The sequence below is a fragment of the Centroberyx gerrardi genome, chromosome 2 (genome assembly GCF_048128805.1).
Source record: "Centroberyx gerrardi isolate f3 chromosome 2, fCenGer3.hap1.cur.20231027, whole genome shotgun sequence".
NCBI lineage: Eukaryota > Metazoa > Chordata > Actinopteri > Beryciformes > Berycidae > Centroberyx > Centroberyx gerrardi.
In genome coordinates, this window is record NC_135998.1 from 20,186,178 (window position 1) to 20,258,266 (window position 72,089).

Sequence of the window (72,089 nt, forward strand, 5' to 3'; positions counted from 1 at the left end):
CCTATACAAGGGGCAAAACTGAGTAAATGTTAAAGGAGACAAAGCTGGGATTCCTTTACTGAACTGGTTGATTCTCTCACAGGTCTCAATTCCATCTTAACGAAAGATGCATTTTTGTGTTTGTTAATGTGTATACCTGGAAGGTCTGACCTGAAACCTGTAATATTCATACGTGGATACTTCTCATCCAGAGTGGTGAGACTGGTGTCTCTCCTCAGAACAAAAGAACTCTTTTGCAGAACTATAGTAGGCTCACCGTGTTACATCTGGTTTCAATACTTCATCTGGAACGTTTCTGTGCCTGTAAACAAGTGTAAATATATTTGTATATATGGAAAAAATACTTTTGAAGATGTACATAAATTCTCAGACATTTTGGGGCTATTGCTATTGTTGGTAGGGAGGCTAAATAAATCTTGATTTCAAATGTTTTCAACACTGGCTTGTTTATTCAGTTTTTGACTTATGCCATCACATATATTTTAATCACTGTTGTATTGCTAATGAGGATAATGTCATATAGCACAAACAGAAACTACTAAATGTGGTTAAAGTAAGTTTGGTCTTAAAATGGGAAAATTAGGATCCTGTTGCATTGAAAAGCAACAGCAAAATTGTTGAAAATATGCAAATTTGATTAAATATCAAGTCTGATTTTTTTAGCTTCAAAGTAAAATTGCTTATGAGTCAATGAGTCTGGCTTCATCAATAAGGTCACTGTTACCGTTAACCTGTCAGAGTGCAGTGGGCATGGGAGCAGAGAGGCTCTATGAAGGAGAGGAGTCGGTACTCAAACAACGTTATACATGACACACTAGATATATAATCAATCAAACCTCTAGATCTATTTGTTGAAACCGAACACCGCGAAGGGACCTACCGAAGGCAAGTATTCCAGTTTCATGTCGGTCCGTGTGGAGTGTCGGTGTCTTGGCGGGTTCTTGACCATCCGGGGTCAACATGAAGTCCACTTCTGTCCCTCAGGTCCTAGTGACGTCCACATTCACTGGCTAATGAATGGACACAGTCTGGACACCCCCATAATGGAGTACCGCCTCCCACTGGGCCAGGGGGAGGTGCTAGTGAGCAGCTGGCTCAAAGAGGGGCCACTGATCAAGGACGCCCGTTACAACTGTATCGCCGAGGCCAGCACAGGGAACGACGTGTCTGAGGTTGACCTCCGCCTCACTATTGGAGGTATGAGGAGCAAGTGCTAACACATGGTTGTTAAGTATGACATTAAAATATGTTCAGTGTGCAGAGAATTGCTGATCTAAGATTAGTTTGCTCTCTTTTTTTCCATGTGATACAAATTAAGGAATAGCAAAACCTATTATAATCACCAAACAATGTCTGATGTTTTGTTATAGTAATAAATGTAGAGTAGCAGGGGATTAATGTTAAGCCTTAGGCCTGGTTATCAGCAATGCCATGCCTATTATTATTTTTTGTTGTTGTTGTTGTTGTTGGTTAGTTTATATCCATAAAACATGTTGTTACTTGACAGATGAGGAGAGTATTCCATCCAGAGATTTGAGCCAGTGGAGAGGTGCGCTCACAGAGCACGAGCAACTGCTAAAAAAATGGGAGAAGGCCTGGGTAGGTCTACAAACTGCTCTGACTGGGTTGTTTCTGATTGCATTAAAGTCACAAGTTGCTGTGCATCTGATTTAAAAGTCGCCTGGGTCATGCTAACACCTTGTGTGCCAGTTTTAATGTGCTCTGCATGTTTGAACACTCTGCTCCAGTTTGTTTTTCTACTCGCTCAGAGAACTGGAGAGGTGCAAAGTCCAGATGCATTGGACCAATGGCAAAGAACCAGGAACTCAAAGCCAAACCTGGTTCACTGATATTCCAACAAAATAAATGATCATTCTTCTGTTCCGCATTTTTTCTTGATTCTACAGTTTGAATAATGACTTTACAAACACTGATCCAGATTGTCACAGTGTTTGGGAGTAGTTAACATTTAGCAATTTTTTCAGTTAACTTATTTTACATGCATTTTAACTAACACATATTCTATTAACTACATTTAGCCAATTACATATCATAGTCAACTAATTACATTGAACTACATTTTCCATGAAAAGATTCCTCCAAGAATGCAAGATTAATATGTGACATTATTTTTAATGTATTGCTCATAAATATTAGAATGAAATCTGTGCATCTATCAATCTATCTTTCTACTCTATTTTTGCTATGCACGACTCCTACATAATGTAATTCATTAACTCTCATTCTTCCATTTAGGTTAGGGTTTTTAGATTGGACATTATGTGCCGTTTTGTTTCAAGGCAGTGTCCGTCATATTGACATTTGGGCTGTTGCATAATTGTCAAGGCCAAACTGTAGGCTACTCATTTGTACACCTGAACACAACGCTGAGATAAAGAGGGAAGTCCGAGCTGAATTCTCTTTCACCAAATTAAAACATCCACCAGCTGAAATGCAAAAAAAAAAAAAAGATTTGCAGGTGATGAGAATAAAAATAGAAGAAAAGTAAGCACTATAAAATTATAATTATCTCATAATTGATCTTGATTCATCTGCACCTATGAGATGAACTGGTGATCTGGACCTTTAGCAACACAAGTTCATCTTCCTTGAATCGGGTCCACAGTATAAATAGGAGTTTCAGGACTTGGATATAATTTTTCATAATTTAGTTTGGATGTAGATGTACTTCTTTCTTTAAGAAGTGTTAGTTTGACAAAAAAAATATTTAACTTCCTTCATTTTGAAGTAGTTAGTAAACTGTAAATATGTTTCAGAGTAGTTTCCACACTACTGAAAAACTGAACTGTTGAACCTCAACTTCTCATATCAGGTATTTCCAGCATTCTGTAGATTTGCCATTGCCGATTGCAAATAGCTTTTAGCTTTTAATGCAGCAACATATGAGATGGATCTCCAAATATTTGTTATATATATATATTTGATACTGAACAGAAACCTCCACTACTTGTACACATTAAATAAAGAGTGAACAGATCTGTGTTTCCCTCCACAGGAAAGCTGTGATGGCCGTGGAGCTCTCTGAAGAGGTCATGAGCTTCACTTGTCTCGGCTGAATTCGGTTGTGAACACGGTCCTCGCCCCAGGTGGACCAGGCCTTAGACACTGAAACTATCATAAACTGATGTGATGTGATGTCCCAGTGTCACTTCTTAGACTGAAGTGTGGATGGACCTGTGAAGAAAAGGATTCACAACACCTGCCGTGTGTAGGGGCTCACCTGGCTGCGATGACAGCGTTGGACTCTTTCCCAAACTGACGAGGAGACAAAGCTCATCGGTTGCCTTAGTTTGAGGACAAGTGGGCCGCCTTTCTGACAGATGTGCATTCATTTCTATTTTTACTGATCAAAATGAACATTCTGAAAGCGACGCTCGTATTGGAACGATAAAACATAAAGAGGTGAACACCTGGAGATATGAGCGGAGAATTTAACAGTGTTTATGTAAGTGATGTTGTGCTGCATCTGTGGCAGTTCAGGCCTCTATAGTTTCTGTGAAGTTTGCACTCTTCTCTCACCAGCATTTTGACTCCATCACCACAGTCTTGCAGACACTTTTACTTGCGATTACATATAGTGCCTTGTGCCTTTAATCTATATTGGGCATGTAGGATTTGTCCCCCCCACAGAATTAAAGCCCAAGTTGATTTTAGGGTTTTTGAATAGCATCACGTTGTTGTAGGGGTGAAGTACTTTGTACTTTACAACCACCATTATACTGTATACCTCTTATATTTCACATTAGGCTTCAGCACGAGACAATATCAAGAAATTCAAATACAGCTCCAGCATTCACAATGAGTCGAAGTCATGGATTACTGCCATGGATGGCTAGTTTATTACAGATTGCACATTGTTGCTTTCTGTCTGCAGTTATCTTTTCTCCATATCAACACTGTGACTCTGTATTTACCTTCGGTTTTAAGACAATCTTGTAGCAGAAATAAATTGAGTTTGTTTTAGCTGTTGTCTACACTGATCCCAACGTCTGTGTACAACCTTATTTTGGTCACCTTTGCTTTCTGTTTATTCATTTATCACCTTTGAGTTCAGACCCTTGTACTAATTTTAACTTTTGACATCAATTGACATGATGAAATATTCACAGAACTATTTCACACATTTCTAAACAGGCATTTTTCGTCACCGCTACCCCACAACGGTCATCCAGACTCTCTGCCATGCTGACATGTCAGCCTTTTTCTACCATCTGAATTATTAACCAGCCTCCACCCCGACACACTCACACACCTCCACCCTCCATTTCTGGTTGGGAGCCGGTTATGACATTTTCAGAGGACACAACGGTATCCTTAGCTGGAAATGATTAAACTCTTTTCCCATAGACGTGAAGGTTGTAGGCCAAATCTGAAAGACAGATACCTTAAAGAATAGTGGGCATAAGAATAACGACAACAAACAAAATAAGCCACAGATTCAATGGCTGTCTTCAATACAAATCATTTCATGGAGAAAAAGCTGTCTTTACACTGGCCAACATTTTGCAAAATCCCAAATATGTTGTTCTGTAGTCGAAGCTATCACAGTGTGACACTGAAATTCCTTCTTTTTTGAGGAGTAATCTACAGCTGGGGCCGTAGCACCCTCTTGTGACCAACTGAACAAGCACAAGCTGGAACAAAGTTTCATCATAATGCATTTTTAACAGTGTAAAAAAACATCTCAGAACAATACGAAGTAGATTGTTTATTATTTATCAGATAGGTAAGGACATAAATGTCAAGGCAGCACCGTTTTTCCCAAGACTGATGAAAATTTAAACAATGCAACACAAAATGCAAGGTTGCCATTTTCAGTTCCATTTAGCACCAGACAGTGGTTTGAGAAAAGTAACCACAATAAAAGTCATACAAGCCATCTGGATTGTTGTCCTATGTCTTATCCAGCATGACTGTAGAGAGAAGTGGCTTGTTGCATCATCCACAAATCAGTCCATGCAAAGACAGGCAACTTACTGATTCTGCCACAAACTCACAAGACGCTCATCTTCCTGACTTTGCCTGCAAAGGTGATAAATCTTCTCAGTTTGTGGGAAAAAAGGACATTTCCTTGGCCATGGAAAAAATAGAATACTTGGATATCAGTTGTTTATGTTTTCAACAGAATCTCAGTTTAAACCAGTGAAGGAAAATCAGATTATTCAAAAAACCAGCATCAGCATGTTTCTAAACCAACCCGTGTCATCGCCTCAGGGAGCTTGTTGGATCACATTGCGACACATCAACAGGCCTACATGAAACAAGAGAGACTGGGGCTGGCACACAGTCAATTTCCGGCCACTAGAGGACGCCATCACAAAGCCACTAACTATTGAGGTGAGGACAATTTTTTATTTTTGTAGTAGGCTATCAAAAGTATTGGCGTAGGAAGCACACCCATGATCAAAAGTAAAATAAAAAAAAGTCCTTCACTATATAACTGTGGTAGATAGTGTTACATTCAGTTAATAGAGGTAGAAATTAGCTATATTTTGATATGATGAAAGTCTGTGATGCATGATGGTAGCTGGGTAACATCATATTATCACAGAGGTTGTCCTAATGTTGGAGGGGTTGGTTGGTATATGTGGGGTAGTATACCAATATCACTGTGTAACAACACCAATTTCAAAACATTCTGTGTGGATTAGCCTTTATGATAACAAAAACACAAGGTGAATTTGATACATTTTGGACAATTTGCATTTGGAAGTGGATGCAGGCAAATCATAGGCCTACATGTTTAATTATTTATAACAATGTTGAATATTTTCTCAGTCCTTGGAATCGCTGCCCCGGAAGTTGCCTCATTTCATTGGCGGGCCCTGATCCTGAGGTAATCCGAGTCTGGTATCTAAATTTTGTTCTTTCATCATTAGGTCTATATATTGTTATTTTGATGCGGTAAAGCATATGTCAACCCTGTTAGACTAAAATACGGAAGAAGTAAATCAAATTTATATTTGTTAATCAAGGCAAGTTGCTAACTTTAGCTCACTTGTTAAGTTGCTAACCTTTGGTTAACATTTAACCTATGCCTGTAATATATGCATATCTGACAGGATAAAATGTGTATACTGTGTGTGTGGATAGGGGAGGGAGATGAAGCATGGCATATTAAATCAATGGGAGGAGAATGGTCTTCTCTTCCTGTCCCCTAAGTGGGCGGGAAAACTTTTTTGTTCCTATTATTGCAGCCAAATGCTGCAGAGTTTCGTCATTTTAAAATAGCTAATCTAATGTATTAGCTCTTTCTTGGTAATCGACAATACTGTACAACAATGGAAATGATTGCGTGCAATTTGCATGCAAATTTGCTGCCTGTAAGCAAGCAATCAACCAGAAACTACAGAAGTGCAAAGTCAGATTTTATGATCTCCAAGCTGACTTCACTTTTCTAACTGCCATGAGAACCAAAAAATTCACACCAACAACCTTTGCATTTCAGAGTATTTGCTTTTATTTCATTTCACTGATGTAACTGTAAGTCTCTCATGCTCATATTGTGATTTGGTCCACCATATGTAGTCTGATGTTCCTTTAAATTTCTGTCTATTTGGTTGCCTAGCAACGTTCCCACAGAGGCAAATCCTCTATTAACATATAGCTGAATATATTATATTTAACCAGATATAATTGTCCTATAAACATAATGTTGGTGTCAATATGTTTGGAATACCCTCGGATTTCCATAAAAAGCCCAAGTACTAGTCTCAGTCTTCATGGGGAGATAGAATCTGGGCACGCTGCTCCCATAGTGAGACCATAGAGCCTCGGTTACTTCCTGTCTAAGGTGGGGGGGGCGCTAACAAAACCATGTGACAAAGGACCAGGAACCAGAGGCCAGAATCTTTAACTCCATTCAGAATTAAAAGTCTCTGGTTAAATGCCAACAAGCCACTTGTGATTTAACAATATTAAATCATATATAATCATGTGTTGTTCATGTTGTTTATATTGTATAATAAATATGATATATGATATATGATATATATTATATATTTATAGAGATTTATAGAGATTGAGGGCAAGCAGGAGCTAAGGATAGCTGTTGGTTACACCAACAGACAAATATTTTCTCCAGAATTGGAAAGAGAGCTGGTCGAATATCTGCTCAAGTCAGTCTACATTTACTATGGCCTGTCGCCTGTCGGAGGTGAGAAACCCAGCTTTTCAGCTTGCAGTGGCACACAGCATCAAGGTGCCTAAGAATTGGTCAGAGCTGCAACAAGCCAGCTGTGACTGGTTTACTGCCTTTGTGAAGATGCACCCATCTCTTTCAATCCGCAACCCAGAGGCCACAAGCCTTACAAAGAAACAAAGAAAATGTCTGAGCTTTTTTGGACTAGCCTACCTCGACATGGTCATGCACAGGCACAACTTTGCTCCATGTGACATGGATGAGGCAGGAGTGACAGCTGTCCATAGACCGGACAGGATCATTGCCAGGTGGGGATTTAAACAGATAGGGTCCCTGACCTCGGCAGAGTGAGGGACACTGGTGACCCTTACATGTGCAGCTTCGGCCACAGGGAAGCAGCATCCCTCCCTATTTTATATTCCCCAGGGTCAACTTCAGGGACAGCGTCATCATAAATGGCCCTGTTGGATGCAAAGGAGGTGCAAACCCATCAGGGTGGATGACAGAAGAACATTTCATTGACTGGATAATCATGAATCGCACCTGTCTATCAGTGGCCTGAACTACGCCAAGGAAAATGGTGTAGTGGTGCTCTCCTTTCTGCCGCACTGCTCCCATCGCCATAGCATATCCCTTGGCTGCAACCCCAATGAACATCCAGTCAGGACTCAGCATTGACTGGTTTCCCCTTTAATAGGGACATCTTTTCAGAGCGGGACTTTGCCTCATTCTGTGTTACGGACCTGGCAAACCCTGCCCCTGAGTTCATCGTTGTCCCTGCACTGCACTGGTGGTGCTGTCAGGAGGAAGAGAAAAACCGCCATCCTGACAGACACACCGGTCAAAAGAGATCTAGGGGAGCAAAAGGCCAAAATAAAGAAGAGGCTCTTTGAAAAAAACACAAGAAGCCATCCAAAGCTCCTGCTTGTAAAATGAGCCGGAAAAGGACTTCATCATCATCGGAGTCTGACGAAGATGAATACTTCTGTCTCCTGTGTCGAGCCCCTTTCAAACAGCCAGCCTGGGGAATTTTGGATTCAGTGCCAATCTTGCAAAAAGTGGGCGCATGTGTTATGCACTCCATGTCTACATCCGATCTATTACTGCCAGAACTGTGACTCATATGACTCAGGATCTGATTGAGACCTCACTTTGACACACACACACGCGCACACACACACACACACACACACACATGCACAAAGAAAGAGAGAGGGAGAGAGAAAGGGAGAAAGATAAATAACAACACTATAGGATTGTGGCTAGAGAGGGGTGGAGACTATTTTATTTATTTATTCACGTATATTCCTCTTCACAAAACGACCTTGGCTCATGGCCGTACCTATCATTGGTAACATTGAGGTCTTGTCCTGAGTCATGTGTGTTTATAGATATATAGATACTTTTAATATTTTTCCCTGAGGTACTTTTGAAATAAAACTCAGCTCTGCCACGTTTCTGGGGGTTGTAGTTTTTTAAAGCAACAATATAACGTGATCAAGCAAGTAATATTAAATGATGAAGTGAACAAGATTACGCAGTCCCAAACTGACTATAAAATTGAAACTGTATTGATGTGATTAAAACAAGTGTTAAACAAAAGATCTGCAGCCACTTCAATTATTATGTAGCCTATTATTAAATTTACAGCCTGCTGCACTTTGTTTATAGTCAGTATTGAATTCATAAATAAAAATAATTTAAAGTTATGGGTTAATTAACAGTAACAACTAAAATATTGCGAGTGAATCAGTGAAAACATCAACATCAGCAACAATTCCTTTAAAAATACCCTCATATTTTTACAATCTGTTGCGTTTGACAGGAGAGCTTGAAGAAGAGGAAGAGGCCACTTTTAAATCTCTGTCCGACTCCCGCTGCTCGTGACTCCGTAACCTAGCAACAGCCGGTGCGGACACACACGTCATCACACACAGAGTGAGCAAACACACTGAGGAGGAGAGAGAGTGTCAGCTGTAGTTCTTGCCGTCAAATTTCTTCTGTAATCATAAAATATCCCACTACTAGACTACTAAATAAAGTAAACATGGATCTTGCAGGTCTTTACATTAAAATTAATGAATTACTTTAATTTACCTTGGAGAGCAAATGGTCAAAAAATACTACCAAGGAAGAACTGATTCACTTTTCATGTCGATTGGCCAAAAGGGGGCGTGGTTTTGGGCGTGGCATATCACCCTATCGAGAGATTCACATAGCATTAGTTTCAGGATTGGTTATGGGCCTGAAATCGCTGATTGCAGGTTTAAAATAAAAAGTCTTTGGTTTGATGATTTAGAGAAATGTTTTAAGGTATGGTGAGCATATACAGTATATGGGGCTAATCACCCTAATCACACACATGTGCACACACACACATACACGCACACACACAAAATTACGTGATCCTCTAGCACTTCCGCTGGCCTCTTTAATGAACCATTCACAGAAAGCTCAAATGACGCTCCAGACACGATTATGGAGATGAGCTCTCAAGGCTCTGGATGTTATTGTTCACACAGGAAATTCTTACATCACTCCGCTCCCCTCCAGTAGGTAGTCAATAGTGTTTTCATTTGCCATTCATTTTACAGCGTTTCATTCAGCTTCTGAGAATCAGGACACAAGATTGTATAATCACAGGCAATAATGCTAAAGAAATTAGGTCACCTACCTGCACAGTCCTATTTGGCCATGGATGTAGCTTTCTACATGACACAGAAATTCCTCTCCAACAGTATGTGTGAACATCAGGGCAACTGCAGTTATCACTATATTTTAATAAAAAGGTAATAATGTTGAATAAATACATCCACTTAACTGATTCTACACTTGTTTATCATTATCTTTACATTGATAACACCATAAAAAAGCAATAAAATGTAAAGTATGAAAGATCATTCCACAGGGTCAGTGGTCTACAGAATGAATGAAACTCCATGGTACGATACAATGCAATATTGCCTGTCTTTGTGATCACAATGTTTGTGTTATCTGTAGCTTGATAATTGCTTTTTTTCATTTTAAAAGTTCCATTATGTGGCCTAAATATAGGCGCCTCAGATTTATCATCATTATGTTGAACATAATTTAACATTTAATGTCTGCTAGACGATCTATAGGAGTATGAATTCTACTTGTATCACTCTGTCACCATTTCAAACTGTGCAACAGAGGAGTACATATGTGAGTCATATGATACAAACCAATGAAGAGCAGTCAGTAGCAGTCTATGGTTTATAGGCAGTATAGGCAGTTGGCTAGGGCGGCAGGTGGCCAGGGGCGGCAGAGCGCTGTTTTATTTATTATTATATTATTAATTTCAAAGTAGTTCCCTTCCTGCCCCATATGCTTCCCTGCTCCTCCCACTTGGTGCCTCCGTTCTGTGCCCACAGGAGGGCTCAGACAGGGACAGGGGACGAGTATATGTCAAAAAGTACCACACCGCACTGTACAGGTAATATTAAAACAAGCAAGCAAGCAGGTAACCAAATGCGCCCCTCCAATTCCTTTAAAGCCCCAATATGTGATCACTGTTGAGAGCAGGTCTCTTGTGGCTGAGCAAGGAATTACAACATCACAACTGTTTTGGTTTGCCTTGGTGCATGTGGGCATGATAATTGTTTTATTCTCTTGTCATGTTTTCTCAGTTTTCCATTTCCATGCAAATTGAATTAAAATAAACCACAAATCATCACCATGTACGTGTACATGTAAGTCAAATCTTACTGCATGATAACTAGCCTGCCCTGCTTTATAAATGCACAATACACCCATTTTCTTCCATTTAGATTTAATCTCCAATATAATTGCCATGTAACCCTTTTTTTGACAACCCAGGTTTTCAAAAGAATTTGCCTTGAGATGCAGACAGATACTGTGCAGGTTGCTATCAGACTACTTTTCACATTTGCTATTTTGACTAAACACTGAACCAGACATCACAGCTACGATCACCTCTCAAGTCCTCACTCTCTGCCACAGGAGATAGTGGGGATCCTCCATCAGGCACTTTAACTTGTATATATTTTATAAGTTGTTTATATGTGACACTCTTATTCTTCAAACAGTTGTCTCCATGAAACTTGCTCATGTATAGACGTATCTTTGAAAATGTAAACATTTGTCCATTTGGGCTCAAACCCCACATGGTCGCTTCTGGCTATATTGTCTTTTGATTTTTTTGTTTTTTTTGGTCCATCAATATCCCGTTGGAGCATGCTGCCATCAAAAGTGGTAAATAATTCAACCAACTTATCACCCACTATTATGCATTCTGTTTAGTTTTAGTGTGTTGAAAACCCTGTTGTGTTTTCCACAGGACCTATTTACAAATTTGATAATTGGCAAATAGAAGCCACTACAAGTACAGGATTGACCTGGGGAAAAATAAATATGGGAAAATATTTTTTATGTATATGATATATGAGTCAAAAGGAAACAATAAGCATTGCACTCAACCAGGCTCTTCTTCTTGTGAACAGCACAGGCCAGAAAGATAAAACCTTTCATAGACAGTAATTAACAATAGCTACAAAAACATACAAAACATATATTTTTTTAAACATATCATTATAATGGCAAGCTCCAAGTCCAAATAGAATTCAAATACAAATATACACTGTTTTTACATTTTTAAAATTTTTTTTATCAAATTGTTTTTGTTTCTTATGAGAATATATTGAATATTAACCCTTATTAATTGTGCTAAAATGTTGTTTTAAATTTAGCTGATCATTATGGAATATATGCTGATACATATCTTGAAAAAAAAAAATATATATATATATAAAATGGGTACACTTATATACACATGTAGCCTATGTCAGCCCATACAAACATAACATATCAGGCATTTGTTATTTCAATGTGTCTGTACTGTCTGCCCTTATACAAATAAAGTGTTCATTACTAATTGAATGTGTAGATGGCCACTGTTCATATGAATGTCGAAAAAAGCTCATACTGGTGACAAAATAATAAAAAAAAAAAACTGGGGGTGTCATTTTTATTTTCTATTTTCTATCCTGGAAATTCTTTAGATTCTCATTCTCTTAACCATATGTTATCTTATTATATTACTTAATTATCTCATATCTGATGGTGTATGTGCCATTTATATAGCATTTTCAGAGCTAACAAAATGTACACCTGCGTCTGAAATGGTCTCTTCCACTATTCTGCAAGCCTTCCCTGAATGAGTCATCCAGCCGGCTCCTCATTGGATAAGACCATGCCATCCCTAGGGATTGCCTTGCAGAGGCAGAAAGGCCTCGCTTCCATTCACAGAAACATTGGTATGCCAGCCTGCTATTTCATTCACATAAAAGACTAAATATTGCACGCCTTTATTGTCCTCTGCTCTTTTTCTCCTTTGTCTTTTTGGCTCTTCTCTTGATTTGCGAGGGGCTTTCTTTTCTTCCCTCCTTTTGTGTGTGCCTTTGTTTCTGAGGAGAGAAAGCAGACGTGCTGCCTTTTTTTTTTCTATATTTGCCAGGCAGGAAAGAGAGATGTTGGGAGGGACTGCAGTGCGAAATCTGCAGCAGAGTGAGAGCGGAAGCTGCTTATGAATGAGTGTCAGTCTTTCGGCTTTGCTAGATGCTCCTGAGGACATTTTACATGAATGGTGTCTGGCTGTGTGCTTTCTGCTACAGGGGAGACGAAGAGGCTTCATTGCTGCTGGTTTTAAGGACACTCTTGAGCTGTTTCTCTTATCCTTTTGGCTGCTTCATTGACTCATCATCTGCCTGAGAAACATGTCGTTCATACTGTGTTTTTTTTTTGTTGTATCATTCATGTAGTTGAACCAGGACCAATTGCTGGGTGTTTTAGACAGGCTGTGAGACTGTATCTGCTTGCTAGTAGTGGAACGACATTTTATAATCCTTTGTAGCAGAATGCTGAGGGAAAATTGATGATGCACATGAGGCAAATGGACTAAAAACTGTTTTATTTTGAATAATTGGATGTTTTGTTTCAGTCACATTAAAAGTGGATTAGAAATAATTTGTACAGAAAAGCAAGTGTTTTAGCCAGTCATAGTTTTTGGGCATGGAGGTAATGCATGCCCATTTTCTGCAGCTGTTATAATTTTACATGGACAATACATTAATGATGTTATGCATTTCCAGTCTTGCAGTAATTTCATTATATTATTTCTTCCATTGATTTGTATGATATCTTTTACATCCTTTGTGGAACACAGTATCTTTATGATAGCTTTAAATAGAGATTTTATTATTATCTTTTCTGTTAGGGAAGACACACTTATTGTAAGCTGTCAATAACATGAATGCTAGTTTTGATTACTTATTTCACTATATTAATTATTAACTCTGTGATCAACTCATACGCTGTGTATCATCCTTTCATTTGTACTTCTTTTATTCATTTGTACATTTTAAGACAATAAGAGTATGAACATGAACGCAAGCTAATTATTATTATTATTTTTTTAATTACTAAGTTAGATCATCAAGCTACTTCTCATCCTTTGTTTCCTTTTCTCATTACAACCAAATAAGAGAGCAAGAATAACTAAGAAGCATTCCTACAATGTTGAAGAAATATCAGACTGGGAAATTTGAAAATTGATTGGTTCTACTGTGCTGTAAGTGGGAGGATTTTTTCTCCCTCCAACAGGAAGTGATTTGCAGTGTTCAGCAAGCCTTTTGTTGAGAAGGTTTTCTCAGATCAGTGAGTCATGCTTTAGCTCCGAGCCGGCAGGCAGGCAGGCAGCAGTCAGTAGAGAGTATTTGCTCTTCCCTTGCAGTATCAACGATCATCGCCAACATAGAGCCTCCTCTGTTCTCTTACTTTGTCTATCTGAGGCTAGATATCATTATCATCTTCATCACCATCTTTACCGCTGGAAACCAAACAAGCCCCACCACAACACTGGCAGCTTTTTAGAGACCTTTTTCTCTCCGTCTTCTGCCTCCTCTGCTTCCATGTTGTGTTTCCATGGATTGTGTCTGTGTATTTCTCTCTGACGGATTGGATTGCAGCTTTGGATTTTACTAAAGGCAGCTTGGACTTTGGCGACAGCAGTGGCAGCAGCTCAACACAACCACCACTGTAACCTCAATAGAGAAAATTACAGTCAGGTGGCCTGTGATTGCTAAAAGGCGTTTGCTGCCTGTACTGCTGCTGCTATGTTACAGGAGAGGGTAATCAGCACGGCTCAGCCACGTCTGCCAGCACACTTGTGAAAGAGGCAGGCTGTGTGTCGGTCGGTGGAGAGGAGGAGAGAGCAAGAGAGAGAAGGGTATGCTTCACCGTACCAAATACAACCGCTTCAGGAATGAGTCAGTAACATCCGTCGATGAGCTTCTCCACGGCCTGTCCATGAACCCCAAGGTCTCGGCCACCCCCCAGTCTGCCGCCGAGACGTCTTACACGCCCCCGACCGAGGTCCAGCCCTCCTCCACCACCATTGCTTCCAGCACCACCACCGGCCACGGCTCTGACCACCTGGAAGATGGAGGCACCACCCTCTGCACCCTCATCAACAAGGTGTCCAGCCTGAAATTCAGCAACTCAGGCAGCTTGCTGGGCATCAAGGGTCTGCCCTCAGCTGTCAAGGACCTGGCTGTGTCTAAGCTGCAGGGGGGTGGGGGATCGGGCTCAGGCGGCTCCAGTGGCCCTAGCCCCAGCGCGACAGCGGCAGCAGCCTCCGGTGTGGGCAGCTCTCTGTGCAGCTCAGCCTCCCTCGCAACCCCCTGCTCCCAGCTGGAGCCGGCCAGCAGCATGAACAAGAAGAGCAGGCTGGAGGAGCTCCAGCCCAGTGGAGAGGACTGGAACCCAGGCGGAGGTGGGGGACTGGTGAACAAACCCTCCAGAGGATGGCTACACTCAAGCGAGAAGATCTCTGGTCCAGGAGTGACATACATTGTAAAGGTTGGTGGTCTCTCTGTCCCTCTCTTTTCTCCTCCTGTCTTTTTTCCTCTTCTCATCCCTTTCATTTATCGTACTCTGCCCCAGTCTTTCTCCATTCTCTCTTTTCCTTCAATGACTCGAGCTGAGCTAGCTGCAGGGGAGAAAAAGGAGAGACAATGTAGTTTCAATAGCACATCACAACATGCCCTTGTGTGGGTGTAGGTAGGTAGGCTACGGCAGGAGGCTGAGTGAAAGAGCAGGGACCAGAAAATAGACATTGAATAATTCAGGAAACAGAGAAGGTCAGCGCTGGGGGAAAATAGAGGAAAAGCCTTTGATGGCAAAACAAAACACAGCAATCAAGCATGCAGTAGATGCTGTCATTTTGACCATGTTGTAAACATTTCAATTTGTACGGTATTTCTGACTTATCATGTGTATGAGATGCCACAGCTTTATGCTTTTGTAACCATGGCGATGTCTTATTTCTGTACATTGTGTATCTATGAGCTTCATGGCTGTTGTGCTTTCTGATACTGAAATGGTGGAATGGGAAACAGACATGCAGTGCATGTTTATCTCATCACTTACGACACCTCATCACTGTGCTAATGTTGGTGTGTTCAGTCAGAAGCCATCATACATCATTTTAAGGAGCACAAGCTGGCACACGACTACTAGAGCTGAGAATGTCATCACACCGACAATGAGTCACTAGCATGAGGAGTGATGCTAGGCCTAGGCTCTACAAGGTGTGAAGTGAATGAAAAAATGGAATAAACCATTTTCACTGAAACAGTAAAAGTACATTTGTACATTTACGTGAAGGTATACAAAATATCAGGGTTTCTTTTTTAACGCATTACATTATTAAAAAACACGTCACAGAATTTATGTTTGATTTGAATCAGAATGCCGAGCAATATTTTAGCATTGTCCGTTTTGTAGGGAGAAATGTGCTGTATACTAAAGCAAGCAACACACTATGATCACCATCGTACGACACCTACGACAACTTGCCTCAACAAAGCCTACACTATCTGTGACTAGCGTGACTTTCCATTAACTGCACAGAGGCCAAGAGTGTTTATTCGTCCAGTCAATGCTGTTGAAAGCATCCACACTCTGAGACTGGGAAATGGGTCTGGTCTGTGCTCCCCCACCCCCCCGTCGCCCCGTGGTTTGAGTACTGACTATATGTATTGAGTTCAATGTGCAATTCTGCTCACAGCACTTTTAATTAGTGTCATGCGCTCACCCCTTACACATCACGCACCATTACTCTAAAGGGACATTGATTGACAGTGACACTGTTTACACTCACTCTTTAGTCCATGGTAGCTGTGGTGCTTGTGCAAAAGTCTGCACACACACTAGCTTTTGTATTATTGTTACTTTATGACTTTATTTTTGTCTCTGGCATATTAGATAGAAAGAAGTGTTGTCAGTATTGCACTATTATCATTTAGGCTAGATCAACAGTAGAAGGCTACTGTATTTTTAGGGGCATTTATTTATGACATTCATTTGTTTTAGTTCTTTTATGTTCGTGAAAATATTTAGTTGAACCTGTATATTCTGTGAAATATATCTGTATGAGTGTTGCATTTAGAAAGGCAGGAACAACGGTTTGTAAAAATTTAAGTCATTCATTCTCTTTAACAAGTTACTTACTGTATTTCAGTACAGTAATCATCCTTCCTCTCAGTATAATGCTATATAGTGTAATAGTTGAAAGCCATGGCTGTTCATCATCCACATTTTCCAAGTTGTTCATCATCTATTAAAACACATTTTATTCTCACCACAGTGCATTGATTTACCCTACTTATCGATCAGTCGGCCTATCCTCTTGATCTAACACATCCTGTATAGACTCTGAACTGTATATAATGATTATATACAGTAACAAAACTTGCCACAGCCTACAAGGTACACTTTATGGTCATCACCCATACAAAGGCACAACAATGAACTGAGTGTTGGGATGTGTTTAACTTCCTGCTGTTTTAACTGAACAAATTGAAGACCAAATTTTAAATTGGGACTGGAGGTTTAGATGGGCGGGCCCTAGGCCTGAACCCCAGTAGACAAAACCTGTAGCCAGAATGATATGTGACTTCATGTTTTAGAAGGTCAAGTCACTCTATGTATGCATGTTACTAGCTATAAATGGGATCACTCAGAAGGTGTTTTATTTGCTGGAAGCATTTATAAACACTGATGTTCATAAGTATGTCCGGCTTTAAAGGTCCCTTATTGTGTAAAACAGGATTCCCCTTGCCTCTTTGATTATAAAGGAGTTGGATGTGCTATCTAAACATCGTGAAAGTATCAAAACGTACGGTCGCCAACTAAATCCACACAATCCATATTAGAAAACTGAGCCTCTAAACGAGCCGTTTGGACTTCCGTAACTTTGTGGCGTCACAAAGGTTCGCTCATTATCATTTTTGTAAGAAATAATAGGCTAACAAAGTGTTTTTTTCAAAGCGGTTGAGCGTTATTGTGTGAGTGTCATTGTTTATTACCGGAGAGTTTTCCCTACCTGTCCCTGCCTGTTCTGCCGGTGCTGTGGTGTCTCACGTTTCACTCTTGAAACGGTTAGCCAATCAGAATATTAATGAGCCTTAAAGGCACAGCGACAGAAACAGCCTGTTCTTGGCAAGGCTCTGAGAGATGTTGGAAAATGAACGTGTAAAAATGGATTGAGAGTGTTTTTGGTACATGACACCACACAAACAGCTTTGAATGGACCTCAAGACATAAAATAAAACACTGGAAAGTGGAGAATATGAGACCTTTAAACTTGCTTGCTATGACTAAAGGGTAGAAATGGGTTTCAGTGTTTAATGTGTGAATCGTGTTTTTGTATATTATACGACATGAGAGAAAAATGTCTCTGTGTTGTGCTCAGAGTAGGCCTCTATCGATTTCGGCACTATTTGAGATTTTTTTTTGCCATGGTGAATTGTGCAGAACTTCAAATTGATTGTTCTAATCATAGATTACTGGAAAAATTCCTTGAACATCATGTGGACAATACAGTATTTATTTGCTGGTGCTTGCAGTACAGCAAACTTCTATTGGACAGAAAGGACCTCATAATATGACAGTTATGATTATAATAACTTAGTATTTTTTAGTGTCAATCTTTTCTGAAATTAAGTGGAAATAGAAAAAGTTGGCTGTGTCTTTTTTTGTTTACAGGCACATTACAAGTCTGATTCTGATAATGATAGGAACTCGTCAGCACAAAATGTTCCCAGTCTGTGCAATATTAATCAGAAGAGGTGCTGTAATGTGAGTAGGTGGATGGTACTGAAGATGACTTTATGGGATAGGAGGACTACAGTCACCTCAGTAGATCATGTGGCACACTAACACACTGTGTCCTGTTAAAAAGAAACTGCACTGGTGCAATTTCAAAATCATTTTCTGGTGTACAGGCATTGACTTTGATTTGTTTCTAACTTTCCATCAACTTTGTGCGAGCATGTGGTATATTATAACTCTACTGGTTGTTAATGTAAGAGCTAGATTTAGGGGTAGGATGCCATTATACCATATCTCCAAATGAGAGGGGAACAAGCGCAGACATTTAATGTTTTGGACATCTTACTACCTGGATGACTGAAATGAATCTACACAGACAATTTTGTTGAAGCACATCTGCTAACGGCTGCTTGCAACTTTTTCTTTTTACAAGTGGATGAGCAGATGAAGGTAAAATGAAAATAGAATAACTGAAGTCATCAATTCATTATTCTGACACATCTCTATTTTTTTTTATACACCTATGGAATATTAACATCCTTGGACGTATACCTCTAAAATGAATTTGTTGTCAGTATGTATCCTGCAAACTGAATATTAAACAAGACATTTACAGACCTAGGTCTACACTCTGTAGCAGGGTCCCACTCAAAGACAGTGTGATACTATATGATAATGATGAGCCAACCAGTGACTGATTTCCCTAGCAGGTAATAGCCAGGCTACTGAATGATGAAAAAAAAACAACCAAAAAACCCAATATTCTCAAAATATCTGTATTAACATTCCATGTTTTATCTGCCAAAGGCTGTGTTTCCCGTGACTTGGCCCTTTGTTTTCTCTGACGTAGGCTGATTGAGATCCACTTCCAAGTGTTTGTTCTCTATTGTGGAGCCCAAGAGTGTTGCAGAGCAGACAAAGCAATGGAAAGAGAGTTATAAGAGGATTTGATTGTAGATGCGGAACACAATCCTAAACTATTTCTCATCACATGGCTGATTTTAAGGGGAAATAATGCTTTTTTTGCTTTTGTCGTGATAATACAGTATGTCAGGGGGTAACACTTTATTTGGATAGTCCAATGGTGATACTCGACTATCAGGTGACAAAAAGTAGATGTTCAACGAAGTGTCACTTGCCTATTTTGCTGCATCTCCACAGACTATGTAACCCTAAACCCAATCCTAACCCTGACCCCATTTTTAACCCTAAACCCAACCCTAACTTGACTCTATTTCTAACATTAACCCCAACTGTAAGATTACCTCTAGCCCAGACATTGAATATCTGTAGACTACTTTTCACACAATTATGAGTATCACTTGAATCTCATTAGACTTTTTAGAGACACATTATAGTCACTTGATAGTAAGTTGAGTATCAACATTGGACTATCGGTATCCCAATAAAGTGTGACCTGTCAGGGGAATATTTATAATTTACTTTTGTATCTTGTGTCTAAACATTGGTTTGATATTGTTATTGATTTGCTATACATTGAAGGCCCGCAATTACTTTTGGATTTGTTGAATTTGGATTGATAAAGTACATAGACAGAGCAGAAGATCAAATTAAGTGTGTCTTTCTCCAAATGACACCATGCAAGTAATGGAAGAAATATAAATAATATAAATATATGTCGGCCTCTCATTGAATATGAATTTCACACGTGTTTTAATTTTCTGTTTGCTAGTACCTGGGCTGCATAGAGGTCCTTCGCTCAATGAGATCCCTGGATTTCACCACCAGATCACAAATAACAAGGTAAGTCCACATTCAGGTTCCAAACTGTTCAGGATTGGCTAGATTTTCTCAACAGCAGACAGAATATTGATACTCATTTACTAGGATTTGTGTTATACCTACATACATGTGTAGGAAATGTACAGCAGGTGCAGTTCCTCTTGTAGCCCTTATGGCTGCTGCTCTGATAATTGAAACATTAGGAAAGCCAAGAACAACATGGGATAGCTCATAGCTGCATTCCAAAAATCCCCAAAACAGCAAGATCTGGTCTCAGTACCATTTTTTATGAAACACGTTAGCCTGATGAAGCCAAAATGGTAAAAAAAAAAAAAAAAAAAAGGTAAACTGAGACCAGGTCTTGCTGGATTTTTTATGGGATATTTTCAAGTGTTTTGTTCATAAATAAGTATCAAAAATGTGATTCAAACATGCAAAATGATTAGTGACGAAGTAGCCTACAATTCAAGTTTTTTGTAAGTTCAAGACCTTTACTGAAAAAAACAGGAACATATTAAATGATAAATTGGGTCAATACTTTTTTAATCTACTGTGCTGTAATTGAAAGTTTTAATCTTATGCAACAATCAAAAAGCCAGTCATATACTTGATTTTGTACCTACTCATAAACCAAGTCATACACTTGATCTTTTACTTACTCTAAACAATCTAAAATGAAATGATTCATCAGTCTGTGAGAGACTCCAAATTTGAATATGTTTTTTATTGGACTATGTTCAGATTCTAATACAGAAAGTACACCAGGATATCTCTGGAAAATTCCAACGCCATTTGCTGGCTGCACTAGATGAAGTTTCTCCTCTTGAATCTAAAAGAAAAGAAACTTTCAAAAAAATGTTCTTGGTTAAAAGAGCTTACCTGTGCTATTAAGAGAGGGCATGGAAATCTGAATGAGAATGGAAGAGTAGTAAACTTAATGTTTTTCATTTACATTTGAAGGGATTCATTACAAAATATTGAAGTTAAAGTTGCAAGAGATCAATATTTTTTAAATCGTATTGCTCAGTGATACCATAACATCACAAATCTATTCATTTCCATTTATCAAGTTGTTAATGCTCCAGTGATTAGCAATGGTGAACACTCCTCTGAAAAAATGTGTTATTTTCTTCTCCAGGAAAATTGAGAACATAAAAAATAAGATTACACCTGTTCACCAATTGAATGCTTGTTTAAGTTCTTTTAAGCAAATTTAAATATCAACTAAACTCCTAAAATGGATCATGGTAATTATTTGCCCTAATATTCTTTTGTTATCATAAACAACTCATTGGATATATGCTCTATTCTATCATACAACAAACTATTGTTATTTATATAAATATCCAAAATGTTTGTTTGTTTCTTGAGGGCAGCCTGAACCCAATTTAATGAATATTTTATTTTTCTCATGGCCATTCTACTGTAACTTGCGACGTTGATGGCATTTCGGATATGTGAGTCCCAAGAGACTGTAGTCCGCTCCATCCATCAAAAGTAATATAACACTAGCATCAAATCTGTAGTCCGGTCTGCCTATCAGAAGTAATGTATTAACTCAAGAGTCAGCTGGCTTGGCCCTTTATGGAAGCCTACCAGTCAAAACCAGTAAATTATGGTCTACACCCGAATTTAAAACACTAGATTGTTTAATTGAGACAGTGAATCGTAAAACCCCAAATAGAATCAAATCTATATATTACCGCCAAATTTTAGAAAATAAAACCAGGTGATTAGCTTACTAATTCACATTTTTACAAGCATTAGATTTGCACTAGTGAATGTTGAGACCGGCCACTTCTGCAACATCCCCCAACTCTTCAAGATTTTATTTTACAAAAGCAACCTTTGTGGCCCTCTGGTCCTGTAGACGTATTTCCAAACTCATGCCAAAAGAATAAGAACAAGAAATGTTATTTCACTGTATGCCATTTGTTTGCATGGAGATTTTCTGCGAGTCTATGAATATCTTTGAGATTATTGACGACCGCTGTGCAGTGAGGCAAAGGCCAACAGTGAATCGGTTTGTGTCATGTCCACTTTTCTGCTTGACTTCCTGGAGCCAGTCCAGTGTTAACATTAGTGCTAGGCCTGCAAGGCCACACAGTGTTAGTGCACTCTCTCTCTCTAATGAAGAGAGGGAGAGAGAGAGAGAGAGTGAGAGAGAGAGAGAGAGAGAGAGAGAGAGAGAGAGAGAGAGCTTTGTCTCATGCCATTGCTATTATTAGATTCTCCCTTCCTAAAAGAACCTACTGTTGTGCATGATTTATCCACCTAGAAAGGATACAGAAATTAACATTTCTGTCTGTCATGAAACCAATATTCACTTTGTCTCAGAGGAGGAATTTGACTTTTGTCTGCATCAAAGAAGCTCTATCTTTAGTCGGTATTTTATCCACATATTGTTCTCCTCTACATAAACATCACAGTGTATAGGCTGCTGTGCACATAAAGTGGTTCTATCACTTCACATCTTAAAGACAGTTTTATATATTTTGCTTTGTGATGTGTAGTATACCAGATACAGCTGCATGGTTTCAAGTGGTACAATGCACTTGTAATATTCCCTATAACACCATATGAAACACTCTACATTGTGTATGTATTGAACACCATCTTGAAACAGGTCTCTTTTGGCCGAGGAGATTTCATTCTCATTGAAACAACCTGTAGAGTTCAAGCATAAATAGCCAGGGAATCAATCTAGCTTAATTGCGACATAACTGTTGCTATGTGGCTATTCTGTGGTTTCCTATGGCCCACTGGAGTCACCATCTTGCCTTCATCTCCCTCTCTCCCTCCCTCTAGGGAAGCCATCAGCCTGGTGTGTGAGGCTGTTCCAGGGACCAAAGGAGCACTGCGGAAGAGAAAGGTACATCGGATGTAGAGAGAGGGAGGGAGGGATGGATGGATGGAGAGAGGGTCGGAGAAATGATATCCTCACTGAGAAAGCTGAGAAAATGAATGTTATTGAAAGGTACAGTAGACAGGGAAAAAAAGATAACAAGAGAGGGATAGCATTAGAGATTCATTTACCCTTACACATACTACATATACATAGCATTGCTTCTATAAGTATGTTTTCTCTCTCTAATCATATCCTCATCTAAAGAGGGAGGGAAAGAGAGTGAGAGAGAGAGAGAGAGAGAGATGAAGGAACGATGAGAGAGAGAGAACGTACTTGCAGAAGAGAGAAGCTGAAGAGAGGGAGAGAGGAGAGAGAGGGAGAGGTATGGGACTGTATGTGCGTGGGCGTAGCTCCAGCCCACGATGCATTGCACACTGCGCGCAGTGCTTAGTGACTCATGTAGTGCACAATATCTGTGATCAGGAGGCTGAGCTAGTGTGTGTGCGTGTGTATGCGTGTGTACATGTGTGCACGCGTGTGTGTTTGTGCGAGTGTCTGTGTGTGCGTGTATGTACATGATGTACACCCGCAGTGTGTGAGGAGACTGTGTCTTAATGTGGGGTGTGAAATGAAGCATTGCTCTGCTCTCCACTGCTTGTTCAAATGTCAGGGAAGAGTATATAATACAAAATCAGTGCTGACTAGCTTCTGTCTCAGAATAGATGTAAGATATAAGATAATGTTATTTTGGCTGCATGACAAATGCACTGTGATGATGTCAGCTTGATACTAAGAATTCTGAATGGATTCGGCTAATTTTGTCTGGCCTCTTTGCCTCCTCTCTTCATCAAAATCATTATCCACTACAGTATCCAACACTTCACAATCCCCTATTATTAAATGAAATTATGTGTGTCGCCAACTATGATCAATACAAATATTGAACAGTGTTTCCACTGTTTTCATTCTGTAGTGGTGAACCACTACATCAATGAACAACACTCCTAAAGAGAGATAATACCCAATGTGATCATTTACTGCATGTGGTTTTATTTTTTCCTTCCCATGTCCTCCTCTTGCTCCTGCCAGCCACCTTCCAAAGCTCTGTCCAGTATCCTGGGGAAGAGCAACCTGCAGTTTGCTGGCATGTCCATCAACCTAAACATCTCCACCAGTAGCCTCAACCTGATGACCCCCGACTCCAAACAGGTCAGTCTGCAGCCTCCATAGATTATTATGGAATCCTGTCAGCTACTGTTGTAGTAATATTATAATAGTGCTATTATAACAATAATACTAAAGAAATATAAAGAAATATAATAAGATTAATAATAAAAATGATAAAAAATTATAAAAGCAGTAGCAAAGTAGCCTAATAGAGGCTTTGCAATTGCCTCACAAACCTCCCAGCAACCACATATGGCGCCATCATGGAGAATTATCCGTGCACAGTTAATTGCTAAATATGTAACAACCGGGCTAGAAAAAGAGAGATACCTGAAAAAAGATTGTGGTGGTGTGAGTGTAGGTCAATTCAGTAATGTTATAAGTAAAAGTGAATGGTCTGATAAGCTAGATATGTTTCCAAATTTAAGTAACTGTGATAAAGGAAATCATTACCCCCCTTGTCCTTCTGGTTGCAGCCATAGACTGTAAAAGGTTGCAGCTTGAGAAGAGTCAGATCAGTTAACCTAAACAAGCAGCTAGTTTCAATATGTTAGCTTGCTAACTAGCCAGCAGGCTAAATTAGTAAAGCAACCGATGATGATGTTAACAGGCTAGTGTCTACTAGACATGTTAGCTAGAGCGCAAATCGATGCGTTTACAACAAGGTAAGCACATATAATTTGCTGGCTAACAAGCTGTCATCTAAACAGAAAACTGATCAGATGTATCACTGGCAAAATGATCAGTACTACAAAATCAGTACAGAAATGAACCAGGTCTATTCAGTTCTGTTGAGATGACAAATTGCATGTTTAAAAACACAATCAGCTATTGACAGCCACTGTTGCCCAAGAGCTGTGGACCTCCAATATGGCTGCCAGAGGGTGTTTTACCTCACCTGAAAGCCCTCTATGTTTAGCTGATTACCGAGTAAAACCGAAGGAATTGGCCAAATGTGGACATATATTTATTTACACACATGTATGTATGTATGTATATGTATATCTGTGTGTATGAGGAAGCATTAGTTAATTGATATGCGTTGGTGTGTTATTTCACCTCCTGACAGATCATAGCCAACCATCATATGCAGTCCATCTCCTTTGCATCAGGTGGAGACCCTGTAAGTAACTCATTGGCCTCTTCAGTGTGTAATTCAATGGTCTGTTTCGCTATTTCATTTAAAACCTATACTACTACATAGTATATAGACAAAGGTGTGTTACATTTTGCATCAATGCAGGAAAAAAAAGTTTAACTTTATAACTATTACATCTTTGGATTTTATTTCATTGATTCATTTATTTCATTTCTGTTTCATTCGTTGACATTTTCAGTTTCAAAAATGAAATAGTGATGAACTGCTATGATAATTCAATACAATCAAAATTCAATACACAACTGTCGTCCATTCACAGATTCATTTGAAAAGGGATGAACATGTATGGAAGAACCCATTGGTGATGTTCGTAAATATTGTAACTTACATTGTGATTTAGCACTTTTTCCTTTTAAAGGATAGTCCCAGTTATTTTGAACCTGGGCCTTATTTTCCCTAGTTTTTGCCATCATGACGAGTGATTGTATTCAAAATTTAGTTTGTTACTTCACTGTAGAGCTTTACGTACCTCTAGTTTGCAGGGAGCGCTGCGGTATCTCGAATACCCACCACCGGGCCAGTGCAAACTTCAACAGTCAAACCCAAAAAGTTAATAAAACATACCCCTTTTTTCAATAGCCATGTGGCCTGTGGGCCGTATCCGTATCTCTCTATTAGGTCCCAGACTGCAAAAAAAATTATACAAATTACTAAATTAAAAAGCACTCTGACTGTCATGTAAGCCATTTACAAAGATGACCAAAGACCTATTCCATACATATTCATCCCTCTTTAAATGTAGCATCAACGTTAATAACTAAATCTGTGAATGGATGACAGTTGTGAATTGAATTTTGACTGTTGTTACATTATCAGTTCAGTTGTTCCATTTTTGAAAACTAAAAATTTCAACCTTCCTGTTAATGTAATAAAACCCAACAATGTAATAATTATTACTTTAACAGGAAAGAAGTTATTTTAATGGTAGGTACCGTAACTTTATTTTAGATGAATGGGATTTTAATATGTCAATGGGAAGTTATTTCATTAACAGTTTTATAATGTGCCTTCTTGTAGGACACAACAGATTATGTTGCCTACGTAGCAAAGGACCCAGTAAACAGAAGAGGTAGGTGTTTACTCCTTTATTGCTTTACAGTTTGTACCTGTCCCACATGCAACGTGCTTTTTAGAAGTCATGTGCCATTTGCTGCTGTTCCCCCTGTCAGCTTGTCACATCCTGGAGTGTTCGGACGGTCTGGCCCAGGACGTCATCAGTACCATCGGCCAGGCCTTCGACCTACGCTTCCAGCAGTATCTGCAGTGTCCCTCAAGCAAGCTCTCCTCCACACATGACAGGTGAGGGGATGATGATACACACTCACACACACACACACACACACACACACACAGGCAGTATCACTAACCCAAACACACATACACTGCATCAAACAGTATGCTTAGGTAAAGACGGATATTTATCATAGCAATGTGGACAAATAATCTGTAAAATCCATGCTGATTCATCATGGTATCAGTGTGTCAGTCACTGCTTGTGAGATCTTAGTTTAACTTGTCAGTGGGCCCGCCAGTCAAGATGGATGCTGCTCCTTTCCCAGGTGACAGGGGGGTTTCCACTGCTGTGATGGGGATCCAATGTTCGGTCTGTCTGAGTGCTGTGCAGTCATGGTCATGTGTTGTTTCCCCAGGGTATTAAACATGGAGGAGTTTCCATGGACAGAGGAAGAGGAGGAGTCTGCAGAACACCCTTACTATAACAACATCCCCGGCAAGATGCCACCCCCTGGAGGCTTCATTGACACCAGGCTGACCAATCAGAACGCAGCACCAGATGGAGGCCAGGTACAACGCAATTTACCTGGATTGTAATCTCAGGAACCTGAACAAAATAACTTCTGTTCACAAGGGCTTTTGCTTTTTTGGTACTTTGAATAATGTTGATGATTTTCTCTTAAATGTATTAACACATGGTGTGCATTTCTTGTATAGTTGTGCTAAAAATCCATTATGTGTCTGCGTGTCACCAGATTGGCCCAGGCTCAGTAGATCAGACATATTACCAAGGGCGGCACTGTGGAGAGAGCTGGGGAGATGAGAGAAAGCCCATATTCTTACAACAGGGTAGGAAGCTCCTGTCACATCCGTTTTTTTTGTTGGCTTATGCAGTCCACTACATAAATACATGAGGTATGCTTGATTTTGCAGCATGTGGAATTTAATCTATTCAGCAGTCTGACTGATTGTTTCTCCAAATTTCTAGGATCCTTCGATATATACAGTCTGCCCGAGGGTAAAAGTCAGGCACCAAAAACAGGGGAGATGCCCACATATGTGAACACCCAACAGATTGATGCCCAGGTGCTTGCAGCGCTCCAGGCAGAGGCGGAGAATGTGACCAAGGGCATGGCAGGCGCAGCCAAAGACAGTCCACAGAAGGACCTGTTTGACATGAGTAAGTCTTGGTTGGCTCAGCGGGGCGGTGTTAACCCCGCTGAAGTTAACTTTCAGTCTCTGTTGACTTGAGCCAGTCCTTACAGTGAGATATTACAGTATACAGTGGATTGATTGCTTGCTTTGGAAATGTTTGCAATGACAGTTTTTACACATTTTCAAACACAGATTTATTCAATTCATCATTAGTATCATGAACTGTAGGCAAACAAAATCTAGCACCCACCTGTTGAAGTATTTGAAAGTATCTGAATAGATAGAATTTATCTGTGCCGACTAACATTATAAGATGAGTTTCTAATCAGAGTTGTTAATTATAGAGGTGGCCTGGCTTTTGTTCCTCAGTGGCTTCAGTTTGGTGGTATAATAACATCATGTCAGTATGAAGACAATAGGAAGACAGCGTTAATATCAGTGTGCAGTTTTTTTCTCTCCACCTTCCTACCTCGACCTTAGGTTTGCCTTTATACATGAAAGATCAGTTATACAAGGATGTGTTAACTATGTATGAAGAATCTGTTACACAAATTACATATAAGCCCTGTTCTTCTATATACTTTTGAAGTGAACTGTTCTTACATTAAGTGTGTTCAGGGAAAAGTCACAGCGTTGTCCACATTACGTTCTTTAACTATGAACAGTGATATTTCATTAAGCTACTATACTGTACATACAAACACATGCTAGTACACACACACACACACACACACACACACACACACACACACACACACACACACACACACACACACATGCACCAATACCTGAATCTAGTAGTGAATGAGGATAAAAACCAAAAATAACCACTTTTACATACATGTAGCATACTGTACGATGTATATTTGTGAATTCACTATTTAACAGTGCCTACAGAAAGCATTTAAGCCCCTTAACAGTTTATATCCAAATTTTTTTACACAACGTATACACAACCTACCCCACAATGACAAAGTATAAACAAATTTATTGAAAATGAAATACAGAAATATCTGATTTAAATACATATTCAACCCCAAGTCAATTATTGAGTCAAATATTTGTAGAAGGACCTTTGGCAGCAATTACAGCATCAAGTCTTCTTTGATATGTCTGTATCAGCTTGGCAAATCTGGATTTTGGGATTTTCTGAAAAATCTCAGTTTCTCAAGTGCTGGACTGACTTCCAGCAAGATCTCCCATTGCAGCCGATGAACCCTGTAGTTCTGTCAGAGTGGCCCGTGGGTGCTTGGTCTCTTCCCTTGTTGCCCGGTTGCTCAGTTTGGTCGGACAACCGGCTCTAGGAGGATTCTGTGTAGTTCATTATTTTTTTCCATTTCATAATGATGGAGCCTACTGCGCTCTTGTGAACACTAATCACTTGAGAAATTGTTTTAAACTCTTCCCCAGATTTATGAATTCTATGGACAGTTTCTTGGACTTCATGGTAGAGTTTCTGCTCTGACATGCACTTTCATCTGTGGGATCTTATATATGTGTTTCTTTTTAAGTCATGTAAAAGCATTTGAATTGGCCACAAGTGGAATCCAGTCAAGTTGAAGAGACATTTCAAGGACATTCTGAGGAATTTGGATGCTCCTTAACTCAATTTGGATTGTCAGTGCAAATGGGCTGAATACTTATTGACTCACATTTCAGTTTTTCACTTTTTTGGGGTTATTGTGTGTGCAGTAGATCAGTGACAGAGAATCCTAATTTAATCAAATTTGAAATCAAGCTCGCACACAACAAAATTAAGAAAAAGTCAATACTCTCTGAAGAAACTTTACTGTATATCCCAACATGTGTAAAAAGTGTAGCCATTTTTAATGAGCTTCAGACTAAATTAGGTTGGGTTTATGAAAGCAAGGAAACTCAAATAGAGCGGCTTCATTCAGGGGTAAAAATCACTCGAAGTCAAACATCTCTCTGTCATCATAAGGAAATTAAGACAGAAGAAATTAAGCAATAAATTCACTACAGATCTAACATTAGGACAAAACTTGAATTTATGAGTTGAATTTTGATCCAAGTAATCAGGGTTACGAATGAGCACTTACTGTAGTTGACTGTAGTACTGAGTTTGATTTTGTTAGAACCAAAGGGATAACTGACACTGTTTGTGAGATTCAGGCTGGCTCAGCAGTTCAGAGGCCGCATTGGACTTAATCAAATAACGTCTGATCCTAAATGTACTAGCCTACTAACTTGATGATCTAGTAATGTACCCAGAGAGAACATTGCAAAGATCTTTTGGAGAAGCTGGCTCAACTACTTCACTTCTGAGAAGTTAAGGATGTTGTATAACTTTCTTGCATCTTTAGCTGGCAACACTGCTTTTGCTACAACCTCTGCATGAGTCTCATTGTGAGGAGTTAAAAGAGACATCTGTAGGATATGAGGTAAGGTGGGAAACACTGGTTTGATGAAATATTGTTGATTCCATGCCTAGGATTCAGTGAAGTTAGATGCAACAACACAGGGCAAGTGGAGGGTTAGGTTGAGGGAGCTGTGTTCTCTGAATGGGGTCTAGTGACTGGCTAAAGAGGATAGATAGGAATCATAAAGGGAGCTGGCAGGGGAAGTCGCAGAAGGAGGAGAATGTAATCCCTGATCTCTCTGAAAGTTGGGCGGAGGCACTTGGCAACTTTGGTTCTGGTGTGAAGTGAGTTGGAAACTCTGTGAGGGAATGATATTTCTGGAAAGTTGGAGGAATTTGACAAATAGTGACCTGGCATCTGTGGAAGTGGGGTGGAGGAGGGACCTGAGAGGGCATGCACTGCTGGAATTTGCTAGTCAAGGTGAAACATAACTTGAACCATGGGGTCGTTGCACACTCATAATCTTGACTACTGTAATGCATTTAAAAAATGCAAACATGTCCTCGGCAGAGTAACCTACACAGGGACCTGACGTATCTGGAAAGTGGGTGGAGGAACTCTGAATGAGGGGAGGAGGGATCTAGCTTCCCAGATGAAAAGGAGGAGGGGGGGCCTGATATCTACTCTTGGAGAGGTCTGTAGAGGGCTCTTAGTTTGCAATTCTGGCCTCTGTGCCTTGGCATAGAGTTAAGTGCCCTCTTCATTTAGACGCATATCATCCATCATATGATGAACACAAATATTCTTATGGGAAACCACAGACACATGAGGTAAGTGCACATCTTTTGCACTGTTGTTATCGATAATGACTTGAAGGGGAACATCCAAATGTGGAAGCAAAGTAGAAATGGTGATTCTTGTTTCAAGATACTTTCCAGCTGCCTTGACATTGACAAAATTGCAGGGGCCTCACGTCTAGTCTTTAAATTAATAAAGGTGTATTTGTTACGTTAAATGTGGGGAAATGGTAACTGTGCACATTTATCAGTGGGACAGCAAATGTAAACATTTCCCAAGCTAAATCTGGTAAATGTAAACATTTCCCAAGCTAAATCTGGTAAATGTATACATTTCCCGGGAGTGCCAAATACTAGTCACAGTAGCGCAAGGCACTCCCACAGTCCTTAAGTGTCCCGCCAACCACATATCCGTAACCCAATGATTGCACATTATGCACATTGTCAAACACTACAGTTCTGCACCTGAGGTTCTTCTGATGAATTTAGTCAGATTAGGATATCGACACCATTGCAGTCAATCAGATGGTACCTTTGCTTTCATTCGTACTCTTGATTGGATTCTGGCTTCTCACCTTCCTGCAGCCTTGTTACGGGAGCTATCATATTATTGTAGGCATTGTGTCTGACTTGTCACAGTATTTCCATTTTTGTTAGAGAATGGTCAAGTTTCTCTGTTCTGATGTCCCTCTTGTTCGTCTTTATCCACAGAGGATTTTGATAACTTTGGCTAGAAAAGCTAGCTAACTTAACTGACGATGTTGCAGTGTTACTTGAATGAATCTCCCGTGCCCCACAGATCTCAGTTTGGCCAGGGCTTAACAGAAATAGGGAAAGGAGGACAGACATTGTCACTAGTGGGGAGAGGAGTGGAGGACTAGGACTCCTCAGTGGGTGAGGAATAAGGCATATGCTCAATAGAAGTGAGATCAACAGAATATGATGTTCTTTCAATGCACTGATGGTGTCATATATCTGTGTTTTGTCTAACCCTAACCCTCACTCTTGACGTCATATTTCTCGTCATATCTTTTTTCCAAAACAACAACAGTATCTTTGTTTCATAGTTCTTGAGTTAGTTTACCATTGAAATGACCGAAGTTTCTCTCAACTCGTCTCTAAACTCCTTTGGGATTGTGTTCTAGGTTACATGCTCATTCAAAGCCAGTGGGCATAGAGGGACAACCTTCTCACAAGTTCTAACGCTTGAAATTTTTAAGTAGAACTCTCGTACTACTCTTATTACAAACTTTCTACACAAAACTTATACAAACTTACTACAAAAATGTTCTCTTTTTCTTGAAATTGTGATAGTAATTATCAGGATAGACAAAGGAGTGAGGGCATTGTCCTGAAGCTAAAGCAGAAGTGTCCAACCATGTGCCATCGAGAGCCAGTTGTGTGCAGGTTTTAATTCCAACCAATCACTACAGCGGTTGATTTCACGGATTAGCACACCTTCAACCAGAGAGGAGGAACTAATTAGTGAAATCTGCTGCTGTGGTGTTTGGTAGGAATGAAAACGTGCATACACATTGCTCTTGATGGCACATGTTTGGAGACCAAAGAGCTGAGGAGAATTCAGTTATAGTATACATTTAAAAAATGCACATTTAAAAAAGTAAATCTTTGTTTAGTTGTTAGTAAGTCTTTGTTTTCTCTTAAATCCCAATTGTCTTTGTTATAGAAAATTGGAAATTAGTAAAATAAATGTATTTCAAAAATACGCAATACTGGAAAGTCAAGACATACCAATTTTTGAACAAAATACACTGTTTCTTAGTTCCTCTGGAGTGAAATTTCAGGAAAGTACTGTGGGTAACCTTCCTCTCTTAATTCATAATTTTGGTGCCACCCTCACCTCTACCAGAGCCCTTCGAGGATGCCATCCAATCTCAGTCCCATCCCCAGTCCCAGGGGCAAGCCCAGTCCCAGGCAGCTGGTCTCCACAAGGCAGCGTCGGTGGACAACTCCAGCCCTCTCCTGGTGCGCTCGGTGGCCTTCCGGGCGCAGGAGGAGCTGGAGGGCCAGACGTGGTACCATGGCAAAATGAGCCGCCGCGACGCTGAAAAACTGCTGAGAGAAGACGGGGACTTCCTGGTTCGTAAGAGTACTACCAACCCCGGGTCCTACGTACTAACGGGCATGCACAACGGACTGGCCAAACACCTGCTGCTGGTGGACCCCGAGGGCACGGTGAGAGAGGGATGAGAGGACATGCAGAGTGTGTGGTGGATGGAGGACGCTAGAGGGAAGGGAGGGGAGATGGGAAAGGAGAGGAGACAGAGAGATGGGTCATGGTAGTTGAGAAATGAAAAGAGTGTATAAATGAGACAGGGAGAAGTTTGTGAATGTGTCAGTGAAAGATTGAAAGATTTCTTCGTTTGCAAGAAATAATCACCTTTCCTGAAATTATACTCCTTATTAGGCCACAGGAGACTAATAACATCTCTTTCTCTTCTCAAAGGTACGGACAAAAGATCACATATTTGACAGCATTAGCCACCTTATTGGCCATCACCGTGACAACAGTCTGCCAATCGTGTCAGCCGGGAGTGAACTGTGTCTCATACAGCCAGTTGGAAGGAAATAGTGACGCTTGCAATGCCTGATGGGAAATAGGAGACTCTGAGCAGTCTCTCCCACCATCCTGAAACTTGAAGACGAAACAAGAAGAGAATATGTTGTTGCTTAAAGGCTCCATGCGCTGACAGTGTTTTTGGGAAATTGGCCCATGGTTACTTCGCTGGAGGCACTGGAAGACGCAAGATTTGTTTAAGATAAAAATGATTTATAGAACTGTTATTATTTTGTTGTGATGACTGAAATGCTATATTTTTGAGAAGACATATAGGTGCATTTGGACATAATATCTTGATTTGGTGTTTTAAAACATTAAAAAAAGACAACTGTTCTTGTAGTTTAGATGAAGCGCAAATTAAACCTCAAAGAGGTGGTAACAAGAGTATTTTAGAATAAAAACCTGAAATTTTAGTTTTGTCTGTCAAGCACAACCACATTTCTACAGGTACTGTTGGCTAAGAGTTTGAGGAAACAAAACTGTTTGGAAAACAAATGCTGTTTATATTGAACTATTTTAGGAAAAATGTCCTTTAATCTCACCAATAGCGTGACAGCTCACTCGATCAGTCACTATATTAAATCTGCTTTTATTGGGGAATAGAATTGAATGTGTTTTGCTTTACAGTAGTCACAAAGTGTTGGGGTGCAAACAGACATCCTTCATAGTGCTGTCAATGGCTTTAAAGATAAAGTTTTTTTTAATGAAGTATTCTCTTGTGTCACTGCAGTCGCATGACTTAAAATCAACTGTTCTTGTGGACATTGTTCGTAGACCTTGATACCCCTTTTTTTGGAAGAGGTGCTTGTGTATGCTCACACTGTAAAATATTTATGCTTTTCAAACGGTAATTATTTCTGAATTGGTTTTCTCTGGATTCTTCTTTTAACTAGGTGTGTAGTCAATGATTAGTTTTTGGGGCTTGAGTCATGCAATGGATATTCTCACATTCTTAATTAGCGTTTCTGGCTTTATTGTGAACTTTTAAAAGTTTATTATTTGATGAATGATCACAAATGAATAGCACAATCAGAACTTTAGATCATCTGTGTCAGTTGTACCAAGACGATTCACCAATGTGTTGAGAAGTAATTTACACTATGTACTGAAGAGACTGAATTAGATAAATCTTCTTAAGTTCACGTAGTGCACCCTCAATAAGGAATGTTCAATATTAGATCACTTTCACTTAATGATGTAAAAGTATTGATTAGAAATATATATATTTTTGTTCTCAGTGTGTGGATATCTTATGGCAAGACTATTGTCACCGGATGTCATCACAGAAATTGGCAGATGTCATCACAGAAATGCTTATTCTCGTTTACCCCTGCAGTTGCACTCACTTTAATTCTCTTATGTTAGCAACTATCAACAGTAAAGGATGTTATTTGGCTACATATTGCTTGAGGTATTATAATACAGGGGAACATAAAATTGTAGGGGGTGAGTTTTTCCAACATTATTGCTTGACAGCTCAGTGTTAATTTGCAGTTTGCAATCCACTGTAAGCATACAGTATGTTCCTTGGAACAGTTTACTGTATTTAGATTATATTAGACTGTTTTTGTAGAAATGGGATTCAAATTTTGAAATGGGTTACAATAGAAATAGTATACACCAATTCTGACAACTGACTTTTTTAATGCTCTCATCCTTAATATTGTTAGTACTCTGATGGATACCAAATGAATGGGGCATTGTGTTTGATATGCACTGGACCAGGACAATTGAACCAAAATCAGCATGTGTTCAATGAGTTTGACAAGACAGATGCAATGTAATATAATGTGCCTGTATTTTGCTGCAAGAGGGAGTGTACATGCATCTCACAACACATTTTTAGAGGGCCACACTATTTAGCAAAGAGCAGTATTGGGAATGTTACAAAAACATTGATATCCACCAGATCCATATACTCGTATTTAAATCTGATAATTCCCTTGATTCCTTGTGTCCCATGTCCCAGTTTGCTTCTCAGGATTCATTTGAGGAGAGGGTATGAGAGGAAGGTGAGAAGAAAAGGGCACAAAGAATCAATGAGGGTTTTTTGACAGTTATCCGCCATAGACTTTTACTTTATCCTATTCTTTGTGACAAGATTTCATTAAATCTAATATCTTGGGAGAAGGAATAATGCGCTAATTGATTTTAAAAAGCTCTATATGCTAATACATTGAATTATGTTGAGATCAATCCTTATTTCTGAAGAGCATATTTGTAGAATCACCTTTGCAAAATGTGCAAAGTTTTGAACAAAGAGTACCTAGTAGGAACAACTCCATACTTGAATCTCTCTGATTACATGATGATCAGCTGTGTGGCATACAGAAATTATGAGTATACAACCAAACGTGGGGACACAAATAAGAACATGGCTTTTCCAGATTTCTGTTGATGAAAATGTGCCTTTTATTTGTACAAATGGTGTTTTTATTTCTCTTTCTCTCTCTTCAAAGTGCAATAGCTGATCTTTAATGGGGCATGCCTGTTCACTAGAGGTTGTGTTTTGCCCTGCTGCGTGTTGCTGCTTGAGACTCCTGTTTTTTTCTCTCTTTCTCTCTCTCTCTCTCTCTCTCTCTCTCTCTCTCTCTCTTTCTCCCTCTCTCTATTATATATTATAAATGTATCATTTCCAAATTCTAAATATAAATCTTCAGAGGGAATCACACAAAAACACGCTATTTTGGAACAGGTAAAGAAAAAAGGAAATAAATAAAAACAAAGAAACAAGTCCAAACGATGTTTACAGATTTAATCTTTTGGTTGTATGGGTTTATCATTATTCTGTATGACTGTTGGCAATAAAACCGTGAATGTGTAGAATCTCTTGTTTTCTGTGATGTAATGATCAATAATATATTTCTTGCTGTTTAAGGTACATTCAGCTATTTGACATGTACAGCAACGTCCAAATAGTAAGCGATTTTCTCAAAGGTGTGAGGCAAGGCTGCACTTGAAACAGGAAATTATGCAATTAACTGGCCACATCAGGTGATCCAGGTGCATCATCTTTACATTTACATGTTTACGCTTCTTTTACTCTATCTTAGCTGTAAAAGAAGTTGCATCATATGACTTTACCTAGTTGGCAACTATTAAAATTTCACATGCTGCATTCACATGCCTCTAAGGAGTTTTCTTGTTCTTTTGGTCAGCTGGCTTCATGCTTGCAGAGTGGATACATAAGTTTTCTACTACAGCTTGTGAAATAAACACATAAAACAAAACACACAACAACTTCTATTTAGTGCTAAGATGAAGCTTTGAGAAATTCTGCACTGAACATGCAGCATGTTGCAAACTTAAAGAGCGTCATGTGACCAGCACTGAGGACATTATTACTATTATTTACCAGCAGATGGAGCACTGTCACCATTTACTACTTCATCACTGACCAACACTAATTCTTTGTGCAGTTCTTTCATCTTCGGCATAATGCTATTAATATAGTGATTAGGTGGTATAGGTGGTAGTTTTGACAGTTCAAAATGTGTTTTCATCTCATTTGCATCACATACATATTTTATGCTGCAGTTTTCATTAATTGTACACCAATACTGTAGTATTATTGAGTAAATACAAAATTACAGAGTAAACTGCGTAAAATAATAAATAGCATTTCATTGTTTTTCATTACACTAATCATTGCTAACAATGACTCATTCTTGTCATTACATCATCATGCATGTACCATAAAAATGGTAGTGTTATCAACACAGGTTTAGTAACGGTTCATTTCATGTGATTTGTCTTCGATGGGCACATCTGTAACCACAGAGGTGTAGATTCTGTCTAGGTCAACAGCATCATTCATTAGAAACTATGAAGTGTAGTTGACAAATACATAATACTGAGTTGATTGACATGTTGTCCACATATATAAATCAGTCTAATGCCAAGTGTAGACATTGTAATGGGCTTCCACATTAAGGCAAAACAATTATGCAGTTATAATCAAATACAAAGTAAAAATCATTGTCCTGCAGCCTAGGCCTGAAGTCTCAATTCCATTCACCAAATCCTCAATTCTAATTTGATCACAACTCATCATGTTCCTTTTCCTCACCGATTCTGTCCACTGGGACCGTTGTGCAGGCCCATCAAGATAAATAATATAGGACCGCCCTCACCTTCCCACAGTAGATTGCTTGCTCCTTCTTTCACTCCTTTCTGTCACTCTCGAGGTTGGCCTCAGCAGCACTTCTGCCCACTCCTGTCACCACTGTGACCTTTCCATGAACCGTGTCCGTCTCCTGCTCCTTCTCCAGCTCCGTCTGCCTGCAGCTCTGCTGGTTCGGGTTGTTCTGGCTACTCCAGGACTTGCTTCTGCTGCGGCTCGGCTCCAGAGACCGCTTGACCCCGCTGCCGCTGACAGAAGCCTTCCCCTTGTAGAAGCAGCCACACACCAGACCCAGGAAGGCCCGTCTCATCTCACGGCTCGCCAGAGTGTAAATGACTGGGTTCATGGCTGAGTTGAGCACAGCCAGTGCAATGAACCAGTCAGCCTTGTAGAGGATGGAGCAGCGCCTGCGCTGCTCGCATGCCACATCCACCAGGAGCAGGACAAATATGGGAGTCCAGCAGGCGATGAAGACCCCAACCACGATGATGACAGTGCGCAGCAGGGACATAGCATGCTCCGAGTTTCTGTGCTTGCTCACTTTTCGGCTGCTGGACTTAACCAGGATGTAGATGCGGGCATAAAGGACTGCGATGGCTAAGAGCAAAGCCATGAAAACGGTGATACAGAAAGCCACGTATTTCTTGGTGTAGAGGGGGAGGACTGTGGAGCAGTCAGGGAGGTTGTCCAGGCAGTTCCAGCCTAGGATAGGCAAAGCCCCAAGAGATACAGCGATCAGCCAGCAGGTCCCTATGAGCAGAAACACCCTGTAATTCTTGTTGGCATCATAAGGCCTCATTTTGATCATAGTTAGGTGTCTCTCTATAGCAATAGCCAGGAGACTAAAAATTGACGCCCCAAGTGCTACAAACATGCTCCCCTCTCTGACGAACCAGAAAGCAGGGGACAGCTGTAGGGTTTTCTCTCCTGACAGCAGCAGGTTGACCAGGTAAGCCACTCCAGCCAGCAGGTCACATAGTGCCAAGTTACCAATGAAGAAGTACATGCGATTGTGGAACCTGTGGTTTTTCCATATGGCTATCAGCACAGTGAGGTTCTCCAGGACGATAAAGCTGCATATGATTAGGAACACAATGGTTTTGGTGTCCAGGAGGCCATTGCTTGCGCCACTGCTGGGCCGGTGGTCCAGCTTTCCTGTGTAGTTGTAGTGGCGGTATATCTGAGGGTTGATCATCTTCAAAGTACCGGGGACTGACACTGGATGTCAGAGTTGAGCAGGGAATCCCGTGTCAGCAGCTCCACGGTCTTAAAGCAGTGCAAAATGAACATGAATGTTATTATATAAAGTAGCCATTTGATAGTTATTTAAAATTTGGTATGTTGTCATTAAAACATAACAATTTTATGTTTTTTGTCGCCATGGATTTAAAATAAAGAATTTCGTTATTTCCCATTTTAAAACTTAATTAAGTCTAGTAAAAACTGATTAAACTACGAATCACAATAGGGGCTGCCGTAAAACGTTTGCCACGAAACCATTTGTTTATTTACATAGGCTACAAATAGCCACGAGTAATCATTCCCTAAAATGAATAGTAGTATTCTAGTATTCTATCTATATTTCAACTTTTAAATTCATTTTTTTTTTAATCTTGGCTATTCATAAAAGAAATACAATTTTTATTTTAAACAACCACCATATAGGCCTACAGGTTTCACTTAACATTATATAGGCGTTTCTGGATTAAAAATATAATTATTCAACGTCGACTCCAGCATTATCTTTACAATTTTCCCAAATGGCAATCTCAAGGCAACTTACCGAGGGATGCTCGCAATTTAGTATTAGTTGAAAGCGAAACGCATACTGAAGGACAAACATTGCATCGCTGAGTAGTTGATTCTCCGCAGTCAGCAGGATTGTTGGTAAACTTTAATTCCCTCTCGCTCGTTGGAAGAGACGAGGCTATTCATCTTTTGATGATCGCTTTCTCCGGAGTATCATTGTCGACGTTTGGCTTGAAGTCACACCCCTCCCTCAACTTAGTGCTGGGAGAGCAAAGTTGGGAGGGCTCCTCCGCTTTGAAGATTCAATTCATGCAGTATATCAAAGTCAACGGGTATGGATTCAAGATATGGTACATTTCATTCCCACATTTGTTTTGTCTCTCTCAAATTGGTTATTTACTATACTGACAAGAGTCATAAAAGCATGTTCTTCTTTTACAATTGTTTAATTTTGATATGTGTTTTCTTTTTCTTTTCTTTTTTTGGGGGAAATGAGAAATGTAAATCCGAACTGTCTAGCCATGCACCTAACCATTAGTGAAAATATCTCTATTCGTCATGTAGCTATATATGAGTCAGATACTTCCTCATGAAATTGAGTTTGGTTTATTTACCTAAAAGACATCATCCACTAGCCTGTCAGTCTCTAAGCAACGTAAAGTTCTTAAGTGTGTGAATGGAAAGAAAGAAACAAAATCCAATCAAACGTTTTATATGAGAGTACGAAAAAGCCTTTTCCCTGCAGACATCATTAAGCCATAAACATAGCTCTGAATGTAAAAAAGCCTATTGCCTACCAGCTGTGCTGCATCAGCTGATTTTACAGGTTTTCACTGTGGTGATCCTATTGGACACTGGCCGAGAGAGAGAGAGAGAGAGAGAGAGAGAGAGAGAGAGAGAGAGAGAGAGAGAGAGAGAGAGAGAGAGAGAGAGAGTATGGCATTAGAGAATTATGTGTAAGTTAAGTTGACTGTAGCAGCCGGTGATGTCTGTGTGTGACGGACCTCTAGTCTGTAGTCCATCCTTTGTTCTGATCCTCCTGTCTGACCTCATGTCCAGGAAGGATGGGCAGGGCTAGCAGCGAGGAATGGGGCTTAGACAGCGCAGAGAGGCTGGGAGAGAGGCCGATGATACTCTAAGTGGGCCGAAATGGATGTGACAAAAAGGAGAGCTAAGCTAAAGAGATTTTGCTGACTAAAACTAAAGAAAAATGCAATAAACTACTGAAACTCTAGAAAATCTGAAAATCTAGAATTGGCACTAAAAGTAACTCTGCAAAAGTAATGCAGTTATTCTATACCATCTGTAGATGGACTTGACTCCCTATATACTATGTATCATGAATCATACCACTTTAATTTCATACAGTGCCACACATTTTGTTGCTTGGAAATTTTCCCCAAACGAAGCACATACTGTGACACAGACCAAATCGCTTGATAGTATATCTCCTCCAATGTCTGTGGTTATTAACCCAGAGGAATGTTTTGTGTGGTTGAATAAACGGCTGTGGTCTGGCAGCGGTCCATTTGCATTGTTACAGTCACAATTCTCCGCCATTTCCTGCAGGTCACACTGTGCCAGCAGCAGTGGGGAAAATCTCAGGGAAAAACCGAATGCTTACTGCGGGCCCAGCAATCTGGGACCAATCATAGAATGAGTCTTCGTAAAAGAAGTTAGATTAGTGGACCAGGAACATGGTTGGAAAAACCTTGGGATGTTCAGCAAGCTACAGTGATGTGGAGCTAGCAGACTGCATTTGCACAAACGTCAGGCTGGATATGAAACCATCAGCAAGTATAAACCCATAATATGTGGTTAGAGTGAGTCCATGTCTATGTGTATTCATAGACTACTTAAGAAGAGTGTGGGTGGAGGGGGTTTCGCTTTTGCAGGACCACCCTCACAAAAATGTTATTTTGTAGGCAACCACTACTTTGGTTTCAGTGAGGTTGGATTTTCCTGTCATCTTTTGTCAGCAGGACAGTAATTAAAGTTCTCTAGCTGCCATTTTCTAACTTCAGGAGTTGTAGCATTGACGTCCCCCTTGTATCATCAACGCACCATACGCTTTAGTTCCCTCTACTGTATTTTAATGTAGTATTATCTAAGCATGAGCCTGCAAGCTACAGCCCTACCTTCCCTCACAGTAGCCGGTCCCACAGCTGGTAAAGCCATCCCTCAGGGAAGGTTTCCGTTTCTCAGACTGCAGCTTGTCCTGAACCATCCCAGCATACGGTTCCTGTGTAATGTTGTTTGATGCTGAGAATGACGAATATATGGGCGAGAAAGAGAGAGATACATAGATATAGAAATAGTTTTTTTCAAATTCAAACATTACACAGGAACTGTCTGCTGTCTAGATATACAGTAGAACATTTAAATAATACTTCAAGGCATTCACATATAAGGACATTCATTATTAATTATAATGCAATATAAAAGTAGCATGCACTTACAAATGCATACATGTATAAAGTATCATAAGGACATTCATAATTGATTATAATGCAGTATATGTGATTGTTAACACAACATAATAGGTCTCATTCAAAGCAGTAAACTAATGGTTAAATGATAATGACCGGATAGAATAAAGATAAGGGCCTTGTGCTTTAGTACTATAAGCACATTACAAATCTATTTGGCCGACATCAGTACTGTAGCCATTACTGTGCTGGGTTTTGCCTTGTTCTAGCTCTCAACCCTTCATTAGAGTGCAAGAGCTGGGGTCAGAGCCGTGGGCAGTGGGCACATGCATGTACAATTACAAGAAAACCCTGCCTTTAATTTCACCCTCTCCATTTTAAGGCAACAACACACCCCATGAGTCTGGGCTACGAATCTGAAGCGGACTGTCCCCTCCTGCCCTGTGGCTTTGTGGTGGCAGTATTTCTAGGCACGGCGGTCTCTCGCATGCAACTCAACAGAACAAGGCCTCAGAGACATTTCTGAGGCATAATTTCAGCTGTGGCACAGTTTAGTCTAGGAGCAGCGCAGTCTGCCAACTCTGGAAGGCCACACAAACAGAAATAGGGCTTTGGTTCTTTATTTCCTTCTGCTGCAGTGATTTTCAGGTCTTTCACCTTTAACAGCAAATGGGAGAGCTTTTGATTTTCCATGTCGTTTGTTTCCAGCTGAGAGATTAATCTGATAGTTTTACTGAGATTCCACCAATGGATCTGCGTTCAAAAACAATACGATGGTTCCTCAAAGTAACGGACAGACCACCCAGTGTCACAATGGATGATTCCAACATATAAACATAAAACTAATGGATTACAATCACTGAATTTGAAAAAATCCCAAAAGCCACAATTTTGCAGTTCCAGACTAATTTTGATGGCTTCCATGATAATTCCATGGTTCCCAACCATGATTCCTGGTTGGGAGTTTGGTCACTGTCTGCTCAGAGTGTGCACCCATAACCATCGTTGTTTAATGTGGTAGGTGAAAACAATTACAATTACAATTTAGTCATTCAGCAGACAGTTTTATCCAGAGTGACTTACAATTTGTGCGACAGTAAACAAAGTGAACATTCCTCAAGCATAAACAGGGTGAGGAGCCAAATAAGCGACATGAAAACAAATGCGACAACATGAAACAAGTAAAAACATCCCTCCTGTCAGCAGTTATGTTAAGCCAGTAAGAAAGTGTAAGTATAATAATCTATAACAACTAAGTGCATAACTAGTGTGTGTGTGCTAGATTGAGAAAAGTGTTAGTTAATGTGAGAGGTTATACAGTATAATTGGTAGTTTTCGATCAAAATAATGAAAGAAAGCCCACACCACCCGTGAGGTGCTGACTACTAGAGCATATCAATTTCAAAAAGAACAAATAAACTAGCTTAGTGCTAGTTACTGTAACATGGTTGTTAGCTGCGAGCGTCTTTGCAAGTAATGTAATATATAGTGTTTTTGTATGACTGTCCTTGATGCAGACAACACCTCTAATTATTTAGCAACACCTTTTTGTCATTGGTATACAGTCTTGCAAATGTAGCCAGATGAAGCTTTTTTTTTTTTTTTTTTACCAGTGACTACACCTATTTATTGAAGAAACAGAAAACAAAGACAACATCCCAATCAGACAGTCGACCAAATGTGCTTACAATCCACAAAATATACAAAATCTAAAACATGTTAGCACTATCTCAACTGCAGCTACTGTGGGAACACAAGTAGCCAATCCCAAGGAGTTTGCATAGCTCTACCCATGATTCCTTGCAAACGTCAAGTACATGGAATAGTGTTAACTCCTTTTCATTTTATTTCATTTTTCATCTTTGATTATCAAACAACATTGTACAATCCATTGTTATAGTTATAGTTATGACCATCTTAACACTCCATGAAAGGGATTCCTCATGGGGTGCTACTGTATCTCACTGACAGCCTGATCTCCTGAAATCTTGTGAAATGAGTACAGTGTTAAAATGCAAATACGTGCTCTGTACACGAAAAGTGGAAGTGTTCCCAAGAAGAAAGGGTTATGTGAAGCAGTCATCAATACAAACAGGAAGTAGTCTCACACTGAAATAGTACAGTGGCAAGTGTGTAGTAGGTGGTGGATGGACGTGTACATTTGCGTTCAATTCTGGCGACCCAGGTTCGATTCTCAGCTTTTCTTTTTTACCATGAGTGAAATTTAATTTTTAGCTTTTTAAGTTTTTCTTATTTAACCATGACCAAAGCCTTTCCCTAACTGTAACCAAGTTGTTTTAGTTGCCTACACCTAACCGTAACCTTAACCCAAACCTTAACCAAAGTTATTTTAGTTTCCTAACCTTAACCCCCAAGTTGTTTTACTTATCAAAACGTAACAGAATGTCACAGAATCCAATTTGTGGTGGAGGAACATAATCTTCACGTAATCACCATTTCAGACTTCGCTCATTTCATGAACGTTGCAATGATGATATGCTCAAGACGTGACTTAGGCTACGTTCAGACTGCAGGCAGAAGTGGCCCAAATCCGATTTTTTTGCTCATATGTGACTCAGATCTGTTTTATTTATAACAGTGTGAACAGGACAAATCACATGGAATCTGATCTTTTCAATTCTGAGTCACATATGAGCAAAAAAATCGTATTTGGGCCACTTTTGCCTGCAGTCTGAACGTAGCCAATGTGGTGGAGCAGGATATCCTCCGTGGGCCAGGAGTACAACAGAACTGTTCAAGCCCTGTTTCCACATGCTTCGGGAGTTACAACGTTTGCCTGTGTTTGGATCCGCCTGCAGTCGGCCTCACTTACCATTTTCCTGCATCGCCCTCATCAGGTCTACCCATCACAAACTCTGTCATCAAGTCGTGAGGTCTATGCACTTGCACTGCGTTATTTTTGTTTTATTATTTCGATTATTTAATTTGGACATTTTTATTTATTTTAGTAGATCTACTATTATTCCAAAGACTGTGTTGTTGAGTGTGTGTGTATCCACAATTGCTGTATTTCATTTTGAGAATAAGCTAAAGAAAGTAAGATTGGTCAGTTAATTTTAAGGTACACACTTTGCCTCTGTGGAATGTAAAAGATTGATATTGGAATATCTGGGTATTTGCTTTGATAATTGGAAGTTGTTGTTTTTTATTTTCTGTTTTTATATTTCACATCTTGCTAGTTGCATAACTAAAGGCAATTGGTTTGCATTTAAAGTATCTGGTGTTGAGTTGTGGTAATTTTATACAGTCACATATTTCAAGTTCAGGTTAATTGTAGTAATTGAAATTCTTAGTAGATATTGTTTAAATTCTTTAAACACTACTAAGTGGAGGCACTGCCATTTATTAATTCAGAGAGATTTACTTATTTAATTTATTGTCAAATTGGAGTACTCAATTTCTGTTATGACCCATTAAATAAATTAATTTTATGTTTTGTGTGTTGTTCTTGCACAGATTTAATGATATTTTTTTCACTTTACTTAAAGCACCCAATGACCACTTAGAGTAACTTATAATCACATTATAATGCATTATAACAGTGATTATAATGCATTATAAAATGATTATAATGTATTACAACTATGAGAATTATAATACACTATGATCCTTGCAAAAAAATAAATGTCAGTGAGTGACCAGCAATTATGAAGTATTGTGATACTTGACCTTATAAGTCATTATAAAATGCTTTATAATGTGTTATGATTATTGTTATAAAGCATTATGAATATTTATGAGTGCTTATAACTATAATTATAAAGTGTTATAAGCAGATTATAACGCATTATAAGTATGTTTATAATGCATTATAGACATGGGTGTCGTAGAAAGTGTTACCTCTTTTTCTTTTTGAAGTCTTTTATTGAGGTTATTTTATGTACAGCAGACATGTACACATTCACTCCACTATGTTGACTTTCATCACAATAAATTAATATAACTTGATTGCTGGGGTGATTGATTGAATTGTCAGTAAAATGTTATTCCAGTATTTAATTTCCCTTTCTAGACGTTGGTGGCTGGACCTGTGCCTCAAATCTAAGAACCTGTCAAATGAACCATTACTAATGAGTTGCAATAAGACTGTAAAGTGAAGTGTCCTCTGGCAAATACTAAGAAGTGATTAATTCATCATCGCTATGTGGACGTTTTCTTTCTTTTCAGGGTTGTAGACATTGTTTTCAGTGAGAACGTGCTGAAAGTTCTCCCAAGGTGAAAGACTTTCTACTCAACAGCTACTGTGCGCACCATGTTTGACAATTTCATGTACTCTCTTTTCTAATGCTGCAAAAAGAGCCTGAAAAGTAATGAGTATCCCATTATACTGTATAACATTAAGGTTTGAAAACATAATGAATACATTTTATCTTAGTTATTTAGTTGTCAGCTAGTCAACTGCTGTTTTAAATGTAATGTATGAAAAATTGATTTTCCAATCAAAATGTATAACAGGTTGTGGACAACCTTTTAAAATATACTGTATATAGTATATATATTTGTTGATTAAATTGCCATCATAAGGCATGTTGTTAGGATTAAGCAAAAAAGTAAATGTCTGGTTTGTCAAAATTAACATGTTGAGTGATCAATCAAAATTCTGCAATAATAATTTATTAATTGCACATGTAGTTTCAATCAGTGACTATGAAATTGATATACACATTTTGTTTTCTTTCAAAGAATGACTGCATTTAGATTTTTATCAATCTTTTTTTTATTATATATTAAAATTAGTTTAAAAAGAATTGACTTACTAAGAAATAAAAAAAAAATTCTTTAAAGGTGAAAAAAACCCCATTAATTGTTAAACGTGTTCCATCGTTATTTCTCATTTTCCACCATGTTTCGGTAGTGACACATTTTGGGAGAGGAAAGTAATTCCAGAAAATTCAGTCAATACAATATGAAATTTAACTGTACTTTTAGTAGATATGTGTGCCTTAGATGTGGTGTAACATATTTATGGTCAAAATTTAGGGAAAATAGAATACAAATCACCCTAATATCTGACAAATAAACCTGATGTGGCTCTGAGTAAGTGTGCTGTTTAAGGATCACAGACCAGCTCCCTTTGGGCTTCCATCTATATTACCTGGAAGACAAAAATGATTTTAGATCAGCACAGGTTCTTTGCAAAGCTTCACAAATGCAGCTCCTGGTAATTATTATTATACTCCATCTTAACCTTAAGTTGAGACTCTACTCTGGGCTCCAATTGAATTGTCAGTCAGGCTAATACATATCTGCATTAGTTAGCAAGCAAAGCTGTTTCCTTTCTTTTCTTTTTTTTTTTGTTGAGTGCAATCATACTGGCCTTCCAGACAGTTAATGTGAGTGTTCAGCAATAGTACATTAATCATGAGGTCGAACAATGCTTTCTCTCCCAGGCCCATTAGGCCTACAGTGCTCAGAGCATGTTGTAATGATGCTCAGCAGTCATTGGTCATTGCCTGAGTTACTGCTGAATGGATGGCTATTACTCTGTTGTTAACCAGGAAGAAGTCTGGAGTCTGTGGAGCATGATGTAGTAGTAGTTGTATTCTTTGTGGCACAGAGCACACAAAGTTCATATAGGGTGTAACTTAGCTATGGGCAGTGCGAAGATGCTGAATCCTGCCCTACATGGAGTCTCATCTGACCACGACATTATCTTGATAAATATCCGGTGTCAATGTGCGAAATCTATAGATAATACATTTCAAAATTCTACATTTCTACATCTACACAGGTTGAATCAAATAGTTGCACCCTGACCATTGTTAAATAACACACATGTACACACACACACACACACACACACAAACACACACACACACACACACACTTTAATTGCTACATCCCTGAAACAGTTTTTGATGATTGCTCAGCCTTGCATATGAGCAAAGCAACCACTGAGAAATGAACCATCTGCCCACAGTACATTAATGGACGGAGCTCAGAAATGTTTGTCCAGGTGCAGCTTCCATATACAGCTCCAGCGCTCTGTGGAAGTGGTCGGGAGTGCCTGATATTCAGTTCCTGACTGCATTATATTTATTGATCTTTTTCTCTCTACACTTTGATAGCTGCTCTCCTCTCAACGTGAAATGTTGTTGTCCTCTTCCTTCTCACTTGCAGATTATATCACTTAAACCATGTTTAGGGTAACACAATGTAAAAATGAAATCTGTGTTAATATCGTTCCTTAAGGTGAAAAAACAAACAGCAGGATGATGGAAAAAATGCATTAAAACTAAATTGATAACTATGAAATTGAAACATTTGAACAGTTTACTGTGGTTGGTAGTTTAAATGTTATGGTTTTGCATGGATGGATCGGTTGGTATGATTGTGGAGGATGGTACTGGTTGTGGCAGGTCACTGAGGTGGTGTAGGTGTGCCACGTGTTGTTCTGCGTCGTCTGTTGGTTGGACGTGGGGTGGGTGTCTGGTGTGGGAGGTGTGGTGGACTCTGTGCCCACGGTTTGGTGTGGGTGGACTGAATAACAGGGGGGGTGCAGGCTTGGTTTGGGGTGTGGACGGTGGATGTGGCAGGTTAGATGTCCAGATGCCCGCTATGAAGGTGCCTCTGTGGGTGTTGTGATGATGCTGTGCGCTGGCACAGTGTGTTCATTGGTGGGTGACGGATGTGTTTTGGGTGTCCAGTTAATGCCACTCATTATGTTGTTTTCTCCTTTTTTGTTTTTTGTTTGTAAACATTGTCTTTAGAAAAGTGCTCCATAAATAGTTATTATTATTTTTTGGGGCATTTTTGTCTTCATTAGACAGTGTATAACGAAGATAGACAGGAAAGATTGTAGAGAGAGAGGGGGATGACATGCGACAAATGTCCCAGGACGGATTTGAGCCCAGCATGTTGCACGCACCTTAGACCACTGAACCACAGGACGCTCCAAAAAAATAAAAAAAATAAAAAAATAAGCGAAACAAAAAAGTAATAAATAAAAAAGAGAGAAGTGTTCATCCATTTCATGGCTTTACATACTTTGTTTTTATAAATTTGCCACTCCATTTGAATGGAAAAAATCCCACACTGTATTCCCTTGTCCTTGTATATTTTCACCTGGGTGCTAGATGAAAATTGTGCAAAGACTGTTGTAACTCCACAACAAACAGCCTTTACAATGTCCTTATCGCTGACGTGAGAGTTTCATAAGGGGCCCGGGTGTAAGAATCGTTATGAGGGCCCCCTGCCTCAGCATGCCCACTGCACCCCAAAATGGAATGCAATTCAATTTTGTGAATAATGAGTCCTAGTTTTACACTATTGCACTTTCCTTTGTATATAAAAAAAATATATATTCCTGTGTATTTTCAAAAAAATAATAATTTCAGTAAAACAGTGCAGTATGCACCTCTTAATTGCACAACATCATTGTGAAAAGAAAGAATCACAATTCTCTACTGACATTGTACAATTTAATACATTTATTAATAAACTACATTTATTCAGTGAAATCTTGCAAGAAAGTTGGATGATCAGAATGGTATGTTGATCCAATGAAATATAAACATGCCCATGATACATAGCTTGAGATTGGCATATAAGACAATTTCCTCTCAGGAAACTCAGGAAACTGAAGCTTGACACTTTACAAACTACACTTGTCAGTTAATATTATGTCTTATTCAAAGAATTTTAGATGACACTTCTACTGTGTAATGAAATTAAATACAATTTTGGGCTGTAGGGAATTTGTCTAAAATTATTAATAGCTACATCATCAATACCTCATATTTTAAAAATATTTTCATGAACACAGTATTAGAGTATCCTTAGAATACTTTTTCAGTGATTAATACACAGGCTCTGAAATCAAAATTATTTTTAGCACGCTAAATATAACTAGCAAATATACATTGGTCAATGCTCTTACCTTATAAATTCTCATTTTGTATCTTTGCCTGTGTTTCTCTAAAAACTTCAATAAATAAAATAAAAAAAGATTAAAGTTGTTATACATTAATAAAAGACTTTGGTGTGTGGCTTAGATCATTACTGGATTCATCTGACACATTTAACAAGTTGATAAATATGATGAGTGCCCGATCGTATCACTGTCCAAAGTAGTGTTATTGAACCTTGAACTTTTTACGATTTCAATCAGAAAGTGCAGAAGAAATCACTACATGGGCTGAATAGAAGGAAAATTTGATCCTATCTAATTATCACACTATGACTCTTGTAAAGCTTTTTTAAAGCAATGTGCAACAACATCAGCATGAGAGGACGGGGCCCAGTGTCACATCTTGTCATCACCTCTGAGTGTCACTCCACTGAACATAAGACTGATACATTTCTATACATGATGTTTTTGACTTAGTTTTCATCAAAGAATAGTTATTCTAAGCCACAAGGCCATAGTTTTTACTATTTTCATTTTAGTTTATTTCAAATTAACTAAGGTTATGCACATGAATGCATAACCTCACAGAACTCAAGCTCAGTTTGTACTGTAACACTGATGGCATCTTTGCTATGCTGCTGTAACCCATATGGCAGAACACTCTCCCTCATTTAATTTTCCATTTGACATGTATCTCCTCTCATTTAAATTATCTCTAGTCGAACTTAAGCCAAACAAGTGGCACAAAAAACGAATATGCTACCATCCTGTTGTCGTGCCAAAGAAGCCATTACCATAGAAGCTGAAATCTATTATTAAGCAATTCCAAAAGTAGGGGCTGTCAAACTCAATCTCAGTGAGGGTCCACATTGAAAAAATAGACTAAAGTCGAGGCCTGGACATTCATTTATATATTGTCATTTAACTGAACAAAGCAAACTAATGACCTTTGACTATGTTTTAAAATGTCCCTTATAGCCTACATACAGTACATGCTGTTTAACGTTAAGCCCAAAACAACATGTATGTTAACCTAATATAGTGAAAATAATACATTTTGACTATTTTTAACTTTAACCATATAAGTAATTGATATGTACCCTAGCCTGATATTCAGACTGAATGGCCATTATGTTTCCACTCCATTATTCAGTCTGACATTGCTTCCATGTTAGCCATTTTCTGTGTGGGGGGGTGTTGATTTTCCCCTAACCAATCTCTAGTGACTGATGTATCCGGCCGCTCTGACGTTATTTTCAGTTACACTGATGCTGGGCGTATTTACTAACTTTACTTTAAAATATCGTCTTTGCAAAGACAATATGTTGGTTAAGTGGGCGGGTCACGATTCAGGAGTCTGGAAACAGGCTATGTGTACCCTGCTTCACAGGCCTTAACATGACACCTCAATGAGTGTGACTTTTAATGTGGCTCTTAGCCAAGCAAAATTATGTACTGTATCTTGAAGCAAAATAAATAATTTCATTACTACATTTCTACAACCCCCATATAACTAACATAACATAGGACTAAGACTAGAGGACATGATGGCACTGGCACAAGAGAACATGAAGATGGCACAAAACCATCAGAAGCAGTAGTATGACCGGAAGGCCAAAGAACGGGTCGCTGAACTAGGACAGCAGGTACTGTTGCTTCTGCCCACAGGTGACAGTAAGCTGCTTACAAAGTGGCAGGGTCCGTATTAGGTTTCCCAGCGCATGGGGAAGGTGACATAGATATATGTATATGACTGACAGTGAGTTTCTATTTGTTGAAATAATTTCATGTTCGTCAGGACCCTGTCCATCTACAGCTGTTTGTTCAGACAGTTAAGACGGAGGAAGTGGAAGAGCAGTTCTTTCCAACCAGCATGTCAGAGCACCATCCAGTAAATCTGTCTCACCTCTCACCTTTGCAGCAGGAACAAGTAAAACCTCTCATGGACCCAGGACTGTTTCGAGAGCAACCTGGATTCACCAACTTGGTTCAACACAAGATCCACTTGAAGGAGGATACTCCCAGCTGTAAGAGGAGTTACTGGATTCCAGGGTGGTTGGTGCCTATCCTGAAGAAGGAAACTTAGTTAATGTTGGAATTGGGTATAACTGAAGTGTCAACCAATGAATGGTGCAGTCCAATTGTGCTTGTGCCTAAGAAGGATGGCTCACTCCGATTCTGCATTGACTTCAGGTTCTTCAACACAGCGTCCAACTTTGATTCCTGCCCGATGCCCCGTTTTGATGACCTTGTGGAAAGAGTTGGGAGATCTAAATTCATCACCACCCTAGACCTGAGTAAAGGATATTGGCCAGTGGCTTTGTTACCAGAAGCCAAGGGGAGTCTCTGGAGTTGGCATTGAGGCTGCTCTTCTCCAGGAGGTGGATAGGGAGATGAGGCATGTGGCTTTCTTGAGTCGTAAGCTCAAGGACCGGGAGACAAGGTACTCTATGGCAGAATGCCTGGCAATGAAATAGGCAGTGGAGGTGCTCAGATACTACCTGCTGAGGCATCATTTGTGCTTGGAGACAGATCATCAAGCAGGAAGGAGACCCTGAAGTCTTCAAGCAAGCGCAGTAGGGAGAAGTACTTTTCCGACATAGAGCTGCAGAGGCTTGTATTAGAGCAATTTGGAAATCAAGTAGCAAGTGAACTTAGGCAAATAAAAGACCCAGCACTCCAAACTAGAGTCAAAAGAAACCTCGTGACAATATTGTATGATGCTCAAGACACAATCCCATCCATACCATTTTCACTACATGCCACCTCAGGTTCCTCAGCCTCAGCCTTAAAGCTTCAGTCGAATGCTACAAGACCCCGATCTCACAGCCAGTAAATGTGAAGCTTTATGCTTGTTTGTGTTTGATTTTGTTTACAAATACACTGTCAGGTATCAACAGTATTTCCTGATTGATTTTATTTGCATATTTTAATATTTACAGTAGGATTTCTTGTTGACTACTGGCACTTTTGATAATTGTGGTATTTTTGTATGCACAAATGTGAATTGCACTAAAAGTTTAATTTAGCCATTGAGAGTATCACTATAATTTTTATTCTTATTTCATATTTCCTTTTTTTCCTTTTTTTTTTTTTGAGTTTATGTTGCAGCACATTTTTTTGATAATGTTAATAAGGCTATGAGTGAAAATATACTAGGCACCAACAGCCTTTCTGACACTATATCATCTAACAAGTGATTAGTGACATTAGTGACATACATTTTTTTGAACAGTATTATAATGATTGAGGGAGGTGGGTAACATTCATAAATATTTACACTTCCAATACAGAATAACCAGACTTTTTTTTTTTTTTTTTTTTTAACAGCTGTTTGCAACATTGTGAAACAGGCAGAGAATTCTTATAATAGGTGGTGACTACAATCAGTTGATAAATCAGGAATAATATGGCCATTGAAATCTCAACTAGCAATTGATACAGTGGAAGAGGAGCTGAGTTTGGTTGATATTTTGAGGTTATTTAGGGGATTTATAGGGGATACACATTTTAATCTAATCCACATAATTCCTATTCTAGAATAGACCATTTTCTTGTACCAAAGCTGCTAGTTTCCATTATTGAACACACATCGATAGGTAACATTTTATTGTCAGATTATGCACCAGTGGAGATGGTACCATGCCTAGGCTGAGAATGAAAAGGCCAACAAACAAGGTGGAGATTTAATACATCTTTGCTCCAAGATGAACAATAGCATTTATCAAAAGTGACATATTGGAATACTGGGGCAACAATGAGGGTTCAGCTTCCAATCTAGCTGTGGAGTGGGATGTTTTCTAGGCCTTTTTGAGAGGCTGTCTTATTCAACACTCCTCATATTTGAAAAGACAAATCGCTTATCATCTTAATGAAGTGGAGGGGAAAATAAAAGAACTTGAAAGAATACACTCAGGTAGCTCCACACTCTCTAACGTAAATATGCACAAATTAGAATTGAATTCTATGTTACAGAAGAAGGTAAATATTCAGACCAGACAGAAATACTATGAACAGTGGGAGAGAGCATGAAAGTTTCTAGCTCAGACAGCAAGACAACTGTACAATCAATCAATAATACCAGCGGTGCAGAATGAAAGAGGAGAACTAATGACAGAGGAGGAAGACATTAAAATAACCTTCAAGACATTTTATCAGCAACTACATACATCAGAACGCACTGATAGTCTGGAAGATATAAGCAGCTTCCTTGCTATGCTGAATTTGCCAACTATGTCAGAGGAAGAGCAACATGAAATTGGACCTGACATTACGATATAAGAAGTTGAGAGGGCCATTAGAGGTTTACAATCAGGGAAGTCTCCAGGAGAGCATGGCTTCCTGGTTGAGTTTTTTCAAGGCTCTTTCTGATATTCCGCAGCTTCTCACAGTTTTCCGAGATGCAGTTAAAAGTATGAGAGTATTCCAGATAGTATGCAAACCGCAATAAATACTTTAATACATAAAAACTTAGAGACCCACAACAGTGTGGTAGTTTCTGTCCGGTCTCATTGATTGATGTAGATGGCAAGTTGCTAGCCAAGATCTTAGAGATCCTTAGAGTCCTTTTTACCAAAACATTAACCCTGATCAAGTTAGTTTTTTATTAAAAATAGAATTTCAGCAGACAACCTCTGTAGATTACTTACCAGAAATGATGTAGAGGCTGCTGTTTCTTTCTCAGTTGATGCAGAGAAAGCATTTGACAGGGTGGAATGGGAATACGTGTTTCAAATGCTTGAAGGTTTTGGGCTGGGGTCTTCATTCATTAAAGCGATTAAACTACTGTAATGACAAATAGGATGACATTTTCTTTCCAACTGTACAGAGGAACTAGACAGGGGTGTTCTCTCTCCCCTTTTATCTTTGCACTGGCACTGGAACCATTGCTAATTGCCATTAGACAAAACAATGTAGTAGGCATAAAGGCGGGTGGTATAGAGCATAAAGTGCTCCTGTATGAGGGTGATATTTTGCTGTCGTCTACAAACTCGGCAACACTGATTATTTAAATGGAAGAAATACGCCCAGACCCAGACAATGAAATGCCCCCTGGAAAACCCATAGTTTCTGACTGTGATAGCGAAACCTACTGGCAGGGCTCCCGGCATGTACTCTCAAACCTCTGCAGATGATCCAAAACGCGGCGGCGCGTCTGGTCTTCAACCAGCCCAAAAGAGCACGTCACTCCGCTGTTCATATCCCTCCACTGGCTCCCAGTTGCTGCCCGCATCAAGTTCAAGTCCTCGATGCTCGCCTACAAAGCAACAACCAAAACCGCTCCCACCTACCTGAACTCCCTCATTCAGGTCTCACTACGCTCTGCCAAGGAGCGGCGCCTGGTGCTGCCACCACAACAAGGCCCTAAGTCTCTATCCAGACTCTTCTCTTCTGTGGTTCCTCGGTGGTGGAACAAGTTACCAAACTCCATTCAATCTGCAGAGTCCCTCTCAATCTTTAACAAAAGGCTAAAGACCCAGCTCTTTAGCCAACACCTTCTCACCTGATGGACTGTGTAATCTATTTAAAAAAAATTAAAAAAAATTAAAAAAAATTCTTTATCTGCCTCTATGCACTCTATGCACTCTATGCATTGCCTTTATGCACTGCCTCGTAGCACTTATGTCCTGTTGGACCAGAACTTAGCTTTATGGCACTTACTCTCGTTGTTCTCTCCTGACTAGATCCTTGCTTGTGTTGTATTAAAATCTCATGTGTACGTCGCTTTGGATAAAAGCATCTGCCAAATGGGAAATTGTAAATTGTAAATTGTACAGCAGAATATATTGAGTACTTTTTAAATCCCATTTCGGACAAACATTGATTGATTTTATTGGTAACTTGGGAAAAATTCAAATTCCACCTTATTCTTTTCTTTGGACTGTGACAGGCTTCACGGTATAAGTATGATGGGTCTTACATGTATTGCAGCCTTTTGGCCTATGCATGCTTTAATTTTGAGTGTGGTATTGGTTTACAGCCTAGCCAAAATTCAGGAAAAAATGCCTAAAATGACATATCCAAGATGAATCAGGAATAGCTCCTCAACCATAAGGCCTATATGCATGCAATAAAGTAAAAAATATGATTTTGATCCTTGCCTAGTATATAATATAAATTTCAAAGGCAATATCACCATTATAACCAAGATCCCATGGATAATGATGCAACCGAATGTATTCTCCTACTCCTTGACTACAACTGTAACTGTAAATTTTATGAAAATACAATAAAATACATCATTTATGATACAATTTATAAAGATATACTCAGGCGGCCTCCATGCTTTGGCCATTTGAGTACCCAAAGTGTCCATCTGTGTTTTGTGTTTTCTGGGAATTTTACTTAAAAATACTATTTATTTCCATATAGCCATGTTACAAATGACAGAAATCTCCCCAAAACATACAAATAGTAATAAACACAATGAATATTGATCAAGTTTGTGTGTCACATTATGAGGTGCCATGTAGGACATAATCCAAACTTTGGCTTGCACATACAACTACTTTACCTCTCACATACTTGTGAGATCCTCTTATTTAACCTACTGAAACACTTACACACACTTTACTGAAAACCTCTCACATTCCCTACTAAACCACTCACATACTATTGAAATTGAAAATGTGCACACACACACACACACACACTCACACACACACACACACACATTCATCACTGAAATATTCTCATAAACACAACTGAAATATTATATGCTCATATATACTACTTAAATTCTCATATACACTATTGAAATGCTCACACATACACCACTGAAATAAACCTCTCGCACACAATACTGAAATTTAACCTATTACATACACCACTGAAATTGAACCTCACACATATAGTACTGAAATTTAACCTCTTACATATACTACTGAAATGTAACCTCTTACATACACTACTGAAAACCATATTTCAACAAATCTATTCTTCCGAACTGCCAATGAAAAACCGCTGCACGAAGGGTTCAAACTTTAACCCCGCCCACAAAGGCACCGATTGGCTCGATTGAAACACCAGACTCTGAAAAGTGGATGATAATTCAGGAGTCTGGCTAGTGTGAGGTGGTTTTCAGTAGTGTATGTAAGAGGTTAAATGTCAGTAGTGTATGTAAGAGGTTAAATTTCAGTAGTATATGTAAGAGGTTAAATTTCAGTGGTATATGTAAGAGGTTAAATTATATGTAAGAGGTTAAATTTCAATTGAAATACGTTCCTCCGCCACAAATTTAAATACATTCCTGCGCCACAAATTGAACTACTGTACATCCCAAAGTTTGGTTAACGGTTAAGTATAGGTAAGTAAAATTACTTTGGTTAAGTTTAGGCAAATAAAACAAGTTTGGTTAAGGTTAGGGTTATTGATAGAAGAGAACATAGCAGGATGTATCCCTCCACCACGAGAACATAGCGGAGGCATGAATCCCTCCGCTATGTTCTCGTCTGTCAATACAAATGCTAGTTGGCGAAATTATGTTCTAAAAAATATGACCAAACATCAGTTGAAAATCACAGTAGCGGGATCTGTTGTTGAATATGTTCACAAACGTGCTAAATTTTAAATATTTTCATGGCCTCATTCAAATGAAAAGTAAAAATCTGAACGCTTCAAACTCGTCCCAGCTGCATCCAATCTTGGTGATTAGTTTATATTCTGGTTTTCATGGCGGTCAAGTGCCAAATAACCCCCATCTTAAAACTAAGTGAAATATTGCTTTAATGAGGGCAGGAGGGTTCCCACTGTATTATTCTTTATAGATGTCCAAGAGTGGCTCCAAGTGTTATGAAATTCAATAGCATGCCCATCAGGTCCTTGTGCCTTCCCACTGTTGATATTCTGGATAGCTTCTAGTTAAGATACCATCTAATTCTTTATTTTCATCCTCTGATAAAGTCTGGAATTCTGATTGTTGTAGAAATATATTCTGGTCCAGTGAGTTGTCAGGATATTCTGACCTGTACAGAGACTCATAATAGTCTCCGAAAGAATTATTTATTTCCACTGGATCTACTGTCAAAATGCCAGAGGAGGTCATTATACTATTAATTGCCCTTTTAGACTGTAATTTGTTTGTTTGTTGTATTTTGCTCTCATGGTTACTAAATCCTATCATTTCTCTACATCATCGTTTTCATATAAATCCATCTCCATTACCTCAGTGTGTTTTTTCAAAGTTTCCATTTTCTGGCTGTGACGTTTGGATGCATATGGTATTCATCAGATAGCCTATGTGGGCTGGTTTGGCCCACATAGGCTAGGCTAGGGTTTGTGAGGGTTGCCCCTCTTTTCTTAATTTGAATGCTGTTTTATCCGGCTCCTATGTAGAGTATTTTGGATGGGTATTAAACCTTACACCTCCTTACAGCTGCTTACATGACAGAGGTTTGGAACAGGGTCCATTCCCGCTCCATGTCTCCAAACTCTGCCCAGATACAGGAGAAGCTTGTCTACTGTCTTCTGTACACAGGAAATACTAAGGAAGCACATTGCACTATAGGGCCCGAGGGACTTTGGTTCCCTCAGTAAGGCCTGTCAGGCAGTGGCCTAAAAGCTGCCAATCGCCGGCATGCCTTTTTCTGCAGTGAGCCAACTGCAAGTGATGCCCACACCACACTGTACTAGTCCTGAGCCAGTGAGAAAGCTGCAGTTCACACATATTTTGCTATGAAATCAAAAACTACAAAATCTTCGTTTGTAACTTTACATGATTAAGCAATATCACACGAGAGGGAGTGCTGTTGTACTGTATATCAGCATGGCTGTGATTCGGTCGTAGGAATAAGCCGAAGATAATCACAGCCGACAAACCAATATTTCTAAAACCAATATATAAAACCAATATTTTAAGAGTTTAGCGGTCAAAGTATTGCAGGTCAGCTACTGCTGTGGGGTCACCGTTTTGTTTTCACCAAGTGTTTGTTTCAATCAACCAGTCCAGCGTCATCACTGCTGTGCATTTTTTCCTCCATTTTCTGTTCTATAACCATAGCCATATGAGTATATTTTAAAAAATGGTTATGTCTAAAATGTACCATTGAGAGCCGAAGTTAACATATTCATGTTGCTTTAATCAATATGTATGAATGCTGTGAATTCATACACAAGTCAGACAGCATAAGACACACAAGGTTATCTAGAGTAGATGTTTTGTTGGATCAATACTGTAATTCCATTTACATCCACTGGACGTATTGTAATGGACTGGTATGTTTTACTACACATTATCAACAGTGGAGCCTCTCTTTTGTCTTTGTCCCTTGTCTAGCTTCAGATCTTTTATATAACCACACAGTTAACTTCAGATGGAAAATTAGGTATTTTGCATTTGAGACCAATCATATTTCACCTTGTATTTAGGCTGACTCTTGTCAAGAGAGATAAATAGACTATGTAATCGCTTTATTTCCTATTAGCTGAATCAATAAAGCTTCTCTCTCTCAAGAGAGAGAGAGAGAACAAGGAAGATCACTAAAACCGACAGCAAGTGTACAGGAAACCATTATAACTTGTCTGATTAAATGTAGGAGTACATTGTACTACAAGCTCATACTGTACATCCAGGCAGAGTTCATCAGATTATATGCCAGTATACATGATGTCTCACATAACCTCAGATTTTAAAGTAGCTTTAGTGGGATCTATGGTTGTCCCAACTATGCACCTCCCTTGTGGATTCACATTGATATTGGGGTTATGAATGGAGATGTGCCCAGAGATTGTCAAGTGGTTTTTAAGCTCCTCATCTCTGGAGCCACATTTTCTCCCACTACTTTGGCATCTCCTTTAAAAAACAATAAATGGAGAAAATTAGCATACTGACCACAAGATATTGGCTGCAGTCATATGTGTGACATTATCTTGCATGGTGCATCACAATGTCCGGGAAGTTTGCATTTCACACACATTCACTTTGTAAAAGAGAGAAAAAAGTGTTAATCTACACCAGGACAATGCAATTTTATGTGTATCCTGTCCACCTCAGGTTACTCTCCTTCACTGATTGCATTCAACATACCACAACACAGCTACTTGTTCACTGGTGAAACTTTCATGTGCTCTTCTCTAGTCCTTCCTCACATTTCAGACAAAAGATCTCAGCTCTTTTATAGGTCTCTGTCAGCAAATGTGTTATTGCAATTTGCAATTAATTGGAAACCAAAAATGTAAAAGAAAAGCATAGATTTTGGGATTGGAGGGAAGCATCTTTATTTTAAACATGAGTATAATGTTGTTGACTCAATGATTGTTCACAATGATTGCAATAAGTTGTAAAAGTATGGCAGTTTACAAGTTACTGTCGAGCTCATATTTGCATTACTCTTGTAATGTAAACAAATGTTTGGGCCAGCACACACTCTCAGGTATTTCTTTAAGGTCTTGTAGGTGTGCGTGTCTGCATATGAGTGTGTGTGTGTTGTTTTGAGCATAAGAGCTGGATCATAAGGAGGAGGAGGATCACACTGCCCAACTGTAGTCATTGAAAAATCCCATAATAGCTATGCCATAAAATTAGGCATAGTTTCCAGAAACAGAACAATACCTCACACACTACTGTCACTCTTCATGGCTGTTGCAGCTCATTGTTATAAATACACATGAATAACAAACAAGGCAGTAGACATATTGTCCCCAATGATGAAGTCCCCATCTGGGCCAATCAGTAATAAATCTGTCACCTTTCTTTTGAGCTGTAATTGCAGTTCCGCCTTGGGCCAATCAGTGAAATTTTAAAGGCTGGAATGTAGAGGTGAGATGCATCATTCCCACAAGTTTCCAAGTAAATGTTGGGAAACATTGTAGCGCCCCCCCTCAGGCCAATCAGACCAATTTACGGATTGACGGATGGATGAACAGACGGACAGATGAGGGGACGGACAGACAGACCGGGGCCGATCCGTAGTCCCTCGATTTCATCATGGGGGACAACAATGAAAGCACCATGGACATAATCAGAGTTCACATGGAGACAATCAGCTTAGTGTGATATTATTCTCTTGCAGATCATCTCCTGCATTGAAGGCTTTATCACTAATTACTGAGAATGGCACAAGTTCAATAAAGACTAAACCTTACTTGTAACAACCGTTAAAATGCTGTATTAGCAAAACCTTCCAGAGGAACCTCTGCTATGCATCCCATTCACATACTGTATACATATTTCATTAGAGGCCATATAGTGACTGGTGCCTTCCTGGCCCTGGCCTTCTCCAGACACACACACACAAACACACACACGCACACACACACACACACGCACCACATGCACACACACACACACAGTCTGCCATGGGACGACTAGGAAAGGATTGTCTTGGAGTCGGAGTGATTGACTGGTGCCGATGAACAACAGACTGAGAAGGTCCTGACAAACTGTCTGCTACTGAGAAAAATACTAAGGCTCGTTCATAATGGGTAAGGTTATAATTGTGTTAAGGGAGAATTATATTCTTCTTCTTCTTCTTTTTCTGCCTTAAAATGATCTGTACCTCAGAGACCCTAAGTAACCAAATTTAGTGAATAGGTTTCAAATCACCCCCACGACTCAGGCAAAAAAATAAAAATACAGATCAGCCAGATGGTGGCGCTATAACAAGCAACTTTATGTTTTGGCCAATAACTCCTGAACAGTAAGGTCTAGAATACATTTTTTAACTCTGACCCTAACCCTCATCCTGATCGTTTTTCCGCCATATTGAAATTTACGCAAAAACTATTTTTCACTGTTGATTCAATCTCAACAACATTTTGCACACAGCATATATGGACTTCCTAGATTACGAATATTACCCAGAGTTTTGAATATCCAAACCGTTAGGCTGTGCTGCACAAATGAAGTTGACGGCAAAGACGTGCAAACAGGAAGTCAGGCATAATTCCTAAACGCTTGACGCTAGACCAACCAAATTGCAGATACATGTTTGGGAAAGACCCCAAAGTGTGACAAACCACATTTGGTCACGCTCCATGGCGCCACCATCAGGTCAACCTTGCAACAGCAACTATTTTATAAAATTTCTCCTGAGGAATAGAATCCCGCACACTGTCTGTACTTGCAAGATAATTTAATACGACATTTCGGTCATCGGACCTTCATCAGGCAAACATGAAACAATCACATGACATCACCGGATAAATAGGGCAGAGTCAGAGGTTACAGACCAATGAGGAGAAGTTCTTCCCAAGGAGACACCTGTAAAACATCCTCAATCAAGGTCACATGGCTCAAAAGGCACACCTAAGTTAGATACTACATTCATAATAATAATCTATATGCCAACAGAGGCAAAAATCATTGTAAAGAAAAAAGCATAAAGATTGGCTGACAGCCATCACAATACAATGTATAAGAGATTAGACTAGGCTACTGTCATAAATGCAAAGGGTACAATAAGCATACAAATACTATGGCTTACAATATAAGGCATGAGAAAGAGTAAGAGCCATATTGTAATTTTTTTGTAAAAGGGAGTAAGAGCCATATAGCAAAACCTTTTTGGTTGTGGTCCCACACACCTGTCATCTAAAGTCCTTTAGGTGTGCAAAAATGTATTTTTTCATAAAATTTCTACTACAATATTGCCTTAATCGCTAACAAATTGTACACACCGCATACTTCAACTGCCTACATCATCTTTGTATCACAGAATTTTGGTAACCGTTTGGCTGTGACACACAAAAGAAGTTGATGGCGAAGATGCACAGACAGGAAGGGAGGCATATTTCCTAAATGCTTAAATGCTAGACCATCCAAACTTCACACACCTTTTAGGTGTGCCTTTAAAAACCTTGAGATATCAGCGTTTCCTTCTGCTAATGAAATTTTAACTGGAGAAATCACTGGCATTTTATAGAATGCTTGGTTTACTTTAAAAAAATAACAGCGGGGACCACTGAAAAGTAAAAACCTAAAGGGAGCTGTCCCATGTGGCAGCCAACATATCAAAGCATGTAATTTGAAAGCAGTCGAAATTGAGCTATCTCAGAGAAATTAAAAACTCTTAATTTTGATTGCAATTTCAGAGGATCATAAAATCTGAATTGGGTTGTGGCGAGCCAGTGAGCAAATGGCATGATAATTGTTTTGAAATGGCAGACATACTGGGGCCTGAAATTCAGTGTAACAGCTGACCAACTCAATAATTAGTAACCTCTGGTATCAGCATGTTATCATGCAGTGCTATTCGATCACAACTGACATATAAAACTCAACGATTTTCAGGCTACTAACTTTGTCTTCCTTTGTTTCAAATTCTTTTACGTCTTCCATTCCCCCTGAAATCTTTGGAGCCCCCAGCAGATTTGGAGCCTTTACCATAGAAATAGGTAGGCTATTTTCTCATTATGTCACCCATATTGTTCCTTTTATTTGAGGTCTTGTCACAGAAGAACCGTTGCTTTTTCAAGCTCCTTTGTTTGGAAGGTGTTTCCTCATTCGCCCTTTCGAACCCCCCGCAGAGAACATCAGACTGTTACCTCAAACAGTCCCTGTGGCCTAACTTGTAGCTGCATTGTATGGTTACATTGTCATACGGCTTCCTCAGAGGATGTCCCATTAGAGCTGGCATGGGCATGCCTTCCACACATGTAAGCTGACGGAACACACACACACACACACACACACACACACAGACAGACACACACACACATAACCAGACACAGCAAGGACCACTTTAGCCGACCAACAATGGGCCTCAGAGGATCATCAGGGTGACGACTGGGCCTGAGGAATAACAGAGAGAGGAACCCAGAAAGGGCATGGCAAGGCCGTAGGTTAATAGGTCAGGAAGTCACGCCTCAGGAGGCTTATAGTCCAGGAAGTCACACACACACACACACACACACACACACACACACACAGAGACACACACACAGACACACTTTTAACTTTTAAACACTGTCTTGTTAGGCAGTAATATTATTTTTCATCACTAATAGAGAAGCTATATTTCACATTCATTCATTCCAAATACACACATGATTCACACTCAAGTCACGCTTGGGCTAATGACTGCGCCCACCAGATGCGGTTCACTAAGTGGCCATTTTGCCTCCATTCAGTGTTTATGCGAAGCGAGCAACCTCTGTGTGGGTTATGATAAGATAAGTTTGTAATTCAAGCTCATGGCACACGGAAGGTTTAGCTCACCTAAATAAAATGTTAATCATAGCAAAGTTTGTGGCTTTATTAACAAATTAGATTGGGTGAGCAAGACCTGGCTTTTTCTCCCATTCATTATCTAAATATTACTCCCTAGTTCCACATTTCTGTCAAGATAGTGGTAGAGAGAATAACTGTATAATGGGATATAATAATTGTCTTTATATATTGTACTCACAGATTAAACCTCCAAAATTCAAATTCAAGTGGGAGGACATTCAGTTTTACTGGAGAATATCCCCTATGTCATATATGTTAGATTTCTAGATGACATTTTCTTAAGACATGATACTGTATTTCTAAGAGGCTGAAATATTATGAGGAAATTAATTAATTCATTAAATTAAATCAACATATAACCTATATGTCTAACTTGCTACTAGTGTACATAACATAGCAATATAAATGCAGTCCCTCAAAGGGCAGGTGCAATATAATCTGAATTTGCCCGTCTCAGTGGGCCTAATTCTTCATGTCAATGTGCTTTTCCTGCATTTTTATTATTCCTTGCTTGATTAAGATGACTCAGATCAGTCCTCTTGAAGCTAAATTATATGCAGTATTCGCAAGCCAAAAGCTGATTGATGTTGACATTTCATGATGGACAAACAATAATAGTCTGGGCAGCTAAAGAAGAATGGCAACAACAAATCTAATAACAAAGACAAGATAATGGTGTGCAACGCGCGAATATGCATTAGTTGTACAACGGTATCTCCAAAAGTTGGGCCTATTTGAGTAGGTCTTTAAAATGAAATGTTTGACTAATCTCTGTCAAGTGGGTTGACTGTCATGTAGTGAAGGCCTCAAGCTCTGACTCAGTCTAGTGCAGCGTCCCACAAAGACTTGCAGTTGGACAAGCTGAGCTCAGAGAGACAGACTTGCATAAAATATCTTGTCTGCATCGCTGATGTGAGCCGCTCATAACTAAGCAAGCGCTTTCGTATTTGTCAAGAATTTTCCTTGTCAATGTTTTTTGTTTTTGAGAAATTTGCAGTAGCCTTGTGCTCGCGTTCATTACAAAGAATTTGCATTGAAATAACATACAGGTCCTTTCAAACTGTTCCATAAGAAGACATGGTTTCAATCCCCTTTGACATGCACTCACATTTCAAACAAACGCTAAAGGATGGCTGCTAATAATTTATCAAAAACAAAAATCCTGGTATGATAATGTTGAAAGGACTGCTGGTTACTGATCAACAGAAAGGGCTTTTAAAAATACTGAGCCTTCCCTCTAAGCGATCAGTTCCTGTGACACTTCATAAGCCGTTTCCTATGCCATCAGGTTCGCATTTTATCATAACAATTCTTCCTCACAAGAATGAATTGTTTGCTTTTCTGACAGAATTAAGTGTAAGCCTCATGAAGCAGCTGCTGCAGACCGCCCCTGCCCCACATGAAAGGATGTCTCTGCAGTGAGTCTCTCCCATATAGACATTCTGGCCACAATGTCTTCATAGTATCTTTTTATTTCATGAGAGAATAAAAAAAACATACTTTCCTCTGCAAAACATGTAATTATGATTCATTTACGATGCCCGTTCTGAGACAGCAGTCATTCATTTCTTTCAAGATGTGGACTTTTATTTTATGCATTTTTGCATTCTTTTAAATTTATGATGTCTACAGCATTTACAACTGTCGGAGATACATACCATTTCAGGGACATTGTATTTCACTGTAATGGTCTTAAGTCAAGCGACAGGACAGAATTTGTGACTCTCAGTTGTGCTGTTTTGAAGAGTAATCAATCTTAATTCTTTAGCGCCCTCCAGAGGGATAAAGCTGCACCACGATGAAAGTGATATTTTATACAGTTCAAAAATATTTCATTATTTCATTATTTTACTAGGCTACTTAGTGTAAAATCTTTTAAATTGGTGGAAACCACTGGAACATCAGTTTTTAATTTGCTCATCCTATATTCAGATATGGCGTTGGGCCACACATGTCCATCTACCTTCATGCTTATCAATCTTAAACATTCATTCAATTAAATATTAATTACACAGTTGATACAGTAATATGGATATTATTGGGTTAACATTGAAATTGTTTGGTTAATCTCAGGAAATACACGCATGTAACAATACTACTTATTTTCCACTAGAGGTCAGGGCAAAGAAACAGACAAATGTGTGGCACAGCCTATGAAATCAGCACTTACAGACCCAAAAAGGTTTTTCACAGAAAGTTTTCACAGAAAAAAAAAAAAAAATGACTGTTGCAAAGCTGTGAAACCAAGTGCTGGGAAAAAGCTCTCCAAAGTTTAAACAAGGCCTCTCAATGGTTATGAATTTAGACACTAAGAAAATTTTAATCGTAGCCAATGACAGTGCTACACCACTGTTGATACTCTGGTTGTAGATATTTGATTGATACAGGTATAAAATATTAAAACTGTCAATGTGATCAGGTTGGGTTGAAGTGAGTCTCATCACCACTTCTCCTCACTACTGTCTTAACAAACTGCATTGCCAAATATCTTCCTGCCCTGCAACTGTCATGTGAGTATTTATGTGGAGGAAAACATCACACCCTGAACTTCTTCATAATTTCGTTATGTCACTCAACTTGATTGCGAAATTACTAACTAACTGAGTCAACCTTTTCAAAATAATTTTGCAGCTCAATTCAGCCATACAAACAGTGAGATTACAGTAAACAGTAACTAGTAAACATTCTAACAAAGCAAATTCAACTTATTGGAGTATTCTGATATGAAAATGACTTTGCATCATTTTATCCAAAACCATCAATTTGCAGCTGGCCCCGACAATGATTTTTATAATTTAACTTTTCTGACTTACATACATACTGACACTGAAAGAGCAGACCAGGATATACAAAATGTTGGATAAATCTTAGAAGAGTTTGCTGTGTTCAGAGTAGGCGAAGAGTTACTTGGGATTTTGATCAACTGTCCTATTTCTTGTGTTTTGGTAACACTTTTAGAGGGAAGAGGTTCCCACAGAGGTCACCTGTCTCACCCATCACAGCTGACTGCTCCTTGTGTGTGTGTGTGTGTCTGTCTGTCTGTCTGTCTCTCTCTCTCTGTCATTCTCTCATTTTCCTCTCTCTCTCCACTCTGTTAATGACTCCCATACATGACAAATATTCAATAGATATGCATGACATACTTGCAGAGTCGACCTCTGATCGGCAGGGATTTCGTCGGCCGTGTGACTTCACACCGCTCAGCGCTGAGAGCGGACTGCCTCGTCAGTCTCGAGGTGAAGAGTAGCCGGCTCACTCTCTGAACCTTATTCATGTGTGTTTGAACAAAATACAGGAATGCAGTGCAGTGGAGGCAGTGGAGGGTAAACCCACTTAAACTCTTCAGTTTATGCACCTATTTTTTATGCTGCTATAAATATTTACGAATGATGTTCACAGTATTTAATATTGTAAGTAGGCAAGTATCAGACTGATATAAGCTGCATGAAAATAGATTTCAAGAAAATAAATCAAATTGATACTATTACCCACCTTTTTATTTACCACTACATCACTTAGCAGAAGAAACATTAGTTTCATACAAAATGCACCAGTTTCATACTGGGACTTCCACAATGACTGAGAGACACCTAATGTAATGGATCACTGTCAAGAGTTAATTATCAATTAAGCCTGTCTTCACTCAAAGAACAACACATCGGTGCTGTGCTGCTTGGTGATTATTTACAGCATGTTGTTGATGTGCTTATTTAGGAGCTAGACATTATAGATTGTTTTGTTCAATGCTCCACCTTATTTTTCCTCTATGAAATTTTAAGTGTTTCTCTGTGTTTCATGTGTATTCAATAAATTGTGAATATTAACCACCTGTTAAGAATATCAAGTATATTCATTTAAGCTGCTACTGACTTAACCGTTTTTTAAAACCATGTCAATTTGTGCAAAATGTTTGGGAAAACTTCAACTCAACATTTTAATTTATAGTAGCTGAAATTAATACATTAAATGTGAAACAATGTCAAATATTTTGGAGGAAACTATCTATCTATCAATCTATGTAATATTTTGTATTCTTGATAATGCGGGCTGATCATACTTACAGTACACACACACACACACACACACACACACACATACACACACACACTCACACACACACACCTTGGAAAAATTAAGGAAATATTACTCCTGGACCAAAACAAAGTTCAACATTTAGTGTCTTTATAAAACAGATTTGCAAAATATAGCCAAGGCTCATTCATTTAAATACGCATAAATAGCAAGAAAATATTTTCCCATTTCAATTCAAATAATTTTTGAACAACAGTTTTATACACAAATCAGAGATGAGCAATATATGAAAATAGGGCTGAAACCCTCTTGATTTCTTACTGCAGAAAACACAAGCATTACATAGCTAAAGCGGCAGTTGATTAGTCAGAAATATACATCCTCTTAAGACACATATTCATAAACATTAAAACAAGTCTTATTCAAGTTTGTGAAATATCAAACTCCACATCTTTGGATGGGTTCCTCAAAGTCTTTTAAGAGCAATTTGTTTTTATATCATCAGCAACGCAACAGTAATTAACACCACCATGGCCAAAAGTGTCTATGTACAATAGTGCAGACAAAAAGCTTAAATCAGAACAAGGCAGTAGAAGGATATTAACACATTATCAAATATCCTGATTTATCAAACTTCAAGTTTGTTCCTTTTGTTTTGGAATATTATTGAATAACCATGTTGAAATCCAAAGTACGAGCAGGCACATGTTGCTTGCCTTGCTGGTAACCAAACCGTGTTTCTTGAAAGTACTGGTCTGTTTTTTTAACACTTAAATACAGCCGACTGAGCTATAACTCTCTGTGAATTGTCCAATGTAAATGTATTTCAAATTAGTTTGCTGCTGTTTTATTTTTCTTATTATTTTACTAATGTGCTTGGCTACTTAGATTGAAATGGTTGAGGGATAACCGTTTTCTAGAATTATTTTGATCATGTTTTGTAATGTAATCATAAGTTTTACATTCATTATAGTCACTAATCCAAAATCAAACAATTACAGTAGGTCCTGTTCTGAGTATATCAGATATTTATATTTTCTTAGATATGAAGATGTTTCATCATAAAAGCCTTATCCCAGCTTCCTCCAAAGGATCTACTGGCATTATGCATTTATTTGTATTCAATTAAGGATGTTTTAGACAACCTTGTAGCTAAATAATGCAAAAAAAATATAACAGCAAGGTTTTCCTCATAAGAAATGTCAAATGGTTTTTGCCTCTTATTAAATGCTATCAAATGTTCTGTAGACATTCAGAGAGCTGAAACGACATCTGTGAAATTATTTGTACTGTATTTTCCAAAAGTCTGTTTTTCTCCTGGTTCTATCCACATCAACAGGCTTCAAAAAGTTCATTGATATCACTCTTTCACTCTCAAAACTTCTGGAGGTGCTTTATCTTCCTAGAACAGGACAGACAAGGAGATATAAAGACTTTCTTTCTTGTCATTTTTTTTTCTACAGAGTTCAGTTGGCTGGCTCAGGGATGGGCGGAGCACGCTCCAGTCTCATGGTCCACGGGTCAGAAGTTGCAGCATAAAATGGAGAGTGGGTGAGCACTTCTTCCCCAGCCAGGGCGAAGGCAAACACGCCCCTCTGCCTCCCCACCCCCGCCTTCTCCTCCTCCGCTATGTGCTTCCCCTCTGCTCGTCGTTCCTCCCTGCTCTCCCTGCCAGCACCGTCCAAACTCTTATATCCCAGGCTCCTGCTGCCTAGGCCGAGCATCTCCCCAAGTCCGTGACCCTTGACTCCCTGGTAGGCGGAGCTTAACCCGTTCTCCTCAAACCGATTGGTGGCAGCAGTGGGGGGGCACAGGAAGTTGCTGGTCGGTGCGGATCGCCAGGCGGCCGGCTTTCGTCCTCGTCGGGGGCGGGAGACGCGGCAGCTCTGCCGCTTGATGTGTCGATGCAGGTGGTCAGAACGTGTGAAACTCTTGTAGCAGTGCTCACACTGGTACGGACGGACGCCCGTGTGGATGCGCAGGTGGTTCTTCAGGTCGTAGTTGTGGACAAACTTGGAGTTGCAGTGGAGGCAGATGTAGGGGCGCTCACCTGTGTGCTTTCTCATGTGGATCTTCAGTTTGTCTTGTCTAGGAAGGAGACAAAACAACTTGTCTTTTTATGTTGTGGGTGGTAATGTGGCAACACATGAATTACAACACCATTTCTTGTTTATGTCTTGTGTGGCAAGTGACTGAATTTCTGTCATATAGCAATTACAGTTATGGTTCTGATTCAGTGAAGTAATGTTGGTGATTTGTCTCAAGATGATGGATAGTTTGTCCATTGACAACATTGAAGTTTTGTTCTGAAATGCAAGTGGAAAATATGCCAAAGAAGCAGGATGTAGGTGAGCGAGATAATAGCTAATGCAAAGAAACCACTGAAGGGGGCTTTCCACTTCTAAGCTCTGTGATATTCAGATGAGGTAAGAACAGATAAACCTCAGCCACAAGAGCATGGGGTACTTTTCCGTTAACCCTACTGTTTTACATAACCGGGTACTTTTTACTGAAAATGCACTGGAACATGAAGATCTGACGATGATTATTGTTTGTCTGGCTTATCAACATGATTTACTGGTGGTAAAGTGATTTTTTGTGGTAAGAACTTTCCCATACCTGGTGAATCGTACTTCACAGATGGTGCACATGTAGGGTTTCTCTCCTGTATGTGTCCTCATGTGCCGGGGCAGTTTCCCAGCCCCTTGGATGACTTTGTTGCAGATCGGACACTGTTGGGACGCTTTAGGCTTCATCTTCCTCTCCTCCTCCAGCTGCCAGGGAGGGAACAGAGCCCCTAGGTGGGACGCCGAGCTCAGGAAGCTCAGGTATGACCGGAAGTCAGCTTCATCCTTGATCTGACCCAGTGCGTGACCATCTGATGGCACTGACCCAGGGTTCATTGCACTGCCCAGTCCGGAGCTGACAAACTCCTTCAGGAACTCACCGTGGAGCAGACTGGGCGGGACTTCCTCTTTCATCTCCTCCTTAATTATCTCTCTTTTCACAGCTAAATCGAGCGGCCTGGAGGTCTCGAGCTGTGGTGGCGCAGGAGTGGGATAGGGGTGTGGAAGCCTGGTTTGGGGTGGGCCTCTCGTGTGGGGATGCTGGTGATGGCCAGGGTCCAGGAGTTGCTGGGGGAAAGCGGGAAACTCTGCAGCCCACATCGAGGGGTAGAAACCTGGGAGGAGAGGGGAGAAGTTGGCCCTCCTGTCCAGTGTTGACATGCGGGGGTACAGCCCCTCCTGGAGGAGAGACTCAATGGAGAAGTCCTTCAGGGCCCGGCTCTCCATACTCTCCTACGACACAACACAGAACAGCTTCATTAGCTAAACCAAGGCTTGTTTATTCAAAGCATTTGTTTAGACCTTGAAAACACAAGATGGGTAAAACACAACACAGTGATCCAATAATAAAATGCATCAAATACACAGGAAATGTTTTTAAAATGTAATAAATGTAAGTTGTGATGCCAAAGACACGTGATGTACCTGTTTCCCTCTCATGGTGTCCGGGGACTGGGACTGGGACGACTGTCTGTGCAGGTCATACTGGTGGTGGTGGTGGTACTTGGACGTACTGGGAGGAGGGGAGTCTTCTCTCCCTGGAGGCGTCTGTTCCCCCCTGCTCTCGGACGACTGTAGCGACCGCTCACTGACATTGTCCTCCTCTTCTTCCTGCTCATCCTTCCTCGACCCCATGTCCTCCTCTTCCTCCTCTTCCTCCTCTTCCTCCTCCTCATCTTCCTCTCCGTCCTCCTCCTCCTCCTCCTCCTCTTCTCCTTCCTCCTCTCTTCCTCCTCCGCCTCCGCCTCCAGTGTCCATGATCTCTAGACAAACCCTGATGATGCATGGGATCTCCAGCATCTGAGCCGCATTCAAAATCTCTTTAACGTTCGATGCTGTCACTGTCAGAGTGGAAGTATAAGCAAACTCCAGAATCGCTGTAAGAGATTCTGGAGCTACAAAGTCGATTTCGTACACCGCCGCCGTTTGATGATGATCTCCTCCATCAGTGGTTGCCACCGTGAAGAGCTTCTTAAAGTACTGGCTGCAGGCGGCCAGGACGGAGCGGTGAGTCCGGTACTCCTGGTCACGGACGATGAGGATGACATCGCAGAGCAGCCCGTCGCGACGCTGTTCATTGAGGCTGCAGAGGACGTCACTGCTGTGATTCGGGAAGGGGATCCCAATCAGGTCCTCTTCTCTGTGATGTGCCATACTCCTCTCTCTGTATCTCTCTTGGTTATCTAGAAAAGGGACAATAACAAACAACTGTTTAGTAAAGCTGAAATAATAGAGTCAAACTGAAAAAAGATGCCATTCTGTGGCCCCCCACTCTTCTCTCAAAGCCTTCCTTGATCCTCACAAGCAGTTTGACATTTTCAAACAAGCTTTTA

General features: G+C 39.5%; 4 protein-coding genes across 5 annotated transcripts in view; 2 read left to right on the forward strand and 2 right to left on the reverse strand.

Moving 5' to 3' along the window:
- Positions 1-902: 902 nt before the first annotated feature.
- LOC144539862 (uncharacterized) lies at positions 903-3,913 on the forward strand. The gene is made up of 3 exons (XM_078286099.1): positions 903-1,197; positions 1,508-1,599; positions 3,017-3,913. The coding sequence occupies exons 1-3, from the start codon at positions 903-905 to the stop codon at positions 3,044-3,046; spliced, it is 417 nt and encodes a 138-aa protein (XP_078142225.1). The 3' UTR covers positions 3,047-3,913.
- Positions 3,914-14,431: 10,518 nt separating this feature from the next.
- shc3 (SHC (Src homology 2 domain containing) transforming protein 3) lies at positions 14,432-33,332 on the forward strand. Of its 2 annotated transcripts, XM_078288271.1 has the most exons (13): positions 14,432-14,842; positions 14,894-15,061; positions 20,010-20,080; positions 22,868-22,931; positions 23,997-24,116; positions 25,144-25,197; positions 26,251-26,302; positions 26,403-26,532; positions 26,883-27,036; positions 27,222-27,315; positions 27,455-27,646; positions 32,610-32,935; positions 33,207-33,332. In XM_078288271.1, exons 1-13 carry the CDS (start codon positions 14,432-14,434, stop codon positions 33,330-33,332), a joined length of 1,962 nt encoding a protein of 653 aa, XP_078144397.1. The 2 variants fall into 2 exon arrangements, with proteins under 2 accessions (XP_078144397.1, XP_071752870.1); XM_071896769.2 differs by having other exon boundaries at positions 14,432-15,061.
- Positions 33,333-36,066: 2,734 nt separating this feature from the next.
- On the reverse strand, positions 36,067-39,384 carry s1pr3b (sphingosine-1-phosphate receptor 3b). Its single transcript, XM_071896767.2, has 2 exons — positions 39,227-39,384; positions 36,067-38,709 (listed from the first exon to the last, which is right to left on the reverse strand). The coding sequence occupies exon 2, from the start codon at positions 38,636-38,638 to the stop codon at positions 37,484-37,486; it is 1,155 nt and encodes a 384-aa protein (XP_071752868.2). The 5' UTR covers positions 38,639-38,709; positions 39,227-39,384; the 3' UTR covers positions 36,067-37,483.
- Positions 39,385-67,842: 28,458 nt separating this feature from the next.
- Positions 67,843-72,089, reverse strand: part of zbtb7c (zinc finger and BTB domain containing 7C) — a 20,705-nt gene continuing 16,458 nt past the window's right edge. Inside the window, exons 2-4 of the mRNA XM_071896761.2 lie at positions 71,182-71,939; positions 70,310-70,989; positions 67,843-69,778 (exon numbers count right to left, since the gene is read on the reverse strand). Of these exons, the coding sequence (XP_071752862.1) occupies positions 69,157-69,778; positions 70,310-70,989; positions 71,182-71,910 (2,031 nt within the window). The 5' untranslated portion in view covers positions 71,911-71,939 and the 3' untranslated portion in view covers positions 67,843-69,156. The remainder of the gene's footprint in view (positions 69,779-70,309; positions 70,990-71,181; positions 71,940-72,089) is intronic.

What these genes read in the sequence shown, in the direction of transcription:
- LOC144539862 (XM_078286099.1), top strand. Translation starts at nt 903, where the DNA reads ATGTCGGTCCGTGTGGAGTGTCGGTGTCTTGGCGGGTTCTTGACCATC. An exon ending in CCTCCGCCTCACTATTGGAG is followed by an intron (nt 1,198 to 1,507) that starts GTATGAGGAGCA and finishes GTTACTTGACAG; the next exon opens with ATGAGGAGAGTATTCCATCC. An exon ending in AAAAATGGGAGAAGGCCTGG is followed by an intron (nt 1,600 to 3,016) that starts GTAGGTCTACAA and finishes TTCCCTCCACAG; the next exon opens with GAAAGCTGTGATGGCCGTGG.
- shc3 (XM_071896769.2), top strand. Translation starts at nt 14,432, where the DNA reads ATGCTTCACCGTACCAAATACAACCGCTTCAGGAATGAGTCAGTAACA. An exon ending in CAGCACCAGATGGAGGCCAG is followed by an intron (nt 27,037 to 27,221) that starts GTACAACGCAAT and finishes GCGTGTCACCAG; the next exon opens with ATTGGCCCAGGCTCAGTAGA. An exon ending in GCCCATATTCTTACAACAGG is followed by an intron (nt 27,316 to 27,454) that starts GTAGGAAGCTCC and finishes CCAAATTTCTAG; the next exon opens with GATCCTTCGATATATACAGT.
- s1pr3b (XM_071896767.2), bottom strand. Translation starts at nt 38,638, where the DNA reads ATGATCAACCCTCAGATATACCGCCACTACAACTACACAGGAAAGCTG.